We start from the raw sequence: 60948 nt of genomic DNA, 5'->3' as shown, positions 1-60948 counted from the left end.
TTTGGGAGTAACTTCCCCCTGCACTTAGCCAAGTTGTGCCCTCTGTCAGATACCTTCCCAGTAAATTCAAACAGACACTCCTGGAAGTGTGCATGGGACACAAAGTCAACCATTCATTGAGCATTTACTGCATGTCTGTTGCTATACCAAGCTCTGGGATTGATTATACAGTGACCACATCTTGTACTCTTAAAAATCCTTTATGTTCTTTTTGTTACAAGGCCTGGGATGAATTGAGCATGATCCAATGTGCCAAGCACTGTAACAAAGTGTAATGGTGTTATGGAATGAATTGTGTCCCCTCCCAAAGATATGTTGATGTCCTAATTCTTGGGGCTATGAATATGACTTTATTTGGAAATAGGGTCTTTACAGACGTAATCAAGTTAACATGAGGTCATGAGAGTGGGCCCCAATCCAATATGACTGGTATCCTTAGAAGGAGACTGTAAGAGAGACACACACCAGAAGAATGCCATATGATGATGGAGGCAGAGATGGGAGTGATGCATCTACAAGCCACAGAATGATAAGAATTGCCAGCAACACCACAAACCAGGAGAAAAGCATGGAACAGATCCTTCAGCAAGAGCATGGCCTTGCTGACAGGACTAATTGATTTTGGCCTTCCAGACTCCAGAACTGTTAGTGGGTATATTTTTGTTGTTTTCAGCCACTCAATCTATGGCACTTTGTTTTGGCAGCCTTAGGAAACTAAAAGACATGATCTCTCTGATAGGCAACTGGCTTAGTTTAATCCCCTGTTATTCAAACACTAATCTAGATGTTGGTATTTTGTAGGTATGATTAATGTTGACTTTAAGCAGTGGAGATTATCTAGGTGGGCCTGATTCAATCAGTTGAAAGGCCCTAATTATAGAGCTGAGATTACCTTAAAAAATAAGAAATTCTGCCTCTGGACTGTAGCTTCAGCTCAGGCTTCAGCTCATGCCAGAGAGTTTCAGCCTGCCCTTCCTGATGGTCTGCCCTACAGATTTTGGACTCACTTAACCAGTCCCCACAGTTGTGTAAGTCAGTTCCTTGCAATAAATCTCTGAGTACATCTACTGGTTCTGTTTCTCTGGTGGAGTTCTGACTAATACACAAATGGCTGATGCAGTCTTGAAATGCATTTGCCTAAAAAGGCTGTGGAGCTGGCTTTGGCAGGGCCTTGAAGGATAAGTAGTGATTTGCCAGGTGGGGAAGAGCATTTTAAGCAGGGGAAACAGCATGTGCAAAGGCCTAGAATGGCAAAGACCTGCCTACCCCGACCCCAGTGGCTAGAGATAGGCCTTGAAGAGTTTGAAGTCACCATATGAGGGCCTCTCCTATCAAGATGAAGACTTCAGCGCTTGTCCTGGAGGCCAGGGGTTCTCCTTTTTTGTTGTTTCTCTTAGTTCAGTCTTTTTTATTTTTTATTTTCTGAGTTTTTAATTGAGATAGAACTTTCATAAGTTAAGTGCATATTTTTTTAAAGAACTTGAATATTACATATGTATACAGCCATGTTATCCCCACCAAAAGTGAAATATAGAATTAAGGCTGGTATTAGGGTAAATGAAGACAGTGAGGTGAGCTCTGCAACCACAGGGTCAGATTCCACCTTTGTTTAAAATTTTGATATTTTATTTATCATGTTCATCATGGATATTTTGCATTCCTTTTAATTTTTTAAAATAGTGTTTATTTTTGATTGCTGAGTTTTTTGGGCCTAGCCTTCAATTTTCTGCCTTGGAGAAAGCTGCATGGCCTCACTCGAGTCTTGACCCAGGTAACTATTTCCAGCACCCCAGTGGTTCCGGGAGGCCCACCAAAAGAAGCCCCTAGCCAAGGTCACAGGTACTTAACATGAATGGATGGCCTGGGATGTGGGTGCTCATGTCATGGGTGTGTATGCCTGCGTTTTTCTGAAGGGATAGTTCATTCCTTTGATCAGTTTCTTGGAGGAGTCTGTAAAGTGAGGAATAAGAAACAGGGATATTGACTAATAGGGAGCAGGAGGAGGGTTTGTTATTTAAGGGATCCAAACGGTATGTCTTAGGTCAGGCCTGTAGGCCTCAGTGTGACAGCTTGGTGTCGCTGGATTCTTTGTGCCTCAGTCACCGTATCTCTAAAGTGGAATTGATAATCCTACTACCCCTCTTACTGGACGGTGTTAGCATCCGATGAGATAACAGCAATAAAATTAGTAGCATTCTGCAGGGCGGACTCAACCAACATTTACTGAGCGCTCACGATGTGCCAGACGCAGAGCTGAGGGCTTGTAATAACGCACACAGCCCAGTGAAGAAGGTGCAAATCTCAGCAGGGCCACGTGGGGACCCAGTAAAAATCTGCCACCCTCGGGGGTTCGGGGGCTGCACTCCTGCGGGCGGGCTAGGCGGGAAGGGGGCGGGGCGCAGGTGGGGCGGGCCGGGGGCGGGGCGGCGCGGCTCTGGTTCCGGGATCCGCGTCCGGGTCTACGCCGCCTCCTCCGGGCGCGGGGAGCGCTGGCCATTGGTGGGGGGCGCATGTGGGGGCGCGCGGCGCGAAGGCGCTGCCCGCAGGGGCTGCGGCGCGGCCGGGAAGCGCTGCTGGTGCTGCTGGCGTTGCTGGCGCTGGCTGGCCTGGGCTCTGTGTTGCGGGCGCGGCGCGGAGCCAGGGCGTCCGAGCCGGGACCCCCGCGCTCTCCGCGCTTCGGTCGGCGCGACCCGGTCCTGCCGCGGCCTCCGGTGCCCCAGGACGCTCTGGGCGCACGGGGCGAGGCGGTGCGGCTGCAGCTGCAGGGCGAGGAGCTGCGGCTGCAGGAGGAGAGCGTGAAGCTGCACCAGATCAACATCTACCTCAGCGACCGCATCTCGCTGCACCGGCGCCTGCCCGAGCGCTGGAACCCGCTGTGAGTCCGCAGGTGGCGAGGGAGCATTGCCCGCGAGTCTCGGGCTTCAGGTTCTGCGTCTGTGTAGTGGTGGGGTGCAACTGGGGCCTCGAAATACCGGGGATCGCGCGTCTTAGTCTTTCTCGAAAGTGGGCAGTGTAAAGGTTCATATGGGGGTGCGGGTGGGCGCAAGAAAGTTTTAAAAAATGAAATAGAAAAAAAGCTCAGAAATTGACAGATATATTATTAGGTGGTCTCTTGGCTTCTTACCCTCTTGAGAAGGTCTGTCATTCGGCCCTGAAAGTGTGGGGACCGGAGTTAAGCAGATGGATATGAGATGAGACCCTACTTGGGTGACTTTCCTGGGTCCCACAGCACCCCTGGTCCAGCTCTGCCCATATCGCCCTGCCTTGGCAAAGCTAAGGACTCGGTGTTCAAGACAGGCTCCATTCATTTACCTGTGTGACCAGGGCTCATGAATGGACCAGGACGGGTGGGGAGGGTGCACTCCCGGTGAAGTCAGAGGTAGCAGGCTGGAAGGCCAAGTCAAGCAGCAAGACCCCTTCCTTTCACTGGCAGTTGGGTTCCTGACCCAGGCAGGAAGGAGTTGCTGGTGGAAAGGGCCCCATCCGGCTGTGGTCCAGCACCCTCACTCCTGCAGGTAACACATGCCCCAGAGATGGATCAGAGGCCTAATTCCTATTGGAGTTGCTGGCTGGGCAGGTGTGCCACTGCCTAGGTGAGAAGGGAACAAGCTGGCAAGTGACCAGCCCTGCTAACCTTTCTATCCTTTCCTCCATTGGTGGGAATCTTCCAGGTCCCTGCTTGATACCACTCCTTAAAGACTTTGAGGAAAAGAGGACTCAGAGAACGGTCCCAGGAGGAGCCCATGCGTGGTAGCCTGCTGTGTGCACCAGCACCTGCCATCCCTCCCTGATCCTTGTCATTCCTGCTTTACAGGTGTGGAAATAGGCTCAGAGGGGACAGGTGACTCGTCCAAGGCCCTACAGCCAGAAAGTGAGGGAACTGGCTTTGGGTGATGTGACCCTTCTGGCCCCCTTGGTACTGCTGATTTCAGTATTTAGAGACCTGCTCTGGATCTGTGGCCAAAGAGAGTGTGAATGCCGGCATGAGGTGGCCCCACCTCTGTCCCTGTGGGCAAAGTTTGGATGGACTTGCACTTGACTGTCCTCCCTATATTTTAGGAGGCCTAGGCTCATGCTTTTGCCTGAGGCATTTTTCACTGTTAAAGTTTTTGGGTAGAACTTTGTTGGGGTTGGTAGCAGTTGCTCCACTTCAACCAAATAGTTGAATGCATGTTTATCTCTTTGAAACTTCAAGGGTGCTCACCCAGGCAAGACTAGGGGAAGCTTTCAGGTCAGACCCAGGGTTCAAACCCATCTCCTGTGAGGTAAAATCCCAGCTCTTTTGCCAATCAGCTCTGAGATCTTGGGCAAGCTATCTGTCTTCTCTTAGCCTCATTTTCCCTTTCTGCAAAATAGGGAATGAGTAAAAATAGCACAATTTAGGAATTAATCATCTGGCACCTGGGAACACACTATGTACTCAATTCTTGCTGTTTCCTTCCTTCCCTGCTGCCAGCAATTTACTCAGGAGGTTGCTTTTAAGAGCCATCGGTGATTGGCTGTAAAGTTTAACATTTTTCTAGGTTTGAACTTCCTTTATTGTCCCAGTTGTGAAATCTCTTTGAAACCCTGCAGATAACCCATGAGCCTTCTGTTATCCGGTGTCCATGGTGACCCAGCTTTCCTGTGTCCTATGAGGATTTGCTTCTAGATTCTGCCATTGCCTTGACCCTGGGAAGTTAATGCAAACCCAGCATGATAAGGAGTGTGAATACCTCCTGCCTTTAATTCCTACGCCAGAGCCTGTTGGGTTATTCTTACCGAGCTGGAGAGAAAAGTGAGCCTGATCTGTTTCAGTCTCAGCCGGGCCAGGCCTTAAGACATAACTTCCATGTGGCCAGTAGGGAGACTTGGGACTTACTTTTATTATAGTTCATACCCTGGTGAGGACCTAATTAGGGTCTTGAAATTTAGCCTGAGAAACTGGAATGGCATCTAGATTGTGAGTTCCCAGCCCGGGTGGTGGTGGGTTCCCTTGGGACTCTCATTAATAAGCAGAGGGGTGGTTAAGATTCTTGAATGTGAGGAGAGGGAAGGCCTTGAGGGAGCATCCAGTCTAACCAGAGAGGAAAAGCAAAAGCAGTCTCCAAGGTAACCGGAAGATCTGGGACAGAGCTAATCTAGGACCCAGATCTTTTATTCCCTCCTCCATTCTGGAGTGGAGGCAATTATTTATCTATTTATTTAAATTGTGGAAGCAAGACATGCTCCCTCTAGAAGTCTTAGAAAATACAGAGAAGCAAGAAAGGAAAAAAGAAAAAAATCATCCTTATCCCTACCACCTCTGGGAGAGTCACTGTTAATGTTTCACTGATTTTCTTCTAGGCTTTTCCAGATAATAGAAAGAGATTTTGAAAAATGTACATATGGGTATGTGGGTGAAAACATACCCAAACATGAGTATGTACATAGGCCCACCCATGTTTTTAACTGAAGTCTTTACACTGCAGTGGATAAATGTGCTACTAGAGGCAAGGAGTTGAAAAGCAAGGGAGTGTGTGGCTCGGCTCTTCCTGGCATCTCCAAGCCTCAGTACCGTGTCTGCTATCTTGGCCAGGCTCAGGCCAACAGAGACACACTGCAGAATGTTGGATCTCATTTCTCGAGACTCAGTGTAGACCCCAGCCTTCCTGTGAGTCTAAAAATTCACATGCCAGTGGATTAGTGCACAGCTTTATTTCTATTTGTTACAGCACTGAATCAAGGAGGAAGAGGCGAGGATGACAAGGAATTATTGCGTGGCAGTATAATAAGTCTAGGGTTTGCAAGACTCTTTCATAAACAGCAGCTCATTTGAGCCTAGTAAGGAGAGGGAACCTTCACTCTGCAAGGGCAGCAGGCCAAAGTCAGGAGGCAGATAGCTGGGTTTATGACCTTGGAGAACTTTAAAAACTATTGATGCCAGGGACATCAGGCATTTCTTCCTCAGGACAATTAAATAGAATTTCTGTGCATAGGGCCTAGGCTGAGGCTGATGTGTAACTAGGGTTGAAAGCTCCTGGCTTAGAGCCTATGGGTTTTTTACTCAAAAGATTAAGGTTGTGTGCTTTTGAGGGTGTGGGAGAATACCAGAATTAGACAAAGTGTGGATAATAACAGGTCAAGTGCAGTTGAAACTAATGATGACATCTTAGTCGTAAGGTGTGTCACACATAAATGGTTGCTAGTAATGTACCAATATCTGCAAAAAGTTTTATTTTTCATAGATCAGAGAAGCCTTGAGAAAATCACTATGATGTCATTCTCACTTCAGTTGTGACGTATTTAGCAGGAGACATCCGTGGAGTGACAGTGCTCTCAGGCCTCTGCATTTGCCCTTGCTTATGTATGGGGATACTACACATGTGAGCATCAGCTGTTCTGCTGTAGCAGAGGAATTGGAGACCACTGGTTAGAAAAGTATGTGTAAATGACATTCAGGTGTTTGCATTTCTTGAATGCTTGCTTTTAGCCTTATTAATGCTATCATTGCAGATGTGTATCTGAGTTCATGGACCAGGATTTGAGTGCAGGGATGGCAAAGAGTCTCAAAATAGCTTTAAATCGGTAATTCAGCCAAAGAAAGTATTTTTGTCCAACTGGGGTTGGCAGAAGTTGGCTAGGATTTCTTTTTTTGCAGAGAGGTAGCCTGCTTGTCTGCTTGTCTGTTCTCATAACAACATAATCACACATGATGTGGAGATTAGACTGTTATACTTTGGCTTCCTCAACAAGGTTGTAAATTGCAGGATATTTTATTATTTCTTATTACACCCATTTTGTGGTCCTCAGAGTGGCATCTTTTCTTTGCATCCATACTTTAAGTACTTTAAGTCTACAGAACATTTTCACTTTAGATAGTATTTTCATGATGCCTTTTTCCATCCTTTTGTTCATTCATTCTGTGTCCTTATAGTTTAAGTGTGTCTTTAAATGGCATGTTGTTAGATTTTGTGCTGTCATTATAAAAAAATCCAGACTGGTAATCTTTGACTTTAACTAGATAGTTATGTCCATTTTTATTTATTGTGTTTACTGAGACTTTAGGATGTGATTGTGTCACCTTATTTTATGCTTTTTCTATGTTTTCTTTCCTTTTTTTTCATTTGCTTTTTGATCTGATAGAGATTTTTCCTACCCCTTCTCACTCCATTTTTCTCTCTCTACTAGTTTGGCAGTTGCATTATTTATTTCTAATCTTCAGTGGTAACTTTGAAAGTACATATTTAATTCGACATGGTCTAAAGTTAATCAGTAACTCTGGACCATAGAATGATTTAGCACTGATCACTTTCCTTCCCAATTTATATGCCACTTTACTCTAATATTTTTATTCTACCTTTTTAAATAAACACATTAGACATTTTTAAAATGTAGTATTTTTCATTTACATTTATCCGCAAGTTTACCATTTTCTCTGCCCATCATTCTTTCCTGATTGGTGGTCTTGGATCTCAGAGATATTCCTGGGGTTCTTTTCATTTCTGAAGTTTTATCATGTATTAATTACTGTAGAGAAATTTATTGTCATGAACTGTGTTTTATTTATTTTGCTCTTGTTCTTAAAAGACAGTTTTGTTGGGTAATTCTAGGTTGATCATTTGGCATTTGAAAATAATACCCCATTGTTCCCTGGCTTGCACCATTGTTGTGAGATGTCTATACTAAGTTAAACTTGCCTGTCACTCTTGTTTCTTTGTCATTCATTTGGGATCGTCTTTTATTTATTTAAGCATATTAAACATACTTATTTTATGCTCTGTTTCTGGTAAGTCTAATATCTTGATTCATATTTTCTTAGTCCTGGACTCTGGGGACTTCTTTTACTCTGCTGTAAGCTGAGCCATGCATTTAAAAGATTTTTTAAAAGCACTTCCACAATAATTTTTTGGGTGTCCTATTCCAGGAGGATTTCCCCGGGCATTTTAATTTAACATATTGCCAGGAGTGGAAGTCTTATACTTGCTTTTAAAAAAATAGCAATTTTCTCTATTAGTCAAGGTTCTTTTGGTTGAAAGTTGTGACTGAAAACCAACTTAAAATTTAAAAAATACTGACTTTTTATGTGATAACCTGAATATAAAGATTAAAAAAGATCAGGAGACTCTTATCACACCCTTTCATTTCTGTCCCTATCATATATAGACATTTGTTGTAGTAGGAGAGATTATGGGAATCCCCCAATAGGGTTGTTGTGATGGTGAAATGGAGTCATTTATGTAAAATGCTTAGCACACTGCTTGTCATGCAGTAAGCACTCAATAAATGTTACTGTTTTTACCAGGTACCATACAAAGCATGCTGAAAATACAGAGAAAAACACAATTCAGCCCCCAACTCTCACTAAGTATGTGGATCATAAGTTAAGGAAAGGATGGCTTACTCTGAGTTAGCAGTGAATTTGGCTTTGAGTTTCCTTTTGTTCCTTAGGCAAAAGCAGAAACCCGGCGTGATGCGTATCTGTCCTAGTCTAATTGAAAGAAGGACAGTTTTTTATTGGTCAGGAAAAGGAGACCGAGCAGTGGCCTATAATCCTTTATATCCCTTCATAGCACCTAGGGTAGGGGTAGGCACTAGTTGTTAAATAAATTTTTTGCTTAATTGATTGAAATAAAAAAGTTAAGTAATTGAATCAAAGCATTAATTCACAATTCTAGAAGATTAGACTTGTAAATTTGTAAAAGCCTTTCAAGTTGTTTTGATCATGCAGTGAAAATGAATTGTGTATTTTTTTCATCAGTTTGTTTTGCAATCTGATTATTTTAAATATTGCTAAAAAATAGGAAAAGGGGAATATGTTTTCCTGGAAGCAAACTTTAGAGACATTCCAGAATTCCAGAAAGATATATCGAACTTACTTCATGAAGGAGAATGCCTTTAAGGGATATTTTAAAGAGAAAAGGAGAAACTATCCTAAGCCAAGAAAAAAAGGAGAGGGCCGAATATTAGATTATTGCTCAATGAAGGCCTTTACTCTGGGGAACTAAAGAAATATGATCCAGCTTTTAAGAAATAATCTTTCTTGGTGATTATAAAAATGATGCATGTTTACTATAGAACAATTTTAGAATGTAGGAAAATATAGAGATAAGAATTAGCAATAACCCCATTGCTCAGAGATCACCATGGTTAACATTTTTGGCATATTTCTTTCTATTGTTTATTATGTGTGAGAGCGTACACACATTGTGGTTTATACAATAGCCATCATGCTATTTATAGATTTATACCCTGCTTTCTTGACCTAACAGTATAGTGTGGTCATTCTCCTTTATTGTGAAATGTGTAGTTACCCTGGAAATGTAGTTTCAGATGGCCATGTAGCATTTCTTCATACAGCTGCACTATACTTCAACTGTTTCTTGTTGGACATGGGAATTATTTACAGCTTTTTGCAATTATAAACAATATTACAAAGAAAACTTTTTACAACAAGCCTCCTTCAGGTATCTCTGGTTATTTCCTTAGGTGAGTAATTTCTTAGATTTATTGATATGGAATCAAAGAGAAAAGGAACATTTTAAAGCTCTGAGTATGTACTGCCAAACCAGTACCCACCATTCTTGTGATTTCATAGAGAGCCACATAGACATTCGAGAACAGCGAACTTGACTTTTGGTGTTCACAGGGCAGTGAAAACTCAAACAAAAGCCCTGAGGACAGACTGACACATGGTCCCAACTCTGTTGGGTCAAGCAGAGCTTCTCCCACCCTCCTACTTATTCTCATCAGGGGGAGAAATACATTTTAATCCCAAACAGTAAAGGCATGATTTCAGACTAAAGGACAGTTCTTAAATTGAATCAACTTCATTTTTTAAAGCCTCACTTCACTGTCCTTATTTCCATTCATTTCTCTTTGGACCTGTGTACATTTGGAGCTAAATTTTAGCCTCACCTTTTTGTAAAAGATTTAAAAAAATTATTTTTAGGTTTCACACAAATACCTTTTTTTCTTATAGTATAAACCATTCATTCATTCTGAAGCTTCTAGTGGCACTGCATAGCTTCTCTATGCACCCTAGTCTGGCCCTCAGTGGCTTATTAAATCCAGAGGCACATGTAATATTTTTATACATATATACATATATATATATGTGTTTTCCATTTGCTGTTACACATATTTGGAGGAGGGCAGCTATCTGGTGGAAGTGGAAGGGATGAGATGGGAGAGGACCTTTGCCAGGGCCCTTCAGACTGAGGTACACTGTAAATCACAGTCGCCTTGGTGTTTGGGTTCCACCTTTTGCAACATTGAATTTGTTTTTCTCTTTGTATTAGATATCTAATTTGGAAAAATTCAGACGGAAAGAAAATTTGTAAGAATAGCACCACAAACTCCTGTGTATCTTTTACCTAGATCCATTAATTGCACTGTCCCCTTTATTCAACTTTTCCTGTGTGTATACTGTAATATCATGCACATTTGGGAATAAGTTACAGAGATATAATCCTTTACCCTTTTATATTTCAGCATGTATTTTCTAGGGACAAGGACATTCTCTCATGATACCATGATGTACTTACCAAATTCATTTGTACAATATTGGATTTTTCCAGCTGTCACAACTTTTAGAACAACTTTTTTCTTCCTGACCTGGTATCTAATAGAGAACCATGTGTGACATTTAGTTGTCATATCTCTTCAGTTTCCTTCAGTTTGACCCAGTTCCTCAGCCCTTGTCTCTGAGGACACCAATATATTTAAAGATTTCAGGCCTGTTGGTTTATAAAATGTCTCTTAGTTCGGGCCTGAGTTCAGTGTATGTATTACCACAAAACTTAGTGATTTAAAACAACAATAAACATTTGTTATTTCACATAATTCCTGTGGATCAGGAATTTGGGAGTGTCTGAGCTGGGTGGGTCTGGCTTGGGGAATCTCTCATGAAATCGTAGTCAGAATGCTGCCTGGGGGCTTTCATCATCCCCAGGCTTGACCAGAGTGGGAGGATGTGCTTTCGAGAAGATTCAGCCCATGCCAGAGAGTCAGTACTGGCTGCCAGCTGGAGGCCTCCATACCTCACCACAGAGGGGATGGCCATGGCGGGGAACAAAGAGGAAACCTCAGTGTCTTGTGACATGGTCTTGGAAGTCACACACTGTCATTTTTGTGGCATTATGTGCATGTGTGGTGGTTTTAAAATACCTTCACAGATTCTTTGATATCTTTCTTGTTCCCCAGGGGGAGACCTTAGATCTGTGACCTGCATCTCTTGTTGTTCCATTCCCAGCACCATCCTGGGCCTGGTGGTTTCTCTGTTCCTGAAGTTTTGTTGTATTTGCAGGTGCAAAGAGAAGAAATACGATTATGATCATTTGCCCACGACATCAGTTATCATAGCATTTTATAATGAAGCCTGGTCAACTCTCCTTCGGACAGTTTACAGCGTCCTTGAGACATCTCCAGACATCCTGCTCGAAGAGGTCATCCTGGTAGATGACTACAGCGATCGAGGTAAGCCTCCAACAAAGGCTCGTGGAGGAACCTGGCTTTCCATGGCAGTGCCTGGGAGGAGAGAATGCGACGTGGGACAGGTGGCATAGGGCTGGTAAGGATAGGCTTCATGCATTGTTTCTGGCCGTGACCCTCAGGGAGCTCAGGGCCTGGCAGGGACACACAGGGCTCCCTGTGATGACAGAGGGCGGAGGCAGAGTGCTCAGGAGAGGGGTTGGCCTTAGTCTTGAAGTTGTGTAGTTTGCAGGTAGCAGTCGTGGAGGGAGGGCTCCCTATTGGGGGATCCCTCTGGAAGAGAGCACAGGGGAGCTCTTCAGGAGGCCAGGAGGCTCTAAAGGTGGCCTAGGTGAGAGATGGATGCTTGGAGTCAGGTGGTATTGGGGGGAAGGAGAGGTGAAGTGAGGAAAGGGGTGTTGACAGGCATCCACAGGGCCAGAGGCTGGCTGAGGCTCCAGCAGGACCTGTGGGCTTCTGGGTTGGGTCTCTGGGTAGGTGGTGGTGCTGTTCCAGAGCTGGAAAAGCCACCCAGGGCAGTGGGGAACAGGTGTGGGAGAGGAAGGTGGCATGCTTGGCTTTGGCCATGCTGTGTTTGCAATGAGATCAAAAAGGGGCAGCCTATATGGGAGAAGAACTGAAGCCAGGGAGAGGTGCCCACAGGCCTAATCAGTGACCTGGGATCCAGCAGTGCACACACAGTCCAGGGATGGTCCTTTAATTATTCAGTGAACATTTTTTGAGTTTCTACTGTGTGCCAGGCACTGTTCTAGGCACTGGGAAACAAGACAAGTCCCTGCTCTCATAAAACTCACATTCTGGTGGGTGGAGATTATCAACGAACATGTAAAGAATAATGCAATGTATACATCACATAGTACAACAAAACACAATATAGCATACATAGCATAATATAATAATGTAATATAGCAAATACAGTAAAACATAGAAAGTGCTGTGAAACAGGAATGGGAGCAGGAGAGCCAGGGAAGCTTGGAGACAGAGCCTGCTCTAGCTGTGAAGGGCAGGAAGGCCTCTCTGAGGAGGTGTCTCTTAAGCCAAGAGCTAGAATGTGGAGGAGAAGGCGGCCCAGTGAAGGCCTCAGGGAGAGTGGCCTGGGCCCAGCAGCAGCAGTGCAGAAGCGAAACGAGCATGCTATCCTCCAGGACAGCCTGTCGGCCGGTGGGAAGGTGTCCTGGGAGATGAGGTGGCAGGGTGGGCAGGGCCAGATCAGGAGGGCCTTGGAGCTCACCATGAGGGGTTTAGGCTTAACTGTAAGCCTGATGGGAGCTGCCCCGGGTCTGTTGGGGGAGCAGAAAGATTGCTAAGTCTGGCAAGTTCCCTGTGCTGCTGGCGGGAGCATGGCTCATGGGGGCAGTGGAGGTGAGGATGGAAGCTAGGAGGGTTGTAGTGGTTGCTGTGGTCCTGCCATGTGCCGCACATGGTCATGACTACCGGAAGCCTGGGCAGCTAAGCTTAACTGAAGGAAATGTCAAGGCCATAGCAACAGGGAGAGCTGTGGGCTTAGTTGACTGGAGCCCATTTCAAACCAGATGACCATCTCTGGGCCACCCATTAGTGTAGCGGAGCAGCTTACTGGCACCTGCTCTTTGGGCTCTGAGCCTGGTCTGTGACTGCAAAGCCTGGTGTGTGAGTGTCCTGATTGTTGGGTGCGTTTGGCTATTGCCACAGAGACTCAAAATAGCAATGATTCACATGCTGTAAAAATTGACCTCCCACACATCACAAATCAGGCCTAATAGTGCTGGTTGATGGAGTAGGTTCATGTCAAGGCCCCAGCTTCTTCTATCCTGAGTCTCCACCTTCTTGAGGGTGTGCTCCACATGGCTTCCGCCCTGAGTCTCTGCCTTCTCAAGCACACTGCCTTGGTCTGCATGCCCCAGGCTGGTTCTCTACCTCCTACTCACTCTCTGCACAAGGGTTTCAGGATGGGGCCACACCTGGCAGTTGCCCTCACACCCCATTGAGTAGCACATGGTCACCTGGCCGCACTTGCAAAGGAGGCTGGGAACTGTAGTCCTTATGGTGGTGGCCTTGCACTAAGCTGAGAGTCACTGGGAGAGTGGGTGTTAGGGTTCACCTGACAGTATGCGAGCCAGGGTGGGGTGTGATGCTGAGTGTAGCCACCTAGGCACTGAGTTCTGGGGTCAGGGCACCTGGGTCTGAGGGACATTTACCACAACCCATCATGGCACCTTGAACAAGTCACTTGTCTTTTCTGAGCCTCGGTTTCTTATCTGTGGATGGGTTTATCCACACTTAGAAAGTGGTGAGGAATAAATGAGATCATGTATAGGACAAAATCTCATGTCAGCCAGCACTTAGTAGGTACTCAGCACCATTTCTTTTAATCTTTTCCACCCAGGGTTGTTTTAAATCTGTGTATACACTGCTTCTGGGCTTGAATCCTGCTCCAACACTTTGCAGCTATATTGAGCGAGGAGCTTAACCAGTTCCAGCCTTAGGTTCAGCCCCTGTAAAATGGGATATTAGTAGTTCTTACCTCATAGTGTCATTGTGAGGCTTAAACAAGATAAGGGCAGGTACCTGCTAGGTCAGTGCCTGTATATTGTTAGTGCCTGTTAAGTGGTAACTTCTATTTTTAGGAAATTTTAAAAATGGTAAGGTGCCTTTAAATAGCTCCTCCACAGGCAGGACTAGGTATGAGCCCATTTGAACCAGCTCAGTTCTTTATAAATATAAATGTAATGTGCAGTGGGGCCAAGGCTTCCCCTCACTGTCCAGATAACTTGCACAGCAGGTGAGATGCCTGCTCTACTGGTGATGCAGATAAGGAGTACTGCCCTGCCCTGTCCCCTGTCCCCTGTCCTCTGCAGCGTTTGTCTGAGCTCCATGAAGGGATGTCAGCCCCTCCCAGGGTGTGGAAGACAGTTCAGGTCTTCCTGAAGGTAACACTGACTAAATCCATGCATGTAGGGAGGGGCCGCCTGTATTTTTGTTATGTATTCACTGGACACCGCCACTTATTAGCTTTGCTTGGGAAGTCACCTCCCTTATTCCTGTTGTCAGCTTATTCGCAGTTACATTTAGGATTGAAAAAAAAATCAACCAATGAATGTTTGTGTATTTGTGTGTGTGTATGCGAGAGAGAGAGAGAGAGAGAGAGAGAAGACTGTTTAGGGAGACATTGTCACAAACTAGGAAGCAACCTTGAACATTCACAAAAGCTTCCCCTTTGCTGCTGATTGAGGACTTGTAGACAAAGCCCCTAATGTGGGGAATTTCATTTTTATTTTGCCTGAGCGGCTCCCACCTGACTCCACCTGACTCACTGTGGGGTGTGAATTGGGGCCTCCAGTCACAGGACCTGGGTGTGGAGTTGGGAGACCTGGGGCCAGCCTTAGCTGTGGGCACAGCCTTTCAAATTTAATAAGGAGTCATTTACTGTCGTGCAAAATGGAATGAGCATGTTCTTGTGACAGTTTGGGATTTAACGAGGATGAGAAAGTACGAGAAATCTCCAGAAGGAGTGTTAAGCTTGTACATTGAAGCCAGAGTCCCCAGCTTAAAATTCTAGCTCCTCTGCTGTCTTGCTTTGGAGCCTTGGCACATTACTTAGCCTCTCTGGCCTCAGTGTTCTCATCTGTGAAATGGGGATAGTAGTCATCCTACTTCATAGAACTGTTATAAGACTCACATGAGTTATATGTCTGTCACCTAGACAGTAACTGGCACAGTAGGCCTTCTAGTGTTACTACTACTGTGTCAACTGAAATGTGCTCCAAAGAATATTTACATTAACATATTTGTATTATAAATAAAATTTATGTTAATAGCTCCCTATCAATTAAAAACATACTGCATAACTAACATAAATTAACAATTGATAAACATTATTTTTCAGAAAAGTTGTGGTCAGGCAGTTCTTGTGTTTTTTTATTTTTAAATATTCACAAGGGAAGGTACAATTCGTTCTTCAGGGGTAACAGCTTTGTTGAGATACATCCACATACCACATTCACCCATTTCAAGCATATGATTCAATGTGCATGTTTCAGTAGGGAGCATTTGGTGGTTCTAGAATTGCTCCTCTGGCCTTTGGTGTGCTTCCAGCCTTGTTTCTGGGCGAGACAAGAACATCCCAGGTGCAAAGCAAAGGAGGCTAGTGTTTATTTAGTCTCCCTTTTGGGACAGGGAGGCCCTGGAAGGACATGGTTTGGGATGTGTGGCAGTGACCTCGCTGTCCCACTTGCCTCCCCAGAGCACCTGAAGGAGCGCCTGGCCGGCGAGCTGGCTGAGCTGCCCAGAGTGCGCCTGATCCGTGCCACCAAGAGGGAGGGCCTGGTGCGAGCCCGGCTGCTGGGGGCTTCCGTGGCAAAGGGCCAAGTGCTGACCTTCCTGGACTGCCACTGTGAGTGCCACGAAGGGTGGCTGGAGCCGCTGCTGCAGAGGTGCGTGAGCTGTGCACACTGGCAGGGTCCCAGTGTCACCCAGCAGCAGAAGCCGACTTTGCCCTATGGTGACAGGTGCTGTGGGGGCACCAGGGCTCAGAGGCTCCTGGGGTACGTCCCCTCGCCCTGCATGTGGTAATAGTCCCCGCTTCATCGGGGTGTGGAGGCCATTCAATGATTTAACACCATACAGTGCTTAGAACATGCCAGCATGTAGGTGGTCCTATATGAACTTGATTTTATTGCTATTTATTATACACAGGTATTGTGGAAAACTAGAAAGTATGGTCAGCCAAGAAGAGAAAGTCAACCATTTAGAATCACACTCCTAGAGAATATACATTTTGGTATATTTCTTTCAAGCGCTACTAACTTACCTATTACTCCCAGTACCTGCAATACTTGGGGGCCTATAAAACTTTAACGGATCCACAAAAATGTTTTTATGTTAATTACTTTTAAAATCATGAAAAGATGAATATCATAATAAGTATATAATACTGAATCTAGCCTGGATCATGTTTGTCTTTATACCAATATAGTCATAAAATATAGTTTTTAGTATATACTTTTTTTTTAATAAATTTTTTTTTGGTATCATTAATCTACAATTACATGAAGAACATTATGTTTACTAGGCTCCCCCCTTCACCAAGTCCCCCCGCACATACCCCTTCACAGTCAGTGTTCATCAGCGCAGTAAGATGCTGTAAAATCACCACTTGTCTTCTCTGTGTTGTAGAGCCCGCCCCATACCCCCTCCATATTATACATGCTAATTGTAATGCCCTCTTTCTTTTTCCCCTCCCTTATCCCTCCCTTCCCACCCATCCTCCCCAGTCCCTTTCCCTTTGGTAACTGTTATTCCATTTGTGGGTTCTGTGATTCTGCTGCTGTTCTGTTCCTGCAGTTTTTCTTTGCTCTTATACTCCACATATGAGTGAAATCATTTGGTACTTGTCTTCCTCCGCCTGGCTTATTTCACTGAGCATAATACCCTCTAGCTCCATCCATGTTGTTGCAAATGGTAGGATCTGTTTTTTTCTTATGGCTGAGTAATATTCCATTGTGTATATGTACCACATCTTCTTTATCCATTCATCTACTGATGGACATTTAGGTTGCTTCCATATCTTGGCTATTGTAAATAGTGCAGCGATAAACATAGGGGTGCATCTGTCTTTTTCAAACTGGAGTGCTGCATTCTTAGGGTAAATTCCTAGAAGTGGAATTCCTGGGTCAAATGGTATTTCTATTTTGAACATTTTGAGGAACCTCCATACTGCTTTCCACAATGGTTGAACTAATTTACATTCCCACCAACAATGTAGGAGGGTTCGCCTTTCTCCACAACCTCACCAACATTTGTTGTTGTTTGTCTTTTGGATGGTGGCGATCCTTACTGGTGTGAGGTGATATCTCATTGTGGTTTTAATTTGCATTTCTCTGATGACAAGCAATGTGGAGCATCTTTTCATGTGTCTGTTGGCCATCTGAATTTCGTCTTTGGAGAACTGTCTATTCAGCTCCTCTGCCCATTTTTTTTATTTTTTTTAACTTTGACAAAAATATTTTAATGGCAGGAGGAAATAGATGTGGTAGACAAAATTGGAGAAACACCATCCTAAATCATAGGGCTTTGTCCAAAATTACAAGTCAAGAAATGATGAATACACAAAGATCAGAAGCCTGATTTTTCCTCTGCCCATTTTTTAATTGGATTATTTGTTTTTTGTTTGTTGAGGTGTGTGAGCTCTTTATATATTTTGGATGTCAAGCCTTTATCGGATCTGTCATTTATGAATATATTCTCCCATACTGTAGGATACCTTTTTGTTCTATTGATGGTGTCCTTTGCTGTACAGAAGCTTTTCAGCTTGATATAGTCCCACTTGTTCATTTTTGCTTTTGTTTCCCTTGCCCGGGGAGATATGTTCAAGAAGAGGTCAGTCATGTTTATGTCCGTGAGATTTTTGCCTATGTTTTTTTCTAAGAGTTTTATGGTTTCATGACTTATGTTCAAGTCTTTGATCCATTTCGAATTTACTTTTGTGTATGGGGTTAGACAGTGATCCAGTTTCATTCTCTTACATGTAGCTGTCCGGTTTTGCCAGCACCATCTGTTGAAGAGACTGTCATTTCCCCATTGTATGTCCATGGCTCCTTTATCGAATATTAATTGGCCATATATGTTTGGGTTAATGTATGGAGTCTCTATTCTGTTCCATTGGTCTGTGGCTCTGTTCTTGTGCCAGTACCAAATTGTCTTGATTACTGTGGCTTTGTAGTAGAGCTTGAAGTTGGGGAGCGAGATCCCCCCAACTTTATTCTTCCTCTTCAGGATTGCTTTGGCTATTTGGGGTGTTTGGTGTTTCCATATGAATTTTTGAACTATTTGTTCCAGTTCATTGAAGAATGCTGTTGGTAATTTGATAGGGATTGCATCGAATCTGTATATTGCTTTGGGCAGGATGGCCATTTTGACGATATTAATTCTTCCTAGCCAGGAGCATGGGATGAGTTTCCATTTGTTAGTGTCCTCTTTAATTTCTCTTAAGAGTATCTTGTAGTTTTCAGGGTATAGGTCTTTCACTTCCTTGGTTAGGTTTATTCCTAGGTATTTTATTCTTTTTGATGCTATTTTGAATGGAATTGTTTTCCTGATTTCTCTTTCTATTAGTTCATTGTTAGTGTATAGGAAAGCTACAGATTTCTGTGTGTTAATTTTGTATCCTGCAACTTTGCTGAATTCCGATATTAGTTCTAGTAGTTTTGGAGTGGAGTCTTTAGGGTTTTCTATGTACAATATCATGTCATCTGCAAATAGTGACAGTTAAACTTCTTCTTTACCAATCTGGATTCCTTGTATTTCTTTGTTTTGTCTAATTGCCATGGCTAGGACCTCCAGTACTGTGTTGAATAACACTGGGGAGAGTGGGCATCCCTGTCTTGTTCCCAATCTCAGAGGAAAGCTTTCAGTCTCTCGCTGTTTAGTATATACTTTTTAACAAAGTCCTGAAAAGTCATTATGCAGCCTTGTCTTCAAGGCCATTTCCCCTCGTGTCCCACAGCTTCTTACCCTAATCCTCCCAACCACCCTCCCAAAAACTACCATCACGGAACCCCAACTTCTCTTCTCATCCCTCTCTCTTCCCATTCTCCTAATGCTGCATCACAGCAGTCAGGCTGGGTCTGGAGCACCTCCAGGTGGGGGAGGAAGGACCAGGGGGCTCCGTTTGGTCCCCCCGTGAGAGTGGGTAAAGGGCCAGAGGCTCAGGGTCTGTGCAGTTGGCAAACTGCTTTCCCACTGGCTCTAGCCCTTTGGCTGCCAGAGTCTGTCTGGAAGAGCTCTGGAAGAGCTGGAGGCCTGCTTGCCTCCCTTCCTGCATGAGACCAGTGTTCCCTGCTCTGCTACTTCCTGCTGTCCAGGTTCCTTGTCCCCTGTGGGTACCATGGCTGCCTCTTTCTCTTCCCCAGCTCTCATGAGCTTCACCGGCATCAAGGACCCAGGTTTTCTCAGACCTGTGATGGAGTCTGAGATTATTTAGAACTTGTGACAGCCAGGTGCTCCCTTCGGACCTGGACCAGTGGGTTCGCCCTGCCCTCCTCCCACACTGTGTGTGCAGATAGCTGCTTTTAGGCTGGTGTGAAGTCAGCCGATGCACAGAAGCCACCTAGAGTAACACTCCAGCTCACCCTTGGGAGAGCAGCAAGGCAGCCTTCCTATGAACAAGTCTTTGCACCCTATCTGTAGATAAAAAGATTGTCCAACCTTATTGCCTATTAGAAACATCTGGAGAACTTTTAAAATATACCAGCCTCTAGTTCCATGGCAGACTATTTGGATCTGAATCTCTTGGGGTGGGGTCTGGGCTTCTGGATGTTTCAAAAGCTCTCCAGGCACACAGGTGTGCACCGGAGTTGAGCCACACTAGAATTTAGACTGTGTTTCAGGGGGTCCCAACCAGGAAGAGTAACCCCATCCCTCCAGGGGCTTTTGGAAAGAGATGTTCTTGATTTTCATGTCAGTGGGTAGTACTGCTGGCATTTTCTGAACCAGGGACCAGGGATGCCTGCAGTGTGCAGTTCAGCCCTGCACAGCAAAGAATGGCTCTGCCTCACATGCCCGGAGTGCACCCACCCCACCCTGCTGCTGCTGGGCCTGCACATTTATAACCATGATTCAGAGTCCTTTACTCTATGGCTAACTCCTCCCAGTTTTCTCTTTCTGATAAAAATTAGGCTACCCATGGTTCTCACCAGCTTGATTGTAAGTCACCAGTTCTTGGGGTTCTGGCCAGGGCCATGCGGCTACTTTGAATCTATGCAGCAGTTGTGCCGTTGGCCCTCTAAACCTTTTATTTAAATTTATTCAAAGAATTTATTTATTTAAAGTATGTAGATAGCCACTCTGCAACTTCACCAATTTAGTGAACTCAGGTTTGATTCTGTATCTCACAAATCTGTCCCACACAGGGCAATTTCACCTAAAATTGTAATTCTTAATTCAGTGTGGCATTCATAATGCACCCCTGACTTCCTGGATTATTTACAGCTCAAGTCTGGTTGATCTTTGTTTCTTCACACCATTGTTCTGTGTGACTCTTATGAGTTTTAGGCCTAAAATTCCAGATGAAATGCCCCCCCAGAACGTAAGCCAGAGAAATCTAGTGTTCATACATAGGCCCGTTTCAGATCATCTTTCCTCGTGTGCTGTCCAATGCAAAAAACTGTAATGTGGAAGCATGCTGAAGGATGGTTAGGCTTGTAGTAATGAGTAACGAGTGTGGGGGCAATAGTTGAGGCATACGCACAGGCAACAGGAGGTTATAGCATGATTTACTATATGAGATATTGCACAATAATAAAGATTGAAAGAAAAGAATAGCAGTGGTTCTAGGTTCTCTGCCAGGAGTGTTACAAACATTCCCTCAGGGAGTTTTTACCTTAACCCTGTGCATAGGTACCATTTTCAAGTACTTCCCATGAGGCAGTGGGCTCTGAGAAGTTGGGTGACTCAGCTACTGTCACACAGCAAGTAAGGGGCAGGATTAGAATGTATATTCTAACTCCAAAGCTGAACCCTTTGGTTTGGGTGTGTCTCTGTTCATGGGGAGGTACTTGTTTCTTGACTTCAAGTTGTTTCATGGTGATTAAATGAAGAGACCTCTTGCAATCTTGAGAAACTGAAAATCCGTTTTCTGTTGTAAAGGTCACCTATCATTTTTATGTCTTGACTTTTATTGAGGGATTCAAGTTTATCCAAAACATCATAGAATATTAAAGCTGTGGGACTTTTTCTATTAAGCTGGAATCCTTCCTTTCTCCACCTCCACCCTCACCCAAGCCTTGCAGTGATGGTCACCTGCCTGGCCTGAGGTAGCTGCAGCTGCCGGGAAAGGGAGCCGTGGGCCTCTCTCACACAGGGGTCATCCTTCCTGGTGGGTGGGTGAGGAGAGGTCACTCCCGAGTTTCTATTTGTCCTCCTGCTGCCTGTCCACATGGACAGACGGGGTGTCCTGGGTATTTGCAGGATCCATGAAAAGGAGTCGGCAGTGGTGTGCCCTGTGATTGATGTGATCGACTGGAACACCTTCGAGTACCTGGGCAACTCTGGGGAGCCCCAGATCGGCGGTTTTGACTGGAGGCTGGTGTTCACATGGCACGTGGTCCCCAAGAGGGAGAGGATGCAGATGCGGTCCCCCATCGATGTCATCAGGTCAGGGGGTGACTTCTAGGTGACACTGTCTTTCAGTGTGCCTCGCTGTGTCTGGCTAACATACTAGCAAAGGCCCCTGGGAGGGATGGTTAGCAACACCCCCCACCCCTCACCCCACCACCTCCCCTCCTACAGACAGTTTACCTTTTTATTAAAAATTTTTTCTATACACATGTATTTTATATTGGGATATTTTACTTTTTTTTATAAGTTGTGATAAAATATGCGTAACATAAAATTTACCATTTCAACCATTTTTCAGTGTACAATTCAGTGGCATCCAGCACATTCACAATCTTGTATAACCATCACTTCTGCATATTTCCAGAACTTTTTCATCATCCTATATAGGAACTCTGTAGCCATTAAGCAATGACTGCCTTCCTCCCTTCCTCCAGCCTCTAGTAACTTCTGTTCTACTTTCTGTCTCTGTGAATTTCCCTGTCAGCTGCCTCATACAATAGTGGACTGACACAGTATTTGTCCCTTTGTCTCTGGCTTCTTTCACGCAGTGTGAGGTAGCTGGGGTTCCTCCAGAGCCTCATTCCTTTCTATGGCCGAGTGTACTCCATGGCACATACATTTTGCCCATTCATCTGTTGATGGACACTTGGATTGTTCCCACCATTTGGTTACTGTAAATAACAGTGCTGTGAGTGTCGGTGTACTGTTCTCTGTTTGGGTCCCTGTTTCAGTTCTTTGGGGTGGTTACCTAGGAGTGGAATTGCTGGGTCATGTGGTAATTCTCTGTTTAACATTTTGAAGATGCACTCTGAGGCCCCTATTGAACTGGGGGGTGAGTGGACCTGGGGGTGGAGGTACCAGCTTTGGCCAGTGGGTGAGCCTGGGTCTGAACAGAGCAGGCTCAAGGGGGACTCAGTTGCTCTTGTTCTTGAGGTATTGTAGTAGCAGTCTGGCTTCTTCCTTCCCTTCAAAGTTGAGAACAAAATGGGAAACAGACATAGGAGTCAGGCTAATGGAGGTCAGACTTCAGCTTGAACGCTGGTGTACTGAGCCTGAAGTGGTGTCTTAGGTCTGCAGTGTTTGGCCCTTGGGCTTCCGAATCCTTCCTTGGAGTTCCGACCTTGAGATGACCCAGTGCTGGCCAAGTGGAGTGAGTGTGGAGACGTTGCTGAGAGATGGGGCTGGAGCCATGACTGGGGCCGAGTCACGGCCAGCCTTGAAGGCTGAGAAAGGGGTTTGGGGTTTACTCTGAGAGGGTAGAAGCCACTGAAGGGATTTGAGCTGGAGGTGACCTTTGCCTGTTGTGTTCTTTAAAGACTCTGCTAGAGGCCACCTGGTGAGGGTCCTGGAGGGGACAGAGCTGCGGGTTGGGACAACAGTAGGAGGTGTTATGGTCTTCCAGGTCAGAAATAATGGTGGACTCCAGAGATGATGTCATGGAAGAACGGGGAGAAATCGGATGGGAATGGGGAGAGGAGCACTTGAGGATGACACCCAGGCTTCTGCAGGAGCCCCAAGAGAGCATCCTGTCGAAGCCCCACTGATCAGGTTCAGAACCTGAGGCACAGAGGAGGAAGGATGTTATCAGGGGTTACAAGTCCAGCCTGTGATGCTGGTATGAACCCCCATTGCCTCCGCCCACACCTTCCCCACACACACACACACAAACACGTGCTCTGGGCCCCCATGGCCAGCTGTCCTTCCCCTCCTGTAGTGTCCTGGGCCTCAGCTTCCCCACCTGTGAAGCAGGTCAAGCATGCCCACCCTGCCTGTCTCCTAGACTTTCAGGATGATCACACGTGAAAGTGCTTTGTTGTCTCAAAGCCCCTTCCACAAGGAATCATGCTTTTTGTTGTTGGCCCAGAGCTTGGAGTACACAGGAAGCCAATACTTAGCCAAGACCCAGAAGCACTGCTAGAGGACCTTAAATTTTTAAACTGTTAGACTCTTAATGTTCTGTATTTCCCCATTTCTAAATTTATTCATTTGCCTCGGCACCTCTGTGATGTGTTGACCTTACAGCTTCCTGCTGTGTTGGATGAAAGTCTTGAGTAGTTTCTGAAACCAGTGCTGGCTTCTAGAGGAAGCAGGCGGGGAGAGAGCAAGCTGGCTGAGGAAGCAGGCCAGAGCTGTCTGGCTGGGACCTGGAGGGAGACACTCGAGCAGGGGAGACACGGGCCTTGGGGAACAAGCTACGAGATGCCAGAGTTGCTTTTGTGATCTCCTTGCCAGCCTCCAAAGGGCATCTGGGTGCCCCCAATGACTGTGTAACCAAGGCCAGCACAGCCTGATGCTTGCCATCCTCTCAGGGAACCTGGTCACTCTCCCTGGCTGTCTTTACTGTCTATGTTTCCAAAAGCACAAGGGTTTCTCTCACCTGTAGGCCTTTGCTCATGCTGCTGTCTTCTTGGAGAGCCATTCCATTCCTCCTCTCAGCTAATTCCCCTTGGTTCTGCAGGCCTCACCTCCTGGAAAATGAGCCCTACCTGCCTGCCCTGTACCCTCTTCTGTGTTCCACTAAGGCCCTGGCTTGACCTTAGTTATCACACACAGGCTCTATGCTTGCCTTAAGCTTCCCCAGGACAGGGACCATGGGCACGTCTATGCCTCCAGGCCTAACTTAGCCTGGGGCACAGCGTGAGCTCAGGGTCTGCTTAGGGATGGATGAGTGGACTAAAGGCTCATGGCAGGAAGGGAGTTTAGCTAACTGTGAGGGCTTCCTGCTGCTTACATTGAAATGTGGACATCACACTCTTCTAGGTCTCCAACAATGGCTGGTGGGCTGTTTGCTGTGAGTAAGAAATATTTTGAATATCTGGGGTCATATGATACAGGAATGGAAGTCTGGGGTGGAGAAAACCTCGAATTCTCCTTTAGGGTAAGTATTCCAGGCTTCTCTTTGGACTCATTCTTATCCTGTTCTCTCTCTCTCTCCCTCCCTTTGGGAATGATGGGATTTGCTGAGAGCCTGGTGGACTTTTCCTCCATACTGGTGGTTTATCCAACAATCCTGAAAGGTGATAATGGCACATGCATCTTATAAACATGCTTGCCTTCTTATTTGAACTTCTAAAAAATGTGCTTTTAACAGATTTGGGGCAGGGAAGGGCCTTACAAGACACCTAGTTCTTTTTTCTCATGACAGCAGAGGAAACTGAGGCCCAGAGGGGGGGAGTGATTTGCTCAAGGTCACTCAGAGAATGAGTGGCAGAAAGTGGGCTGAAACACAGGCCTCCTGACCCACCCTTTGGAACCTTGACTTACTTAACTACTTATTAAGTAGCCCATTGAGCACAGTGACTTTCAGAAGTGGTCACACCTAAGAATTGTTGAGGAAACTTGTTAACAAGGCAGATTTATAGGCACAGTCTCCAGAAAGTCAGATTTGGTAGATTCACTGTCAGGACCAGAAATCTACTTTTTGTACCAAGCTCACCTAGTGATTCTGCTGTACATGACCCACAGATGCCCCTTTGAGAATCTCCTAGCATTTCGTGAGTTTTCCAATGAACTGAATCTTGCATTTTAAAGTATCAAGACTTTATGTCAATATTTGTGCTTTTCAATAGAAGTTTTAAAATCTTAATAATGTTATATATGGTTTCTTGCTTAATGAGAGTTAATAAACAAGAATTTGGGCTTCCGCTGAGGACTCACACCCCCCATTATAAGTACCAGATACTGTCCTTAGTTGTACATCCTGGGGACAGTGGGTATTCAGGAGCGGTTAACCCCAGCTGAAATGGCCTCAAGTGACTCAGCCCACTGAATTTTTAGGGTGTGCTTTAATGTCTTTCTGCCTCTTCCCTAGGTGTCAGGCTGCCTTGCCTGCCTCTAGAAGCTCTTCCTTTCTCCCTTCCAAACCTCTCTTCTTACTTGCTGCTTTCCTATCTTCTGTGGCTAGGAGATCAGGTAATGAGCCTGTGTTCTACATGGGTAAATGGGTTCCCGTGAGTTCAGCTGTGGGCGTTCTTCTGCGTCAAGTGCATGGGCTTTGGTGCATGGACTTTGCAGTCTTGGTTCTGATGGCTCATTTGTCTTTGGGGCTGCTTTCTTGCTCTTTGACTGCATTCTGTGTCCTGAGTGTGCTGGGGCAGTGTGGCCTCCTGCCCCATGGAAGGTGAGGGCCTGGCAGTGTTCATCATGACTTCTGTGTGCCCAGCCTCCTCGTTGCAGCCATTGTGGACCAACAGCTCACTGCCTGCTCACCCACGCAGCCTCCTCCCTGTTCTCTCTACAGATCTGGCAGTGTGGTGGGACCCTGGAGACACACCCGTGTTCTCACGTTGGCCACGTTTTCCCCAAGCAAGCTCCCTACTCGCGCAGCAAGGCCCTGGCTAACAGTGTCCGTGCAGCTGAAGTGTGGATGGATGAGTTTAAAGAACTTTACTACCATCGCAACCCTCACGCCCGCTTGGTGAGTTCCCCAGGGCCCACCTGCATGCCGTCTGGCCTCACCCAAACAAAAGCAGCTCATTCTGGCCTCCCTACTTCCAGGAATAGAGAGTAAATTGGGCACTTATGATACAGGCATGGGGAAACTCTATTTCTTCACTTATACAGATGATTCTCATTATTCACAGTAGTTATGTTCTACACAGTCATCACAAACCCTGAATTCGGGACTACTGAACCATTGCTCCTAGGTTCCTGTGAACCTCTTGACAAGATGATGTTTTTTTCAACTGATCAATACATAAGTTGATTTTACATTTATGTCGTTGAAAGATACTTTATTTAATACATATTGTTGATTCATGATGTTGAACTCACAGCCAACAGCACTGAATAGTGTTCATGCCTGAACAAAGCTTATCTAACACATGTATTTTCTCCATGAGGCGCCACGCAGGCTTTTTGCCCTGCAGAACACTAGATAGCTCTTCAGCACTGTGGTTGGGCCCATATTAAACCGTGAAGTAGCCAAAACATTTCCAGGAAAATATGAAAAAATATGTGTCTTGCTAGTGGGTTTCAGCCCCAGGCAAGTTCACTATGGATTCAATGTGACCAAAGAAATGGCAGTAAAATGTTCTTGGTGTGAAAGGGTTATACCCAACTTTATATATTCCACCGTGGCAGGTCAGTCACTAAAAACCTGTTCACTCAGAGCGAATCTGCGTGCAGCAAGCCAGTCTCTGCCTCTGGGCCTCTCTGCCCTCACAGCCTCCCTCTGGGCCTCTGTCCGCACAGCAGTCCCACACGGCTGTCTTCTGGGCCTCTGTGCTGGGCACTGCCACCACCTCAGCCTCTGCTCTGCTCTCCTGCAGCCGTGCCACCATGTCATGTGCAGAGCACTGGGTGGAGCTCTTTATATAGAGTCAATAGCAACGTATTGCCCACACATGTGTAGTGAGCTAGCCAACCAGGGCCAGGTGAGACTCCTGGCCACAGGAACTTTCATTTTATCCACAATATGGCACTAAGCAGACTGTGAATCGGTCACTTGTTTATAGCATGAGAGCTGAAACATGGTCCTGGCTGGGGATGTGCATGTTGGGTGACAGATTTTTTGCTGCTCTGTGCATGTCTGTGCGTGACTATGAAAACACAAGTGTTGATTATAGTGTTGCAGATCACGTTCAGCAAATGGCTTCACTGCCTCTGCCTAGGCAGCTCTGCACGCCCTAGGGCAGTCGCCCACTTACCCCGCACCTGCATAACTCAAGACGGCTGCTTGGCAAGACAAGAAGGTCAGCTCAAGACCATGTTCCTGGCCACCTGGTGAAAACAACTTCTTCTGAATATAGAGTAGGCCTTCAGGGTAGCTGTGAAGTTCTCATTTCATAGATGAGAGAACTCAGGCTCAGAGGGAGGGTGATTTAAGGCCTCTTGCCCATGGCCTAACTGACGATGTGGGTAGAACTGGGCCTGGAGAGTGTACACTCCAGTGGACTTCTCTCTGCCCCGCAGAGCCCTGTGGACCCTGGCCCTGACCTCTCCCTTGGCCCATGTCTGCCTCGGGACCCCAGGGTCATTGCTTCCTTTGTCTTGCAGGTAGAAACATCTGCTCTTTCCAGTCACCCAGTCTGGAAGCCACAGTTCCCTCTTCCTGAGGATTCCCCAAGAATAACATGTTAAAGGGGCCCGCGTACACCTTGTGTCTGAGTGCAGTGGCTGGGCGTTAAAATGAGTGTTTGGTTGAAGATGGGGGCTCAGTGACCCTCATCAAACCACAGACTTGTGGGAAACAAACCTGAAATTTGACTGAAACATTTTCCACCATTACCATTTTGTTAAATATCTAGCTTGTCAGATCGTAGTAGTTTGACATCATGGTGCAGGGACAGCAAAACCTGCACCCTCAGAGTTGCTCTTGTGGCTGCACGTCTACTGTGCTAAATAGATGCCTGCTTCATTTAATGAGTCAAGCTTTCTTAATCACTGGTTTTGTTTAGAAAACTAAACTTCCACAAGTATTTATTATTGCAGCATTTTGCTCTTACCATCATAAGTGTTTATTTGGTCTTCAATATATTGAGCACATATGAAGGTTTTCATTCATGATTGCATCTAGACTACTTACCCATGTTTGAAAAGAATGTTCAAGTATCAGTAAACCAGAGACTGTCATGGCATAATGCGGGCTGCTGATGTTCTTGCTGGTCTGTGATCCCATGTTCATCGAGGACACATGGGTCCAGGAAGCCGATTCCATCAACAGGGATTTGTGTCCTTCTCTCCTGTGCTTGGCCGCACCTCCCTGCCTCAGCAGCACCTGGGAATGTAACTGTGCGACAGCTGTGTCGGAGGCAGGTCATTATCCTCAGGTCCTGGCACACAGTAGGTGCTTACTGAGGGAGTGAGCACCAGTGGAGAAAGGGGCTTGATAGACAACACCGACACCTGCAGGGACTCACTGCTTTTTCGTTTTCTCAGGAACCATTTGGGGATGTGACAGAGCGGAGGCAGCTCCGTGAAAAGCTCCAGTGTAAGGACTTCAGGTGGTTCTTGGAGAACGTGTATCCAGAACTGCATGTGCCTGAAGACAGGCCTGGCTTCTTCGGGATGGTGAGTGAGGTGGGCCCAGGCAGGCAGGGAGTTTCTGGCCTCCAGGTTTGATGGATAAATCCTGGGCAAGAAAGTCCCCTTATTGGGACTGCTAGCCTCCTCCAACCCCTTTTCATTCCTCCCTTCTCCCCGTGGGTGTCTGGGGCTCAGGTCTACACTGTCAGCACTGGAAGTGATCCCAGAATTGGCAAGTATAAGCCTCCCATTTCATAGGCAGGGAATTGGTATTTATATGTCCTATTTTTTACTAACACTTTATCACATTACTTTGAATTTCAGTGGCTGGACCAGTTAATAATTCCCAACCCAGAGATTTACAAAGGCTTTAGTAGGGGATAAGAGAATTTCTTCTGTTATTTCAAAAATCTAAAAGAAATGTTTCTAGGGTGAGGTCAGCTAAAATGATCCTGCATTGTGTTGATCAGAGGTATTAGTGATCCACTGTGGAAGTCTTCGATAAATACAAAGCAGGATGTTAATACATTTAATTTGGTTATCATTGTGAAAATGTTCAAATATACAGAAACACAGAGAATGGCATGGGGAATCCTGTCCCCAAGATTCTAGAACTAATCAAGATTTTGCCTCTCTTGCTTTCCCTCTCCTCTGCTCTATCCTCCCACATTTTCATTTTCTCAAGCACACCCGGAGCATCAGGTCATTTCACAACTGTTCACTTTAGTGTGCATCTCTGTGTGGACATTATCTTAAATAACAAAGACCATTATCACACCTAATCAAATGAACAACGATTTCATGGTATCATTTACTATCCAGCCCTTATTCAGATTCCCCCAACTTCCCAAATTTCTGGTGGGGTAGTGGGCTAGTTCCAGCTGGGGTCCCAACAAGGTCTTCGCATTGGCCTGCAACATCGGTTGCCACATCGTTTCCCCTAGGTCTCTCTAATCCGAGGCAGGCCGTCCCTCTCCTCCCCCTAGCCATGATGCCTTTGCCTTGCTGGAACAGCACCAGGTGTCCTGTCTGCAGAGCGTCTCACCCTTGGAATTATCTGTTTGTTTTTTTGTGGTGTGTAGGTAGGCTGCACTAACAAGAAAGGAAGAGAGATGAGCTTCCAGACCATAAAGAGTTAATCTCTGTGCTCCTCAAGTTTTATCTCAAAATGGGGTTATGATTCCTGCCTGTGGTGGAGAAGGGGGAAGCACTTTTAGAGCTAGAGATGTTGAGGCAGGCTCTCCTCTCATTCCATTTCCCTCCCTCAGAGCCTTGGTGGGATCTGTTGTTGGGTATAAAGCTGCACCACAATGGCCCCTTTCTGTTTTGTTTAGCTTCAGAACAAAGGACTGAAAGATTACTGCTTTGACTATAACCCTCCCAATGAGCACCAGATTGTGGGACATCAGGTCCTCCTGTACCTCTGTCATGGGATGGGCCAGAACCAGGTAGGTACTGCTTCTCAGCAGATTGACATTCTCAGGCCAGGACAACAGACAGCAGGAGGCTGTTGGCTCAAGGGATCGTGAGCATGGACCTTGAAAGAGTGAAATCAGGGGAAATCCATCTGCCTTTTACAAATTGATTATTTGATTTGTTTTCATTATAAAGGTAATATATGTTCAGTACAGAGCATTTGGGAGACAAAAAGCAGAAGGAAGAAGTGAAGGGCAGGATCCAGCATGACCACCGTTATAATTAAGATATATTTACTTCCCGTCTTTTTTTATGCATGGCCTTTGGCAGTGTGTTTTAAATAGTTGTTATCATAGTGTCTGTATGTTTTACATTCCATTATTTCTCCCTAGCTCATCATACCTTTCTTGTGTTATTAGACATCCTTTGAGAATATCGTTCCTAATGGCCTCTTGATATTCCTGTATGTGGCTATATTACTTTAGTTAACTGATTCCCTGCCTCTCTGTTTTTGCAATTATAAATAACCTGGCCACTCACATATTTGGTCAGAAAAAAAAAAAGAAGGCAGACAAACAACAGATCCGCATCTCGATGACTTCTTTAGAATTGATTCTTAACTGGAAGGATGGGTTTTGATGCTCAGTGCCACACTGCCAAATGGTGATAGCAGTTGCCTCAGCCGGTGGCATGGTCGATCTGTCTGGGCTAAGTGCTGAACTTCACGCAGGGCAGGAGAGCCAGTCCTGAAATGTCTGAGGACCAGAACAGGGCCCCAGCCCAGGAGAGCGTGTAAACTCACCAGGGCAGGACTGGTGGAGAGCAGAGGAGAGGAACAAAATGTTGATTCTAGACCTTCAGAGCCATAGTGCTCTAAGAGTTGTCAGACACTGTAGACCAAAGGGTGGGGGTTCAAGTTTCCTTCCAGCCTGTAGTCACTGTCAGTTCCATTTGAGTATTTAGCCCCCTTAGGGTCAACAGTAAATTTTCATAATTCAGACCCTTACAACTTTAAATTATTCGGGTTCTTCAGCACATTTAAGAGTGCTCCTCAAAGGTGGTCCCCAACTGGTATTGTCAGCATGACCTGAGAACTTAAAAATACAAATGCCCAGACCCTTCCACCCCTCCTGAATCCCAGTCTCTTGTTTTAACCAGATTTCAGGGAGATTCTCACTGCTCTGTGTGCTGTGAGAATTGCCGCCCGTGTCCATGTCAGAATCTCCTGGAAGGAAGCTGCTAGGGTGGGATGGGAGTCTTGTTAGAAATATTAAAAATGCAGTTTCCCAGGTCCCATCTCAGACAGAAAGAATCATATTCCCTCCCAGGTGTGGGGCCCAGCACCAGCATTTTTACTGGGCACAGTAGAGTGGGGAAACCATGGTTCTGGAAGAACCAAGTCCTCCCGTGAAACTGCTTGTGCACACACTTCATAGTTTCCAAGGCATAGTAGCATCCATTCTACTTGGTGGGGAGGAGAGGAAAGGACTGAAGAAAAGGAAAGGAAGTGTGTCTGGTCAAGGTCACAGAGAACCCCGAATCCTGGTTATGGAAACTGGCCCGTTTTCTTGCCTGCCATTCTGCCCAGCATGGGTTAGCACAGTGCGTGTGGGTGACCTAGGCACCAGCCCCACCCTCACTCTCTAAGCAGGTGATGTGGGCCTGAAAAAAGCCCCCTCTATTTGCACTTGCTAAGTAGTACACAAGAGCTGTGCAGACATGCAGCAGACGGATGGATCAGACAGGCTCGTGCCCCTGGGTGAGGGAGAGCGCTGGATCCCAGCCTCCATGCTCTTATGACCCCAGGTTGTCATCCACCGATTTCCCTCTTTCCACATGAGAAGCTAACTGATGCATGTTGGCTGCTCCATTTTCAGTTTTTTGAGTACACATCCCAGAATGAAATACGCTATAACACCCACCAACCGGAGGCCTGCATAGCTGTGGATGCAGGAATGGATATGCTCATCATGGATCTCTGCAAAGAAATTGCCCCAGAAAATCAGAAGTTCATGCTGCAGGAGGTAAGTAAGCTGTCTCATTCCTTCCTTGCTGTTGGCCTGTGGGCTGCAGAGGAGGCCTTGAAAGTAGAAATAGAGCATGCGGTGTGGCACAGGCTGGGCAAGTCTCAGGGATGCAGCCACGAGGAACAGCACAGAGACCCCTGGTGGTGGCAGGACTGCTGGATCCCAGCCACATGCACCATTGCTCCCTCCTCTCCTCCCCAACCACCCCCGTTCTGTCTTCCCCTTGTCTTTCCGTCCCCACCTCGAGCTGCAGTGGCCTGTAGTGGGAAGAGGAGCCATCCCAAACACATTTGAAGATGAAATGGGGTTTAAACAAGTGAAGCAAATAGCCAGTGTAAGGACATGAGGTCAGGTCCACATAAAAACCACTCCACTTCTCTTGGCCTCCCTTTCCCAGCTCTAAAATGGGAATGGTAATAGCAGCCTTGTCTGCCTCTAGTGAAAATTAGCTGTATGGCCAGAAATGCTCTTTGGAAAGCATAAACCTCTTTAGAGATTAGTCGTTAGTTGCAGTATAAGAATCTAGAAAACATCTCTAATGGAGTTGGCTCACCATCAGAATAGTGAGCCCTGATTTAGAACTGGGTGTTACTATTTCAGGCCTGAAAGGCGCGAGCCATATCACATCTGCAGTAAGCCTGTGATGGGACTCGTGAATCCGTCAAATCCTTTGACTCACTAAAAAGTACTCTGGGAATAAATCCAAAGAAAATAATTCAAAAGGAAAAAAATTAGTTCTCTTTTATCTCTGTGAGAAGCTTTCATTCCCAGCCTGGCCCCAGGGATGGAGACAGTCACATATACTGCTCTTAAATGGGTTCATTTTAAGCATAATTAGAAGTTGAAGTATGTTTTCCTGTAGAAAATATTATGATTAGCATGAAATTTGCAGGCTACCTGGAAAAGCCTGCACCATAATGCTGTCTGATATTTAAAAAAGGGAAAATATTTTTGCAAACTCCCAAAATCTGTGATACTCTGTAATGCTCTCCCCCTTCTCTTTTTTCTTCCAACTGGAAGCTGTTGTAAGCCCTTCAAGGAATAGTAATGCAAGCTAGAAATCAAGAACTTGGTTTGAAAGGTTATTAAAACTTTATCTTAAATTTCAGTGACCATTTAAGGAAAAGTCCGTTTCTTTAGAAGGGTGGGAGGAGGGATCCTTTATTATTTACTTTCACGTTACTCTACAGACAAGCTGTGAGTACTTTTAAAGGTTTTCAGACTTACTGTTACTGCAGTTCTTCTGCATGTCATCTTACTTCTAAGATTTCTCTTTCCCTGGAATGGGTTTGCCACTTGTTCTGCCCCTTTGCTGCAATTACCTTCCTTAGCATTGTGCAACTTGCAACAGAAGTGGAGGGGAAAAAAATAAACTGCAGGACTTGGGGAGAGACTTGTCCAGTTAACTCAGCAACAGTTGGGAAAAAGAAGAGAAATGGGAGGTATTAAAGAGGATCATCGTCTTCTGGGTTTGGGAATTGGTTCAGTCCATAGAACCCACTTCCTGTCAGATGACTTGCCGCCTCACCCAACTGTTTTCTGGCTGAGCTGGGACTAAAGCCGTTTCCTGACTCTACATTTAAGCACATAATTGACAGAGCTTGCCAGGGATGGAATTAGTTGACCTAAGAGAATTGAAAAAGATTCATAAAGGATCTCTGGTTTCCCTGAAGGAAAAGAACAGTAGGGACAAAATGTGGGGTCTGGCAGGTCCCCAGAGCAGCCAGCAGGTGGCACCGTCGACCCTGTCATGGAGTCTGGACCCAGCGAGGAGAGGCACGTGTACGTCCATGCCTGGCCCTCTGCGTGAACAGTTCTGAGTTGCCTTTGTATAAAGCAGACACTTAACCCTCCATAAATGTTTCTGAAGGGATGAAAAGCACCTGAGCTGTTAAGAACATGTTTTAGGGGAAAAGATACTTTCTGAGGAATTGCTGGTAATTCTCATAAACATCCAGTGCTTGTTGTCTTTCGTAGGATGGTTCTTTATTTCACGTGCAGTCCAATAAATGTGTACAGGCTGAGAGGAAGGCGTTCAGTGACAGTTTTGTACCACGCTTACGAGACTGCACCAACTCTGAACATCAGAAATGGTTCTTCAAGGAACGCACGCTGTGAAATGTCACTGTGCCAAGGAGCCCGTTGAAGGGCATGGGGGCCCCTGGACTCTGTGGCCAGCAGAGACTGAGCTAAGTACAGTACCCAAAACTTGGCTGCTCTGCTTTTATAAGGAAATCGTTCTGCAATTTGTGAAGGGGATGTTGGATTTAGTAAAAATGTAAATAAGCTTTGTACTGATTTTCAGAACTTTAAAATTATTCCCAAATACCCGATTTTCAAAGGGTAATCATAAAATGGTTTTGGTATTCAGAGCATTAAAACCTTTAAGTATTTTTCTACCAAGGTATATATTCTACTTTCATGCCTTTTTATTCCTCCTATCAAAAAGGTAAATATTTTATTTTGATATTTACAAGGATTCCCAGGTAGGAAGATGAAAATTAGACTATGTAATGTACTTTGCATAAACTGATAATACCTCAAACACTGGGTTAGATTCTTCTCAGTGTAGACAGATGGACACTAGGAACATTGTATGGGTTCCTTGAGGTCAGTGAGATACTCTAGGTTTATTTTAAAAAAAGAGTGCTATTTGGTTATGTGCTGTTACCTCAATCAAAACGCTAGTTAACGTTAATGTCAGCCAAAGAGGACCAGCCGAAGCTGGAATCTCAGAGGAACAATGCGACCTACCGATCTTCCACCCGACACGGTGGACATCTGACAAAGCCTAGCTGTGATGTGGCTGCAACTTCCAGTAATTAGCACTGTGACTTTATGACATGTTTCTGTCATTTAAAATTTTTACCACACATTAAAGTCAGGGAGAAACTTAAAGTACTATGTGAAATTCAGTTTTCAAGTTGTTCACTAATAATATGTGGTAATTGAATTCCGTGTTGCATTTGTGCTACAGCAGCTGCTGTTAAAGTTTCCCTCAGTAATTCTGATTTGGGAATGATCCCAGATCCTCTTCTGAGATCTTGATGAAGTCAATATGAATGATTTTTTTTTAAAGTGAAAACATAGCAGATCTTTGTTTTTGTAACGAATCAAATGGGAAAGATGAAGACACATGTGCAGTTGATTAAAAAAAATATCAACTTGTGCCTCAGGCTCTTTTTTTTTTTAACATATATTCCCTTCTCTGAGGGATCCAGTTTAACAACTACCCGAGAACACCACCCACTAACCTGGCTAGGGTCAATCTGAGGCATTTTAACCACTCTCAACTCTAAAATGTGAATAATGAAACCAAGCTCATGGTGTAGTTGCAAGGATTAAAAAACATAGAGCAGGAAGGGCTTAGCTTAATCCCTGGCATACAGTATGAGTTCATTAAGTTTCTATTTTCATAAATGCAATTTAAGACATGTGAAGCACCATAAACATAAGTAGGTGTTTATTCAAAAGTAAATATAAAGTAATTCAGTTTTTTTTATCCTTTTAAGATTAAAAACTCCTTGGCAGGCAGGAATATGTTAAGAACCTCTTCCAGCACAGCTCAGCTCTCTCATAAATGTAAATATAAGGTGCAGTGGGGCCCAGCCTTGTAAAGCAGGTGGGATGTCCAGTCTACCTGCCATGGAGTTAAGAAGTCCTGCCCTGCCCCCTTCCTCCTGCCCTCTCTGCAGTGTCAGTTTGGGTTTGATGAAAGGTTGTCAACCCCTCCCAGGGTGTGGGAAGACAGTTCAGGCTTTCATAAAAGTAATGCTCGCCAGATCCATAATGACTACAGGGAGGCTACGTGTGCATTTAGTGTGCATTCACTGGGCACTGCTGTCAATCAGCTTTGCATGGGAAGTTACCTCCCTTATTACTGCCATTAGCTTATATGCAGTAAGTTTTAAGGTGGAAAAACTAATAATTTAAAAAAAACATTTTTCAGGGTGTCAAGGGAAATATTTTCACAGACTACGAAGCAGTTTACAATTTTTTAAAGAACCTTTCCTATCATTGATGGGTGAGGAGATAGAGCCTGGATGGGTCCCCCACCTGACCCTTCAGAAGGTGTGAATTGGCCTCCAGTTCTGGTATGTTGAGTCAGGAGTCTTGGGGGCCAACCCTAGCTGTGGTAGGTCATTTTCCCATCTAGGACTCATTTCCTCATCTGCATAATTGGTTAAGAATGTCCTTTGTTGACTTCTTAGCTATATATTTTAGTTACCTTTTTAGTGGTTGCTTCAGGGATTATAATATACTTCCTGAATTTATCACAATATTCTTCAGTTTAGTATTAAGTTAATTTCAGTAAAACTGAGCAAATTTGTATCAGTACAGCTGCATTTCATACTCCCTTCTCTTTGTTGTTATAGACACATATTGTATCTATATATGTTATAAATTCAATAATAGAATGTTATAATTATTACTTTAAACAGTAAGAGAAAAAATTTAGAAAAATTTTTATATATAGTATATAAATGTGTTATATATTTATTATATATATAAAATATATATCATATGTGTTATATATTTATATGTTATATATACACACACATGCACATGCATGCACATTCAGCACTGTTCCTCTTCATTACTTCCTGTGAATCTAAGTAACCCTATGGTATCATTTTCATTCAGTGTGAGGACTTTCTTTGGTACATTATCTAGGATAGGTCTTTAGCAACAAATTCTCTCAGTTTTTGTTTATTTGGGAATATTTTTATTCTGTCTTTGGGTTTTTGAAAGATAGTTTAGCTGGGCATAAAATTCTAGTTCACAGGTGTTTGGGCACTGTGAAGCAGAGATTACACTGCCATAGTGTTGCCATTGTTTTAAATGAGAGGTCATCTGTTAATTGTTTTGTTACCTGTATGTGATGAGTCATTTTCCTCTTGCTGTTTTATGGATTTTCTCTTATCTTTGTCTTGCAGCATTTTAAGATATGTCTACATGTGGTCTATGTTTTATCATACTTTGGGTTTGTTGAGCTTTTTGGAAGGTAATTAATGTTTTAAAAATCAGTTTGGGAAGGCTTTAGCCACTATTTCTTTACATACTTTTTCTTCCCCTTTCTCTGTTCTTCAAGTTGGATAATTTCTGATGATATATCTTTAAGTTCACTGATTTCTTCTGCCATCTCAAACCTGCTGGTGAGCTTATATAGTCATTTTATTTCAGATACTGTACTTTTCAATTCAGAATATACATTTGTAGTCTGTTTCTCTGTTGAAATTTTCTTTATATTGACTCATTGTTTGCACATTTTTCTTTAGTTCTTTGAATATAGTTTTCTTTAATTCTTTGAATGTATTTGTAATAGCTGCTTTGGAGTTTGGTGATGTAGCAGCTTAAAGCATTAAATATATTATCTTACAGTTTCTGTAGGTGGGAAGTTCAGGCATGGCTTGGCTGGATTTCTCCTCAGGGTCCCCCAGAACTGCAATCAAAGTGTCAACCATGGCTGTGATCTCACTTGGGACTCAGGGTCCTCTTCCAAGCTCACTGATTGTTGGCTGAATTTGATTCCTTGGGGCCATAGAACTGAGGACTTCAGCTCTAGAAGGCTACTTTCCATTCCCTGCCATTTGGGCCTCCACAACATGACAGTTTGCTTTGTCAAGGTCAGTAGGAAAGTGTCTGTTGCTGATTCTTATGTCTTTTAAAGGCCCACGTGATTTGGTCAGGTTGACCTAGGATCATCTCCCTTCTGTGAACTCACATATCAGCCGATGAAGGACCTTAATTACGTCCACTAAAGTCTTTCAGTGCAGTGATGTCCCATCATATTCACAGGCCCTGTTCACACTCAAACGGAGGGGATTACACAGGGCATGTACCAAGAGGCAGGAATCTCAGGGCTCATCTGAGAATTCTGCCTGCCACAGTATGCCCTCTGGTCCCCAGCAGTTCCCGACTTTTCCACATGCAAAATACATTCACACTTTCCCAAGGTGCCCAGGAGTCTCAGCTCATTACAGCATGAGTTCAAAGTCAAAATTTTCATCAGGTGAAAGCCCAAAATCTAAATCAGGTGCAGGTACAATGTGGCTCCTGGGTGTCATCCAGTAGGTGCAGCTCCTGGGGCACATTTCCACTCCATCTGCGGACCTGTGAAGCTGAAAAGACCAGTTATCTGCCCAACACTCACAACAGACAGTGGTAGGAAGGCATAAGATAATGGTTCTAGACTTTCTGTCTCAAAGAAAGGAAAATAAAGGTCAAAAGGAGTCACTGATCCATAATAGTTTTGAAGTTCCACCAGGTAAATGTTTGGCTTTTTTTGATTCACTTTCAAGACCTGGTCTTTCTTTGGGCACATGGTTCCACCCTCCTGTCATCCTTCCTTTTTTATGAAAGGTAACACCTCTTTGCAGCAGAGTAGTTTGCTAGCCTGCTTCCTGCTAGAATTTGGGGGGTGTCCAATAGTGTCCTTTCATTTTGTCCTCTCTCTGTCCCTTTTAGTCAAAGCTGGCAGAATTTCTACTGAAATCATTTTCTCAGGAACATTGTGGGTCTTGCATAGATTCACTGTTCTTTTTCCCCACTAGAAAGAAGCCTTACCCAATGCATCCCTTTTCTCTCTTGGCCTGTTAAGGTGGCTGAAAGATATGACCTTAAGGGCTTGTTGCCCCTGGGCTAATTGAGAAGATGTGGCAAGTGCCCACACCCCTAACCTCTTGCAAGGGCCCTTTGTGAGACTGAATGTTCTGACGTGGTCTTTCTGAGGTTTCCACAAAAGAATGTATGGGCACACCCTCAGCCTTTTCTCTGTACCACACTTTCAGCCACCATTTTGATTTTCTAAATAATTCATTCCTACTTAATTTTTGTGTAACAGTTTTCCTTCTGTTTATCTCTGACCTCTTGTGTTTTACAATAAGCAGCGAGAAGAAACCAGGCATCTTTAGCCCTGTTCAGAAATCTCCTTAGCTGTATAACTAGGTTCATCCCTTATAGATTCTCCATAACTGCAGGAGGCAATTTTGCTAAGCTTTCTGCCACTATATAAAAAGATCCCGTTTCTTCAGTCTCTAATAACATGTTCTTCACTTCGTTCTAATCCTTCAGCTTCAACATCCTTAACATCTGTATTTCCACTAACAGTCTGTTCAAGGAAATCTAGGCTGTATCATGCTATGTAAAATTCTAGCAGCTTTTACCCACTGCCCGATTCCAAAGCCACTCTCACATTTTAGGTACTTATTACAGCAGCATCTCACGTCCATGTACCAAAATCTGAATTAGTTTTCCATTGCTGTGTTAACAAATTGCCACAAACTTAGTGGCTTACAACAGCACTTACTTATTATCTCACATAATATGTAGGTCATACATCTGGGCATAGCTTAGCTGGGCTCCCTGCCCTGGATCTCAGGGGCCAAAATCAAGGTGCGGCCAGGGCTGCCATCTCATCTGAGGCCTGGGGTCCTCGTCCAAACTCACTGCTTTTTGGCAGAATTCAGGTCTTTGTAGTTGTAGGACTGAGAACCTCGGCTCCTAGAGATTGGCTCCTGAGGGAGATTCTCCCTGGGGCTTTGAAGAAGTCAGCTGCCATGTTGTGATGGGACCAGGTGACTAGGACCTGGGGATGGCCTGTGGGAGCTCAGAATGTCCAAGCTCACATTGACTTTCTAGAAACAGAGACTCATCAGTGTGATTATTCCTTCAATAAAAATGTAGACAATACAGGTGGATTGAGAATCAGGGTTGGTTCTACCCATTCCTGTCTTCAGGCACCTGCTTTACCATTCAAGAAGGGTCCTTTTCTAAAACTTGTAAAAATTAGCAAGAAGTTGAAACTTTGTCACATGAAGAGCACCTTGGGCATCAGTTGGGAAGAATTAATTTTATTTATATGGGTCAGCTCTGGATTTCTTCAGAGGTGGGGTATGTGTTAAATTTCCTGCACTAATTGGCCTCCTTTTCCTCCTCCTATTAAAACAGTGCTTTTCCCACCTTAACGCACATGGGAACCATCTGGCATCTTGTGAAAAGGCAGGTTCATTTCAGTAGGTCTGGGGTGGACTTTGAAATTCTGCATTTCTCACAAGTTCCCAGATGATGCCAGTGCTGCTGGTCTGAGAACCATATTTTGAGTAGCAAAATACTCAAGTGAGAGGAAAACGGAGGAAGGAGGCAGCTGGGTGGCGGAGCACTGCTGCCCTCACCAGGTGGTGGTGTCAGCACAGGAAATGTCACGGCACTTTAGCTGAGGTCAAGTCTGTGGGCCCCCAAATCCTCCGTATCATGGGTCCCTGGGATGCAGACCTGGAAGGCCCACTCTATTATCTCACACTGATGAGGCTGATGAGGAGCTGAGGCCCCAAGGGGAGGCTTGCCCGAGACCACCCAGCCAGGCAGGGTAGCACGTTCTTTGTCAGTACCCCTCACCCCAGTTAGTAGTGTTCTAAACCTGGCTTGGGTATGGCCTTTTCTTTTTTCTTCGTCTTTTTTTTTTAGCTTTCATTAGAATTTTATTGGTATTTACCAAGGTCATTTTTTAAAATTTATTTTGGTATCCTTAATCTACAATTACATGAAGGACATTATGTTTACTAGGCTCCCCCCTTCACCAAGTCCCCCCCCACATACTCCTTCACAGTCACTGTCCATCAACGTAGTAAGATGCTGTAAAATCACTACTTGTCTTCTCTGTGTTGCACAGCCTTCCCCGTGGGGTATGGCCTTTTCTTAAAGGGTTAAATTGGTAGTATTTTTTAAATTGTATCTTCAAAAATTGACTTTCCTATATTGTATTAAATTATAAAATAAAATTAGGTACGTATCTTGATAAAAAGTTGTAAAGACTTTGCCACATGCTTTGTACCATAGCCACAATGTTTATTTAACAAGGGGGTTTAGAAATACTGGTCTCTTACAGTCTCCTAATGTTTGTGAGGTTTAATGCACTATATACTAAATTTCTCACACTTACATACAACTTTAGAGTTTTGTTTTCCCAGGTATTATTTTGTTCGATCCTGTAAGGTCAGCTGGGTGAGGCTTGCTGTCTCCTATTTGCAGTTGCTAGTAATAATAATAATAATTTCATGAGCTGGGCACTGCTTAAAGCACTTCATATAAATGAGCTAATTCAGTTATCAGAACACCCACTGAAATAGGTGTTGGTTGTCACCTCCCTCCGCCACCACCCCAACCCCATTCTAAAGGTGAGGATACTGAGGCTCAGAGAGGATAAGAAACTTGTTTGAGGTTGCACAGCTCATCAGTGGCAGTGGTGGAATTCAAACCCAGAGAGTCTTACTCCAGAGCTGTGTCCTGTCTCCTGGAGAGGAGGGGAGGCGACTTGCCCAAGTCACGCAGCTCAGACTCCCTGACCACAGCCCCTCCCCTCACTCTTAGTGCAGTCTCACCACACTGCCAGTCATGGCATGAGAATTAATGAGTCTGCCCTGCTTGGAGAGTACAGGGGGTCACAGCAGATTCACATCCCTGGACAAGCACATTTCTTCCCAAAGTGCCAAGTCAGGGAGCAGAACCAGGCACAGTGCTCCAGGGGTACAGCTGCTTAGGATTCAGATCTGCTCCCCCACGTTCTGCTATCTGGGTGGGATTCCCTTTGCCCAGGCCCACACTCTGCCCTCGTTCTCCTTAAAAGGAGGCAAGAATGGGAAGGCAGGGTTTGGGGGGTGTTTCTTCAGCTTCTGCTTTGAGATACTTGCTGTGAAGCCAGGTTGGCCCATGGTCTGTGGCCAAATTAACTGCAGTTGCTCCATACAGAGCTCATCTGTCTTCAGAGTGCTTTAGCACCCGTGGGACTGGGTTCCGTCCCATCTGCCACTCACTATTCCTCTGTGAATCATCTTGAATGCTCTTTTTACAAGATGAGGGTCAGCAGGACTGATTACTCATTAACATTAAAATAGTTATTTCAGAACCCTAGAAAGAAATTGTCAAATGGGTGTGTCTGTTGGGCAGCTTTGGTTATTAACTCAAGAGTGATTGCAGAGCACCACTGCATTCTAACTGCCAACTGTTATAAAAGGAAGCAAATGGCTGGATTACAGAATTTGAAGGGACTTCAGAAGGCATGTGTTCGATGCCCTCCTAATGCAGGAACCCCTCCTCGTCCCCGGCATGTGGTCAGCTGACCCTGGCTTGTGCACTGCCATCGGGGGCTGCTGCTCCCTTTACAGGCCATGCATTCTGCTCTTGGATGGCTTCTCACGAAGCTGTGCTCTGCCTCCCTTTAGCTCCCTTATTGCCCTGGATCCCCCTTGGAGGCACCCCCAGCATGTTTGCTCTCTCTGCCATCAGAGATTCAAGGAGAGAAGATACAGGTCTGAATCTTCACGGTTCTGGGCCAGCCGGCCCTCATTTCTCCAAACCATCATTACGGCATGTGGTTTCCACTGGAGTTCTGGGAGTGAAGATAAATATTTGCATTAAATCTGCCTTAAACCAAAGGCCAAGACTCCATTCTCCATCCCTGCAGAGATCTCGGCTAGCTTAGGCTCTCCCAGATGTTCTGATGGCAATAAACATTAGTAGGCTATCGGGTGGGGCACGGCTGTGTGTTTGTGTAACAACAAGAGTGAGAGATATGGTGTAAGAGAATCTTCATTTTCCATAATAGGAAGTCAATAAATTTATAATTTTTTTTTCTAAAACTGAAAAATCATGAGGAAGCAGGGCTAAAATGTTATTTGAAATACAAAAGCAAATACTGGAAAAAATAGCTTGAAATGTTAAGAGTAGAAGCTCTCTTGGGAGTCAGACCTGGGGGGGTACAGGGGACTGCTGATTTTATTATAAACCTTGAGTACTATTGGGCTTCTTAAGTACAAGTACTTAAGCTAAACTTTCAGTGAAAATTATCTTTAAAAATTCTCTCAAATGGATTGAGTCCAAACTCTTGGTAGTAGGAAAACACACTTCAGGTCCTAGATTTCACTTTATTTGGCAGGATAGATTTCCGAGAGGTCAGAATTTGTAAAAGGACAGACCTGGATATAAATTTTGATTGGCCATTTGCCAGCTGTGTGACTTTATGCAAGTTACTTAACTCCTCTGAGCCACTATTCCTCATGTGTACAATAGATGCAGTGCTAGTGCCTTAACTCTAAGGGCATGGTGAGCATTAGATGAGGTAAGTGAAGCCAGGAACAATGAGCCCCTGGCACAGCAATTGAGAAGCTCAGGGACCATTTATTGACCGAAGATTCTGAGTGGCTTGATCCCAGAGATATCCTGGGTACCAGAGTAGCCATCAGAAACAAGGAGTGTCTTGGAGCTCTGCCCATGGAACAGTGCTCTTCATCAAAGCCCTGGATTCTGTGCTGTTTGCTGCCTTGTGGCAGAACAAAAGCAAAAGAAGTCCTTGGAGGTGCCCCAGCCCTCCTTCCTTCTCTCTCTGTTAAGGGAAGTTAAGTTTTCAACTCCTCTCCTCTTATTAGCTCATCTCTGGGAAAACTTTGAACCCAAGAGCTGCAGGGGTCTAGGGGCAGAGAGGGGGCATTTTAGTCCAATCTTTTGCTGTAGAGTGGGAACACTGCTCCCTGAGAGAGCCAGGGCAGTTGGCTCCCAGGCCAGTTCATCCTCTGTGTCTGAAGGTTGGGGACTGAAGCATGAGCCTCGGCCACTGTGCAAAACCCTTGCAGGCCATGGGCTTTGGAAGACTCGGAGCTTGTCCTGAAGTGGACTGGACTCAGCTCACTCCTTTTGGGACCAGAAGCTGAAGGGAAGTAAAGCTGCCCTTTCTGGGTAAGATTCTGGACAGTTCTGGGAACTTGTCTGTAGAACAAATTGATTTATGGGGATCCAGCTGTGAGGAACTATACAAAACAGGATCAGAGGAGGAGATACACTCCAGATGTGGCTTCATTAAAGGCAGGGGTGGTGCAATGGGGCTGAAAGACTTCTGAGGTTCGTTGGGCCATGGAGACTTCGAGAAAGTATGGCCAAGGGCCTGTGGCTTCCAGCTGCTGATTCTGAGATGGAAAACAGCTTAGAACTCACTTGTCCAACCTCCTGAAACTGCAGATAGGGACCCTGAGGCCTAGAAAGGGAAGGGGCTTACCCAGCATTACAAAGCAAGGGGAGACAAAGCTGGGGCCAGAATGCACATCTGCTGCTGGTTCGAGTGTCTGTCCCATCACCCGCCCTGCCTCTCACTCCTGCCTTTTAGATCCAACTCAAGGCTGTTTTCTTAATTTTAAACTGAGGGAAGATGGAACTGTGCCTCACTCTGAGCGTGAGCTGTGAGTTGCCCAGGGAGGCGGACCTGGCAGACCCTAATGCTGGGGTGGAAAACTCCCTCCCCACCTCCTGGGCTCCTGAGACCCTCGGCGACACCTGCCTTTAGAGCATTGGTCCCTGCACTCCCAGAACTGGATGCAGTGGTATTTTGTCAGGGGTCTGTTCTCCTTCCTGAGGGCAGGGGACCCAGGGAATGGGACACGCTCTGCTGCGTTGCCTCTTTGGGCAACAGATTTCAGTTTTTTGAGTCTTGGAAACAAGATTCACATTTGTTAGAATCTCAGATCAAGTCTGGTCCTACCACAGCATCCTTGACAGGTGTTGTCTTTTTTCCCCTCCCTTTATTTTTCCCATATACAAGCTTAGCTGAAAATTGGAAACATAAGAATGTAAATAAATTGCTTAAGTTCTCACTACTTAAGGACAGTTCCATTTGGAAGTATTTCCTTCCAGTTCGTTTGTTACCACTATTCCTTTTATTTGGTTGAAATTGGCTCAATGTTATCTTTTGCCAAGTGGTATGGTTCTGTCCTTTGAGGAAATGCAGAATTAGTCTCCTTCCACTGCCCATAACAGGGATTCAGATGTGTGAAGACAATACACAACCCCAGATTTTTCTCACCTCTGTGAGAAAACTTCAACTCCATTTTAAATACCAGGATTTATAACATTTATGATCATTGCCATTTATTAAGTGTGACCTACTTCTAAGACATTGTACTAATTAATTTCCATACATGGCCTTGTTTAACCTTTACAATGACCTTATAAAGGAGCTATTTTCTAGCTCTAATTTATAGGGGAAAAACTGAGGCTCTGAGAGAATGGGTCCCATTTGAGTGGATGGGAATCAAAGTCATTGAGATTATCACCTCCTTTAATCTAGCCTCATTATCTTTATTAATGTGTCCAGAGGATATACTAGCTTTCCTAACAACCTTAAAAATGTCATACTTGTAAGCCGTTACATTTATTCCTTTCGAATTCATCTTCATTCGGTCCCCCAAAGACCTTTTTTTTCCCCTTTTAACAATCCCTGAGACAAATGACTCATTTAAAATTCCTGGCAACAAAAAAAAAAGCCTCCTAGCATAGTGTCTGGCATGTAGTACCCACCCAATACCTGGTCACTATTATTATTATATAAGGGGAGTGACACTGTTTGGTTCCCTGGGTTTCCCTCTGTTTCCCACAAAACACAGAACAATGTGCTAAATGCAGCATGCTAAGGAGGGGCCCACAAGTTGGTCTCTGAGGTGGCTTCCAGAAGCGTCCTGTCTCTCCAGCGATTGGCAGAAACAAGCCAAGAAGTTGCTTCCTTGAATGTGGGCCCGTCTGCCCCATGGCTGCCCTGCCCTTCTCCTGGGTCTCATCCCATCATCCATTTGCTGGAATGGCAGGTCCGTGTATCTTTGGCAAGAAGACCCCTTGCCCCTGCCCAGCCTCCGGACCCGTGACATCACAGCCGCCTTAACTGCCACTGCCGCTGGTCCCTCGCCCACATTGCCCAGAAGAGACATTCCTTTTAGCGGGTGGAGTTGTCAAAATGGATTTTAAAATATGGGTTGTATTTTATTTTAACTTTTGGTTGTTTTCTAAATTTGGTCACAATCATGTCTTCTTGTTCTAAAATGAGAAAAAGGAAGCAGCTGTCCTCTGAGGAGACTCCAGAGAGGAGAGGAGATGAAAGTGCTCATGCTTCCCTGCTGATAGTTCTGCTTCCTCCCTGAGCTCTCAAACCTGGCTCTGTGGGAGCGGAAGGGGGCAGATGTGGACCTGAAGATGCCCGTATGGGTTCCCGGACCCGGGAACTTCATGTCGGGCATGTGGCCCCCGGCTCAGGACAACACGCCAAGGCTGCTGTCCCCCTGCATGCGCCAGACGACGCAGGCACTGTCCTCACCCCGGTGCACGAAGTCCACCTGGACTCAGGCCATTAGGATTCGAGTGGCCACGGAGAGATGTGAGGAGCCTGGAGAAAGGGCTGATTTGATCTCATCATCATCACAGAGGGGTGACATCTGTGCCACCTTGGGAGGCTGAGCAGGCCGTGAGTAGGTAGGGGGAAGGCCGTCTTCGGGGAGGGCCGCACGGCCAGGGAAGGTAGGCGTCTCTGACCCTGGGATGTGAGGAAAGGAGGCTGGGGAGGTGAGGCCAGGTCCTGGTGGGGTCCACATCTTGGTGGGATTAGATGTCACGCTGAGGAGTTCAGACCTCATCCTGGAGGAAAGGAGGAGAAATGGTCTTCACAGCACAACAGGACTGCAGCCCGCAAGGAGTTTGGTCCCACGGCATGTCCTTCCTCTACTGTCCCCCACCCGCCCCCTGCCGAGTGAGCTTCAGAGGGCTGGGTCCTCTCGCACTGTGTGGTTTGGCTTCTGTCCCCAGCCCTGCACTGAACCTCCCCTGCCTAGGGCAGGGGCCTCTCATTGGCTGAATCCCTTGAAAAGTCTTCCACAGGCTCCTGCCCCTCGTGGCTGCCCTTGGCCTGGTCTGTCCCCACCTTCCTCCTACCAGAGCTCTGTCCCCTCGTGGTTCAGGCCACCTGTTCCTTAGTTCTCCGTCCATGTAAGACTCTTCTCTCATTTCCCCCTTCCAACATTCTTGAGCTACATTCCTCAGGATCCTGTGTTCTCCCTGGAAGATCTCAAACTCAGGTATGGCCTTAATGCCAACAACCTGTGTCTGCGAGTTACAACTTAGCTGCAAGGAATCAGAAACCTGAAAAACAGTGACCTAATCAAATTAAAAGGTTTATTTTTCTTATGTAAGCGAATGTCCACAGTTAGGCATGTCGGGGTCAATGTGGTAGCCTCACAATGCTGTCAGGGACAGACCCTCAGTCTGTCTCTCCACAGCCAGGCTGGGCATGTTCCCGCAACCTGTGCTTGTAAGATGGCTGCCTCCCTCCAAGAGTTCAGTGTGACTTCATTCAAGTAGGAGGAGAAGGGTAAAGAACAAAAGACCTGCCAGCTGAGTCCATCCCCTGTTAAAGAGCTTTCCCAGAAGAACTTTCCCATTTCTGTGTCAGTCAGTTATTGCCACAGGAATGCTCTGTAACAAAAAATGCTCTGTACCCAAAAAATCAGTGTAAGAAGGTGAGCCTGGCCAGCCTCCAAGCTGGGCAGCACTCCAGACTTGGATCGGCTGGACCTGGCTCTAGGTCGGTTCCGAGCGTGCTGGCTCTGGGGCCCAGGCTGAACAGGCAGAGAGGAACCCACGTGGGCTCTTCTCATGGCAAAGCATCAAAGCAGGAAGCAACCCACACTATATAAGCAAATTTAAGGCCTCTGCTTATTCCTTCTGCTGACATCCCAAAGTCAATCACGCAGCGAAGTCCAGCATCAGTGGGTAAGTACTTATACTCCATGCACTGTGGGAGAGGAGGGAATGCTAATTTGTGGAGTAATAATCTACATTAACACAATCTCGCTGTCTAGTCCTGTTGTCATGTCATCCTTTAGCCAAAAAGAAGGCTGACAAGAGGTTTTTCTAGTTGGCACAATGCCGTCCCAAACAAACTCGAGGTTTTGATAGTAAGGAAGGAGGCCAGCATTGAAGTGGGGTAGGCACATTTTGGCAGGACTTTTTTCAAGAGTCACCAGATAAAAAATAATGAGGTTAGAGGCCATGCTGGCTTATAGTGACACTGGAGACCTTTATCCTGCTTGTGAGGACACCAGCACACAGAGAAGGGGCATGCTACAAGATTTATGTGGCCGCTCAGTCGCCTTCTACTGCAACAGTTCACAACCCTCCCCCATTTGGCGTCCTTCCCATGCTGGCCTGGTTCTCGCTGCAGGATGACACAGGAGAACAGGAGAGGTGGGAGGAGTCGTCAGCATCATCCCCATTTGGGGTTGCTTGCCCTTCTGTCTCCATGTGAGGTGTCGGCCTGTTGGATTCCCAGCACATGCTTGTCGTCCCTGAAGGAGCCTGGCTCTGTCACTTGTGGCCTGGCACCAAAGACTGGCATGACTCCCTTGCAGCACCAGTGGCTCAGATCTCTATCAGAAATATTCAGGTCCTGATGTCAAGAAGAAAGAGCTGGTGTTGTAAGATGGAGGCCAGAGCATTTCTCATTTAAGCATTGCAGGGGCTGCTCCACGGCCAAATCCTGATGAGCAGAGGGAGGGAGAGCCTTTCACTGGACTGGACTTGCTGTTCTTGAGGCAGGGAGTCCAGAACCGCTCCCTGAGCTCATGGCATTGTTTGTCCTCTTACTCCCCTCCACCGCCTCTCCAGCCTGGGTCTCTCCCTACCCTGCTGTCCGGTGAGCATTTCCTTCTGGCATTATGTTCACCCTGCCCACACAAGCCATTCTAACCTGGACTCATCTCCCCCCAACTGTTATTCCCATGCTGTCCACAAAGCTGTAAAGATGTGGTTTGTCCCCCTGCTATCTATTTCCTTTCACTCTGGCAAAAGCCCCAGTGTTCCTTTGGGACCCACTTCTTTTCCTGTGGTCTTGATCCCTGTGGTCTAAGTGGCTCCAGCAGAACTCCTGGGTTAAGTCAAAGTCAATTAGCACTACCACAGTGATTGGTCAGGAGTGAGCACGTGACCTAAGATGGTCCAATCAGAGCGAGTCTCAGAAATTCCACGGAAATGCTGGGACACAAGCTCTTGTTTATTTCTATTGGATTTAAAACTGGAAGATAGAGCTCAGAGATATGCTGGCAGGCATCCTGTGGTCATGAGGCTGGTGGCCATCTTGTGACAATGCAGGAAGGGCCATCAAGAGCAGAGTTAGCACCACGTACCTGATCCAAGAGATGGAGAGAGAATAGACTGATGTGGCTGGCACCTCGGATCCATGTGGCCTGGTGGGTGAGGTCTGCCTCACACTGTGTAGTCATATGAACACATACACTCCCCTTCTCCCTTTTTTTAAAGGTCAGTTTGAATAGGTTTTCAGCCAGTTGTAACCAGAAGCGTTGTGCTCCACCCATCTCACTGAATGGCTGCACCACTTACTCAGCCAATGAAGCCAGAAGCCTGGGCTCACTGTTAGAATCACTCACATACAAGAAGCACCAAGCAGCTCTCAGTCCTACTGGCCATCTGGTGAGCCAGTCTCCTCCCTGCCCTCCCTATGGCTATCACCTCAGTTTTCAAACCCATGTCTTCTTGCCTGAGCCCTGGATTCACCCATAAAGTGGCCCCTCTTCAACCTTCTCATACATCATCCACCGAGTCCCCACAGACACTCACAGACGGGGAAACTGAGGCCCAGAGAGGAGAGGGGATGTGCTCAAGGCTACTTAGGGTAGTGGTGCCAGAGCTGGGACCAGGACTCAGGTGTGTATTCTGCATTTTCACACCCCCTCCCCACCCTGTGCTGCTCCTTGGGATGGCCATTTCACAGGTCACTGACATCTTATAAACGAGAGGGCCTCACTGTGGAAGACAGAAAACAGAAACAGAAATCTGCTGGCTGGTGGGGTGCCCCAAAGAAAGGCCAGCATTTGCCTGGTGTGTGACTAATGTGGGCTCCCTGGACGCTTTGCACCTGGGCTGCTAGGACACTTCAGCCTCAGGTGCTCAACGGACCAGCCACTGAATCTTGCTTGGGTCACAGTCCCCTTTGAGAATCTCAAGGAAGCGTGGCCCCTGCACCTAGGCAAGCACACATGTGTGCCTGCATGTAGCTGCCCTGCACACATGCACAGCTACTGCCCACACCCAGGGGAACCTCCAGATAAGAACTGCGACCTTCAGAAAATCCTTTCTGCAGCACCTGTGGCCCTGGTGAGCCGCCCTGCCTGCCCCCCAGTGTCATGGCTCCGCTGGCCTTCCCTCCTGTTCTTGGGGCTGACGCCCCCTCCCAAGGACTTCTCCCCACCGGGCCTTGTCCTGCTCCTCAAGGCCACCCAGATGTGCAGCTGTGGTTCTTTCCTCACAGAACAGGGCATCCAGGCCCTTCCCAGCTGTCTCAGCCCCAGACATCTTTCCGTTTCTCAGTGTTCCCATTAAAGGCTGGCCCCCAGAAAACAGCATTCTCAGAGCAGCCTGACCAGCCCCAGGGAGGCTGACCACCCACCTGTTTGTTCTGGACATCAGCCTCAATTAATGTAGCTCTGGGGAGAGTCATAACAGCAGGTATGCTGAGCTGGGGTTCAACTCAGACCTCAGATCTCCCTATAAACAGCTGCCCAGTTGTAGCATCCTTTTCCTCTTTCCAACAGCTTGGGAGGCTTTATCTGAAATAGACTAGATCACATATTCAGGTTTCAGTCCCTTTCCTTTGCTGCTCTAGTGCCTTTGCCCAGATGCATGTTCATCCCTGAGCCTCATTTACTTCACAAGTTTGTTGGGATAGTCAAATATATACTGAAAATGCTGGGGCTTTGAAATATATGAAACAATGTTTCTGTTTGTTGTTATTTAAGAAAATGTTTCTGGTTATTTCCAAAATCCACTTCCCCTCTCTTACTAGGAACTGAACCTACACCTTGGCACAGAGATGCTCAGCGCAAGGCCATCAAACCCAGCCTGCCCTGTGCTAAGTGTGGCCCTGGTTGGTAAGGGTGGTGATGCCCTCAAAATCTAGCCGGGCCCTTTAAGGGAGGCATGTGCCTACCCTTGCCCTTTGCCCTTCCTGTGGATGTGGACATGGTGGCCTGCCATCTGGGATCACCAGTGTGAATACAACATCCCCGAAACGGCGGAGCAACCAGGCAGAAGGGGCCTGGGCTCATGATGACTCCAAAGAGCAGCCTCCCCATGCTTGGTATGGCTTTTCGTGAGTAAGAAATGAACCCCGTTCTCCTTTAAGCAGTATTACTCGGGGTGCTCTGCTCAGCCTTATTCCAGCCTGATGATAAACTTTCTTAAGGCATGTTCATTCTAAGAGGCAGGTGTGGCTCAAATCAGTAGGGAAGAATCTGGGACTAGCAAGTACGCTGAAGAAGTCCACATTTCCCCTTTCTGTCTTTCCTTCCCTTCTTCCATCTCTTCCCCCATCCGGTCCTCCATTTACTGGCTTCTTCTGCACCAGGCCGTCTGGTTGGCACTGTGGATACGAGATGATTAAGGTACAGCATCTGTGGAAGGTCAACAGGGGGGACTGATACAGTAACTAACCGCCATCCAAGTCCATGTAACAAATCACTGTGGAGCTGTTTACAGGGTGATGGGTGAACCCAGAGGAGCAGTCTCCTTTGACTTGGGAAGGTGGGAGGCAGGAAGCCTGAGTTGGTCCATCCTGTTTGAGTAGATGTTCTCCAGAAAGAGAAGGTGGGGAACGTGCTGTAAGCCACGGCCCAGAAGTGTGCAAGAGCACGCAGTGTGGGGAACCCCTGGGGCTCACTGCTGTGGGCACCTGAGGGTGGGGACCCAGATAGGGGTGGGGGGTGGAAGATGGAGCTCATCAAGGACTTGCTTTGCTGCCAAGTGCCCTGCCAGAAGCTAACTTCCTTCTGATGAACCCCTGAGCAAGAAAGAGACAACTGTTTTGCAAACAAACACCTCATGTATTTATTTCTTCCATTTTCCTCACATATCTCATCTCCTTCCCTGAATGAGATGCCTCCTGATTTCACTTAATTTCCACAGGAAGCTGGAAAGAGCAACATCTGTCTAAATCCCCCTAACCCACTCCAGATTTTCAGGGTCCGAATGTGGACATGGTCTCCGTGGGGTCAGAGGTGACAGCCCCAGAATGTGGAATTGCACTGAGCCCCTTGTGGCAGCTGAGCCCCTGTGCCAGTTCCCTGCACAGTTCAGATGTTCAGCAAGAATTTTGCTGGGAGTGTAATCAGTGGCTGAGGCAGCCCCTGGAGAGGGGAGCGCAGGATTGTTCCCACGGGCTCCTGACCAACGTACGTTCCTGGGAGAGGGGGCGGTGAGCAAATGCTCCAGCCCCACACCAGCTGCTCTGGGGGAGGAAGGCAGCTTCCCTCACACAGCCCTGGGCCACTCCCAGCCACAGGGACATTGTTTTGCTCACAGCCTCATGGTGATGACATGTATTTAGGGGACACCTTCTCTCCTGCCATCCATAAGGAGGCAGCTTGGCTCAGGGAAAGGAGTGGAGATGTGCCTCTAGGGAATGGGGTTCCAGCCCTTGGGAAAGCTGCCCTGTCCTCCTGGGGTTCAGTTTGCTCACCTGTATAACAGCTAGCTGGTCCAGGTGGCACTCAAGGGCCATGTATAGACAGGCATCAACCTCAGCAACAGGCAGATGAGCTGGGGGTCCTACCTGTGCCACTTGCTGGCCATGTGGCCCTGCCTGGGAGATCCTGCATCTTGCCTGCTTCAGTTCTTCATCTGTGCACTGAGGAGAGGTACCAGGCCAGCTCCAGGGGCCCTGTGGGCTTCACAAGGATGAGAGCTTCTACCTTCACAAGAAAGTTAAGGGAAAGGGTTTAATCCTTCCTCTGTCGTGAGAAATTTCTGATTCTATACCTTTGAATATAAGTAGGGTCAGCATGAAAGTACCGGCTTCCAACGTTACCCTGCAGCCCACCCCTGCTCCCCAAGTCTCCACAGATGAACAGAATATTTTTCTAGAGCGTGAATTGAATTCAAGGCTCCTTGGCGGTCCTCTGAAGCCTCACTCCCATCCCCCACCGCTCTGCCCCCTCATTCACTCTGGCCCCTTTCAGGCCCTCACATGGTCCAGCTACAGCCTCCTTTGGACCTGGTCCCACAGGGGGTGGATAGCGTTCTCGCTCTTCCAGAGTTTAACTGTTGTCAGGCAGCTGTGTCTGGGGAGGTCCCTCTTTGTGCACTAGGTGAAACCTCAGCCTGGATCCGGGAGGGTTCTTGACTCTGAAGGAGAAAGAATTATCAAACTGTCAGACAAGTGTGGGTAAGGAAGGAATTCACTATAGCAAGAGAACGGCAGCTGCCTTGCAAGCAGCAGAGAACAAGTAAGAGCAGAGGGAGGAAAGGGAAGCCCACTGAACTCCTGCTCAGCCTAGGGCAGATCCCTGCCAGCTCCTGAAGCCAGGGTCACCTGGCATCCAGTGTCCGCTTGAATCTGCATGGTGTGGGAACTAAGCCCCCACGACTCCAGGATTTGGGGGAGTCGCAGAGCACTGGATGGAGTGAGATTATGTTCTGAGAACTTCCCAAAGCAAACAAAGGAGATTTTCAGGCAGGCCACTAAAGAGCATGATCATATAGCTGTAGCCCTGTCCGGGTCACCCTGGTGACAGGACTTTGCAAGCCCAAATCCGAGATCTCAATAGTCCTTTCCTACTTGCCTGGAGTAGAACAGAGACAGAGTGAAGACTTGTGCTAAAGTCTGGAAAATAGAAGGAAGTTGCCAAGTAACAAAGACACCACTGGAAGAGCACAGAGACAAAACAGTACGTTAAGCAGTGAGAAAGCTTTATTTAAGGCAAAAAGTACACACTGGAAGAAAAGAGAGAGCAGGCAACCTCAGAGAGGAGGCATGCTTAAGGGTTTGGGGTTTTACAGGACCTTTTGGGTAGTGGTCAGCATAAGAAATGATGTATACAGGTGATTCATAATTCCTTTGAAGTTTTGTCTTAAGAATAGGGTTATTTAGGTGACTGTGTTGACCCACATCTCAGCTTTCTTTATCCACATAGGTTCATTTACACTTGGGAGGTCTATCTCCTGACCTGGTTACAAAATTACTTAATTGATTAAGGGACTGGAAGAAGAAGAACAGCATATAGATTAAGTTAAAGAATAAACTGGGCCTTTTTCCACAGGCTAAGTAGATTTCACAATGTCATGACCCTTGTCCCATTTACCTGTCCTATCTCATAACTGCTTCCCCAAAGCCACCCAGAAACCTCCATCTACATAAATGCAGGGTGTGTTGTGGGTACATAGCAATGCCAGGTCCCATAGTCCCCCTTTCAAGATGCTGCCCCTCACCACCACCAGACCCCTGCTTATGGGGCAAGGGTGCTGTTTCCTCTGCCTGCAGCATTCCCACGCCCTCTACCCACTCTGCCCGCTCTTTCAGATCTTAGTGTCAATGTCACTCTCTCCAGTGGTCCTATCCATCCCCTTTGTTCTCACGTCTCACAGCAGCTGGTACTTCTCTTCAGGGAACTCACCATGTTGGTAATTGTGTGTACTAATTACAAGTATCTTGTACTTACTTACCTGTTCAATTCCTGCTGCTTCCACTGAATTATAAATGCCAGGAGGGCAGGGGCCATGCTGGTCTTCACAATGTCAATGACAATATGCCCATTGTCTCATATTGTGCCTGGGAAAGGGCTGGCTCTTGACAAGAAATTGATGAATGTGTGAATGAATAAATTGCTCACAGAATCTAGATGTTGGTGGTAAAGTGATCAAAATGTGAAGGCAAATCACTGCAAATCATGGTGTGATACCTACTGCATTGAGGCCCCAGGCTCTGTGCCAGCATCATGGGTGCACATCCTGGCATTGACACTCAGGGTTCTGGGCGGGCAAAGTCTCTTGGCTGCAGGGAACAGGGTGTCTCAAGAAAGAGATGCTGGTCACCTATGGTGAAATTGTTTTCAAGAGGTCAAGGAAGGAAGCAAAGGACTCAGCCATGTTCTGTTGATTCAGCCACAGGAGGTTATGGTGACCTTGACAGGAACAGTTTCAAAGGATAGGGAATCAGAAACTGACGGCAGGGGAGTTAGTGGGAGTTGAGGAAGTGGAGACTGTGAATATAAATGACTATTTCCAGATAGTAGAACAGGAATGGGAGGAGAAATGACATTAGCTATTTCTTACCACACACAGGATCACATCAAAATTAATTTGGAAAAGTTTCTGAATAATAAAAATGATTCATCTGCTTGATGGCTAGCAAAATAAGATACTTGCTCAAATCAACTCCCTGTCTAATAGAAAAGTGGGATGTCAAAGTTGAAGGAATCTCAAAGACCAGAGGTTCCAATGCCACCCTCTACTTTGGTAGATAAGGTGCTTGAGGCCCAGAAAGGAGCAGGGACTTACCCAATGTCACACAGCAGATGAGGGGCAGAGCCAGGTTTTTAAATCCAAGCTTCTGTGTCCAGTCTAGGGTTCTTTTTCATGTTCCTTGTCTTTCTTTCTTCTGTTCTTTCCAGTCTTTATTAGCTCCAGGAAATGGGGAGGATTGTTATTTTTAGTTTATTCAAAATGAATAAAATGGGTAATGTTTTTTTTCTCCATATATCAGATCCAAAGTATGTCTTATGTAAGAGCTGAATGGGATGAGAAATGGCTCCACAGCAAGAATAAAGATTCCTTTGAATATTAAAAGCTCCAGAGTGAACCCCAAATGGGCCCAATGACTGGGACCAGCTTTCCTAGCTGATGAGACACAGCTGGGCAGGGCTGTGTGCATGCATGCATTCGTGCGTGCATGCATGCGTGTGTGTGTGTGTGTGTGTGTGTGTGTGTGTGTGTGTGTGTGTGGTAGCAGGCCCCCTCTGTGAGGTTAATTGGCTGAGCACCAGGACAAGCAGCACAAATCTTTATTATTATCGTTGTTCTACAAATATTCTTATTTTTTAGAGCGGTTTTAGGTTCACAGCAAAATTGAGTGAAAGGTACAGAGATCTCCCATAGACCTCCTGCCCCTACACACGTACCCCGCCCCCACCTCCCACATGGTCTCAGACCCAGTCCTTCTTCAAGAATGATGTATTCTCTCTCAAAGCCCAAACTAGAAATCTAGCAATTGTCCTTATCATTTCCCTCTCTCTTTGAATAGCCAATCTCCAGTTAAGTCCTGTGGTTTTTAATGCCTAAATATGCTTCCAGTGAGCCCTTTTCTCTGTAGTTCTGGATCACTATCTCACCTGGAGTTGACACTTTCTATTGTTTTGCTGTCCTTTTTGTTCATCTGTTCCTCTGCAATTTCTTGGAAGGTGTGGATTTGCACAAAGTTAAGGAAGATCCTACGTTATAAGGCTTCTCAGAGCGTCTAGCATGCTCATCATGGCCACAGTGACTCCTCAAACTGAGGGATAGTGTTTTGTGCAGGCCCCAAACGCACCAGACCCCTGGAGTCCCTCACTGCCCTCTCCCCGGGCCACTCTCCACACTAAGACAAATGGCTCTCTGCTAACTGCAAGGCTGATGGTGTAGCCCTCCCCCACAGCCCTCTGGCCACCCCCATGTTCCAGCTTCTCTGACATGTGTCAGGCACACCACTGATGCCCCACCCCGATGCCCCCTGCCAGGCTCCTGCACCATCTCCAGCTGTAGCAATGTTGCTGCTGAGGCTCACAGCTGCCGCTTCGGGGTGACTACCTCCAGGGACGCCACATTCCCCCACCGTCCAAAAGCATCTCATAACCAGTGTCTGAGCTGGTGGGTGGGTCACAAAAAGCTGTCCCCCTCACCACAAGGAGAGATTGCCTGCTGTGCAGTCATGCTCCCAAGCCATTTGTGCATCCGCGCCAAGTGAGACTACAGGGAGCCCATAGTGCTAGGCCCTTTCCCTCCCCTTTCTGTCTCCCTCACTCCCTGGAGGTTTTCCCTAAGAGCATTCCCTGTGTACTTCCTGCCTCAGCCCCTGCTCCTCAGGAGCTCTCCCTGAGACACGTTCGTTAGTTTGGTGTTCTCAGCCACCAGAGGGATCCCTGCATGCTGAACCTGACTCCTTTGCCTTATTTCTCACAAAGCAGGTCTGTCTCCCCAGAAGGGCTGCCCGTTCCATGTGGGACTATGTCTATTTCTGTCCATCACTCCATCCCGCCATCCCACTGGTAGGTGTTCAAGATTTGCCAAATGACTGAAAGTTAGAAAGCACCATAAATATCCATAATGCAAATGAAAAATGTTTGTAAAATATGGCAGCAAGTTAATGTCTAGAATATATTAAATGCTTCTGCCAATAAGAGGAGGTAATAATCTTCATACAAAAAGAACATGAGCAGACAGTTCACACACATACAAAAATGGAGATGATTGCTGCATCTATGGGGAAGTATGTTAGTCAAAGACTAGCAAATTAAACGATAGTTGGTTGAACATTTTTGACTATTGGGTTACCCAAGGTTTATTTTATTTAAAAAAACCCATGACTCTGATTGGGGAGTAAGGAGTCAGGCATTCTCATGCATGGTTGGTGGGAGGGTAAGTTGGTACCATCATTAGAATGTAGCTCACCAGGGCAGAAAGTCTCTTATTCACCATGGCATCCCAGTGCCCAGAGCCATACTTGGCATCTGGTTACCCAATTAATATTTGTTGAACAAATGGAAGGTGGTTTGCAATATAAATAAAAAATCTTAAATTTTTCATACCCCTTGGTTTAGTAATTTTATTTACTAAAATTTTCAGAAGTTTCCAGAAGACTGGAAACAACCCAAGTGTCCACGGACTAGTCTACGTGACTAGTTAATTATGGAGCATCCATACTGAACAACCTACTGGAACTGATAAAAATAACATGTTTGAAGAATATTGGATATATAGAAGTATGCTACTTACAAATGCTAAATGAATATAAGATTCTATATACAGCGAGACCTCAGTTTTTGTGAGGGGGGAAAACACTTGCTAATGGGTAGCAGTGATTTTTATTTCTTTGTTTTTCTCTTTATTTGCCAAAATTTCAACAATGAATCTGTACTCCTCTAATAGTCAGGAAGAGAAAAAGCTTTGAAAAATAAAGTATGGTTAATAACAAAATTGTGGGCAGCCAGGAAAAGTAGGACTAACTTGTAATAGTATTTTCCCATTAATACTTCATAACAGATCATTTTATGGTGGGTTAAGGAACACAGCCTCTTGATTAAATTGGCCTGGTTTTATTTAGACAACAATGAGAAGTAAATTCCAACACTATTGGAGACACTTGGTGTTGTTTTCATGTTCTTAGTCTATATTTTTCCATGACCTGGAGAATCTTAAAATACCAGCTCCACTTAAAAAAAAAAAAATTTCACAGCATGTTTGACTGGAATTGATTTCTCCTGTGGCTCCTAGGGTCTGTAAAAGGCATCAGGATGCGACACTACGTCGACCTTTATTCTTTGTCCTGGCCAGAGAATTTCCCTATGGCTGGCTCAAGGTTTCCAAGAGGAAGGCAATTAAATGACTTAGCACAATTGTCTGGATTCTCGGCCCTGGGCTTATCTTGATTAGGAGGAAATGGGTATCTAGTTGTTCCAAATTTAGAGCATAGAAAAGAGCCAGATGTTTGAGACTATCACATGGAGAAAGCCTTAACTCTTAGGTTATCTGGTTGTGTTCACCTTGACACAGAGCAAAGGAGTTTTGGGTTCCATTTTCCTCTTCCCGGAATGCTGTTCTGGCTTCTACGACCATGCTGAAGCTCCTGCTAAGTATTGAAAGGACCTGCATTTATTTGCTTATGTTAAATCTTCCATCATCTCTAAAATCCAGTCCAGTCCAGGATCCTGAGACTGGTAGTCAGTGCTTTTTATGACCTCATCCCTGCCTCCTTCTCCCACCATTTGTCCCCATTATGGTGAGAGAGCAGCATTTAGAGGGCAAGCTCTGGGGACTAGACAGAAGGCTCCTAGGGTGGTGGGGAGACAGACATGAAGCAGGAGAGTACATTCATCTGGCAGAGATCTGGATATGAAGACCAGATAGGCCATTTACTAGCTGTGTGATCTTGGATTGGTTATTTTATGCCTCTGTGTCTTCGTCATCTCCTCTGTTAAAGGGAAATGCTAATGATACCAAATTCATAAGGTCTATGTGGGCTTTACATTATTTCAAGTATGTAAGGCACTCAGTATACTGCTTGTGAATAGTTAGTACTAATACCTGTCAGGTTTTTTTTCTTATTCATTCACTTGGAAAAAATTTGCTAGGTTCTTACTGGGTGCTTGGCACAATACCAGGTGCTGGAAATTCAGAAGGAGATAATGCACAGTCCCTGGCTAGGCCCCAAGAAACCCATATTTTAGCAATGGAGACTCGGAGGGCAAAGGCCAGCATAACACAGCTCCAGGCACTGTGTTCCAGAAATAATTGGATATACAACCACGTGCACTTTGGGGACTAGGACACAGAAATTTAATTTAGTTTCTAGTCTCCTCTCTTATTTGTTAGGTGATCTAGGGATGACTCCTTCTTTCTGGCCCTTATCCATTAAATAGTGATTGAAGGAGGCAGGAGGTGGGATGGTTAGACTGGTTTATCTCTAAGGTTCCTTCTCCCCTCTCCCAACACACCTTCATGCTTTGTGCCTTTGCTTTCCTGTTCCTATGTCAGAATGCCTTTCTCCCCCTCCTCTGACATTTGAAGAGTTTCAAGATGCAGCTTAAACGTTATCACCATTGGGAAGTCTTCCTGAACCCCAAACCAGGATCATGACCTCAACTGTGTCTCCATGATCTCCACTCTGTGCAGACTCTCTGGCTCTTATCTTCCTTTTCCATCAGAACTGGTCATATAGGAGCATCTCCCAATAGACTGGGAGCTCCTGGAAGTCAGGTTTATGCTTGAACCCATTTCTATGTCTCAGTGTCCAGCCGAGGGCGAGGCAGGTGCAGATGTTTAGGAAGTGTTTGTTGTTTGAATGAATGAATGGACATTTGACGTCATAAGAGAAACTTCTGCATTGACAGGAGAATGAGGAGGAAAGACGCTTCCATTCTGCTACAGCATCTAATGAGACTATAAAATCTGCTCTGCAGGTAGTTGGGTCCTCCTACTAATCCATCTGCAGCTATGGACTTACCCACAGGAAACTTGGAGAAGGTACATGTTCTCAGCAGTGTCTGCTGAGGGACCTGTCCTGAGTATGGCTTTCAAAGTGCTACCACTGTCAGCAGCATCCTGAAAGTGTTAATATCCTTGTCCTGGTGCTGGGTTTGTACCATTCCATTTGCTTTTTACTGTGTGAGAGACTATTTGACTGGAAGTGGAGTTACTATGGCCAATTGCAACAGAAATAATTGGATATACAGCCACATGTACTTTGGGGACTGGGACACAAATTCAATTCCTAGTTTTCGCACTTATTTGTTGGGTGATCTACAGATGACCCCTTCTTTCTGGACGTTCTCCATTAAATAGTGATTGCAGGAGGCATGAGGCAGGATGGTTAGACTGCTTTATCTCTAATGTTCCTTCCGGCCCTGATAACCATGTCTATAACTTACATGATATCAGATTGACAAAAAGCCCTCTGACACAGAGTTGCTGGAGTTCTGGGAGAGGATCCCAGTCCTCATGAGCTCAACACCATATTTTAGGAACCAAAAGCCCAGAAATGCTCTGAAACTAGATGTCCAAATCCACCCACTTATTAGTTCAGCACATACTTGCTCAAATTTGTTGAGTAAACACAGAGTTTTTTAGCTTTTTGGAGGATGCATAGCTAGATCTAACCTGGTGGTGGGTATGTGGGTTGGCTCATCCAAATAAGAGAGGCCCTATGTAGGGCCTGGATCATGAAGTGAGGAGGCATAGGCATGTCCCTGGCTAGGCCACCCGAGCCCATCAGGATGTAAAGATTCCTTAAATGAATCTTGCTTAGGCACCCATGTCTTAATGATAGCCTAAGGAAGTTCTTTTAACTCAAGTATGTTACAGAGACAACAACAGGGTCAGATGAGAAGGAATAAATGCACTCTCAGTGGTGAATTGTGGCATATACTTTTTCTAAAACTTTAGGTCCAACTCACACAACTGTAAAATTTGCCCTTTTAAAGTATACAATTCAGTGGATTTCAGTATATTCACAGAGTTATGCAACCATCACCACTAATTCTAGAACATTGTCATCACCCCAGAAAGAGATCCTGTGCCCATCATCAGTCAGACCCATTCCTCTCTCCCCTTCATCCCCAGCAACCACTAATCTGCTTTCTGTCTCTACAAA

General features: G+C 45.8%; 1 protein-coding gene across 2 annotated transcripts; it reads left to right on the top strand.

The window, feature by feature from the left end:
- The first annotated feature begins 2446 nt into the window (after positions 1–2446).
- Positions 2447–35125, top strand: GALNT12 (polypeptide N-acetylgalactosaminyltransferase 12). Of its 2 annotated transcripts, none has more exons than XM_037004046.2 (10): positions 2447–2875; positions 11267–11436; positions 15674–15863; positions 21397–21582; positions 24307–24337; positions 25787–25963; positions 28426–28557; positions 29847–29960; positions 31806–31952; positions 33933–35125. In XM_037004046.2, exons 1-10 carry the CDS (start codon positions 2511–2513, stop codon positions 34071–34073), a joined length of 1653 nt encoding a protein of 550 aa, XP_036859941.1. In that variant the 5' UTR covers positions 2447–2510; the 3' UTR covers positions 34074–35125. The 2 variants fall into 2 exon arrangements, with proteins under 2 accessions (XP_036859941.1, XP_036859934.1); XM_037004039.2 differs by having other exon boundaries at positions 24307–24424.
- The last annotated feature ends 25823 nt before the right edge of the window (positions 35126–60948 follow it).

The sequence above is a fragment of the Manis javanica genome, chromosome 2, assembly GCF_040802235.1.
Source record: "Manis javanica isolate MJ-LG chromosome 2, MJ_LKY, whole genome shotgun sequence".
NCBI lineage: Eukaryota > Metazoa > Chordata > Mammalia > Pholidota > Manidae > Manis > Manis javanica.
Note: the sequence above shows the minus strand (reverse complement) of the source record. Positions and strands in the feature narration are given on the sequence as shown.

What these genes read in the sequence shown, in the direction of transcription:
- GALNT12 (XM_037004039.2), top strand. Translation starts at nt 2,511, where the DNA reads ATGTGGGGGCGCGCGGCGCGAAGGCGCTGCCCGCAGGGGCTGCGGCGC. An exon ending in CCCGAGCGCTGGAACCCGCT is followed by an intron (nt 2,876 to 11,266) that starts GTGAGTCCGCAG and finishes TTGTATTTGCAG; the next exon opens with GTGCAAAGAGAAGAAATACG. An exon ending in TCCCCCATCGATGTCATCAG is followed by an intron (nt 21,583 to 24,306) that starts GTCAGGGGGTGA and finishes ACACTCTTCTAG; the next exon opens with GTCTCCAACAATGGCTGGTG.